Here is a 66,422-nt window from a genome sequence, read left to right as displayed (position 1 = left end):
GTTTTAAATAACTTGCTCAAGTACTCCTGCAATCTAGATTCCCAGAAGTGGATTTCTATGTTCAAAAGGCATGAGCATTCTTTGAGAGAAAATTCCAAATGGCTCTCTAAACGAAATGTTACTGACTTACATTCCTACCAAAGGTGTGGACTGATTGTTTTCAAGGTACTGAGATAGTCTCCCGTGTTTTACTCTAGTATTTTACAGTGCTTCTTTCATATCTGCTCTAAGTCCATGTAAAATTCAGATTGCCCATAGGGAGGTGGGGTTGGCGTCAGCTTCCTTCCTTCCAACCCATGTTCAGAAGTCACTCTTCCCCAGCTGGCCTCAAAGTCCGCTTCACAGCACGGCAAATCCCAACTACCCAGAGACCCGTTTGCAGACTGTCTTCTGTTCCACTGCCTCTTTTCAGTTCTTGCATCTAATACAGTCTTTTAAATTTATTTTGTTGCTTTGCTTTTTGTGAGCACAGTTTTCATACTTTCATCCACTTTAATTATCTTGTTTGCTGTTTTTGCCCATATATCTTTAAACCTACCTACAAAACCTGCCACCTCCTTCCCATTGTGCTCAAAATCACATTGATGTTGAGTTGGGGTTGGATTGAATTCACAGGTTAGTGTGAGTTTGGCTTGCTTGTAATGCTGATTCTCTCACTAAGGAATATGGCTCATCAGGTCATTTTTCTTTATTAGGGATTAATGGTTTACAGTCAACAGTAAACACAGCAGTTGGTACCTGTGGAACATGCCTCGGTTTTCCACATGACACTCTATCCCCTCCTCGGTCCTCCTCCACCATCATGTTCCAGGACCTGGACACCTCCCCCCAACGCCGTGCATCCTCCAGTCAGTGCGTCTGGAATGAGGACAGTGTGCTGAGTGACACAGAGCCCGGACGGCTGCTCCCACCTTCCCGTCAGGCTCAGTGCGGGTGAGCAGCAGAGCAAGTTGGCCTTCAAGGGGCTGGCTGGCGGCTCTGCTGGGCTGCTGCACTCACCCTCACACCAGAGCCTGTTCCTCTGCACCGTTCCCCATCAGAGGCCGCCCCACCAAAAATGACAGCACAGCCGTACAGCCCCTGAGATGAGGCCCCAGAGGCGATTCTAGAGAACCCCAGAGCTCTGGGGGCCAAAGCATTTCCCACTGTGCCAGGGCCTTTAGTGCACACATTCTTATTTCTAAATATAGGATATTATCTAATTATTATTGGATAGAGACAGAGAAATTGACAGGGGAGGGGGAGATAGAGCGGGAGACCGAGAGACACCCGCAGCCCTGCTTTCCCCCTGCGTGGGGACCAGGACCTTGAACCTGGGTCCCTGTGCACTGTAATGTGAGCACTTAACCAGGTGCGCCACCGCCTGGCCTCCTAGCACAAATATTCTTTATGCAAACTCCAGGAAGTTGGTGGCATTGCTCCCATCTGACAGACAAGGAAACTGTGGCTCTGAGAAGTCTAGTCCCTTGTCCAGGGATACCCAGCAGGTGACTAACCAGCCGGGATCTAAGCCGGAGCCCGTTTGATTCTGGCCACATAATGTCCTCTCTTCCCATGTGCAGGGGCCTCCTTGTCCCCGCCCTCCCCTTTAATGAATCTAAGCTGATGATCCAAGGAGAATGTAGAATTGGAAGGAGACGGAGGCCATGAACTAGGGGACCAGATGTTTGGAGACAGGCCCGGTTTCACATAGTGTGTCTGGTGGCTATGAGCGTGTCTGGCATTCTGCTAGCTCAGCAAACTCCCCACAACCTAGGACTCATGACCTGCCAGGAGACAAGGGCTCTCTCTGCCTGAGACAAAGACAGACAAAGGGACAGACAGGGGCTCTGGCTGAGACACAGAACAGACAAGGGGACAGACAGGGGCTCTGGCTGAGACACAGGACAGACAAGGGGACAGACAGGGGCTCTGGCTGAGGACAGGACAGACAAGGGGACAGACGGGCTCTGCCGCGGACCACTCAGTGGATGAGCAGCAGGAGGGTCAGGGGTCTTGAAGGCAGCCTCCCAGGTGGGTCAGGAGTCGGTGAGGGAGAACAGATAGACACCACACTCTATTGGAGGGTGAATCTGGACTCGTTTTAATAGTGAAACTGCATTAGCTTTTATACTTTTTTCAGGTTACATTTAGGTTGCCTAAGCAACCAGCTCATAAAGAAGTAACAATAGTCTTGTGGCTTTGGCAAGCTACAAGCTATTCCCCTATAACTGTAAAGAATGGGTACAATACTTTGTATCATTTTGTTTTTAGGGGAGGTCATACCCAGAATTGTTTTAGACTTTTGTTGAGGGCTATCTCTACCATTAATCTTTTATGGGGGCATACAGATCTTTGTCTAGTCGTGGACCACTGTTCATCTAGGTCTGGTACAGTTTAACTATTAATCTTTTTTTGTTTCAATATGTCAACTTGTACCTGGGAGGCCTCAATCTTTGTATTGTTTCTATGAGGGGCAAGTCATAACATGACTTGTTTTGTCTATGTTGACCCACCTTCTCCACTTTCATAATGTAACTTTCAAATATGCTGTGTAATGGAGAGTGGGGGTGTAAGGGAGAGGGGGTGCTTCTGACTCTCCATTCCCACCAGGCACTGCCAAAGCATTATTAATCAATTGTGACAGTATAATTGTTTGTAGCAATAACGGGGGGAGAATGTGTTGACCTATTCTCGTCCTTCTGCCCAGCTTCTTTGAAGTCTGAATGTAGGTCCAGAGGAGATGACTTTGTCAGTCTCTCTGGTGGTCGTGACGGGGCAGTGCAGGGCTCTGGCAGAGGACAGGACAGACAAGGGGACAGACGAGCTCTGGCAGAGGACAGGACAGACAAGGGGACAGACAGGGTATGGCTGAGGACAGGACAGAAAGGGGACAGACAGAGGCTCTGGCTGAGACACAGGACAGACAAAGGGACAGACAGGGGCTCTGGCTGAGACACAGGACAGACAAGGGGACAGACAGGGTCTGGCTGAGGACAGGACAGACAAGGGGACAGATGGGCTCTGGCAGAGGACAGGACAGACAAGGGGACAGACAGGGGCTCTGGCAGAGGACAGGACAGACAAGGGGACAGACAGGGTATGGCTGAGGACAGGACAGACAAGGGGACAGACAGAGGCTCTGGCTGAGACACAGGACAGACAAAGGGACAGACAGGGGCTCAGGCTGAGACACAGGACAGACAAGGGGACAGACAGAGGCTCTGGCTGAGACACAGGACAGACAAGGGGACAGACAGGGGCTCTGGCTGAGACACAGGACAGACAAGGGGACAGACAGGGGCTCTGGCTGAGACACAGGACAGACAAGGGGACAGACAGAAGCTCTGCCTGAGGACACATGACCTGTGGGGACAGACAGGTTCTGCCTGAGGACAGAGAAAAGACGAGGGGACAGACGGAATTTGCCTGAGGACAAAGGGCAGACACGGGCTCTGCCTGAGGGGAGGCCCATGGAAAGGCAGAGGGGCCTCTGCAAATGCTGAGCCGGTCCCCGCGTCTGCCCTTTGTGGGGCTCTGTGATCTGAACTGTTGAAGCTCCCTGCTGGTCAGACAGGACACTGCCTGCTGCCCCCACTCCTGCACCACCACAGGCAGGAGCTGTCTCCAGGCTTGGGGCTCAGCTAGTCTGCTGTGAGGGACATGGGCCTTTCTGCCTAGACCTGCCCTTGCTCTGCACCAAGGCTGCTTCTGTGGGGGGAGGCACGCAGCACGATGACAGATTTTCTCTCTCTCTCTCTCTCCTTCCCTTTTTTTCTTTTCCACCAAGGTTACTGCTGGGGGCTTGGCAGTGCCCCTGGATAATGTTCCACTGGTCCCAGCAGTCTTTTGTGTTTTTGTCACTTTTTGTCTGATAGAAGCTGAGCTAGACAGAGAGGAGGGACACCTGCACACTGCTCCAGGGCAGGACTGTGTGCAGCCAGAGGCGCCAGGGGAGCAGAGGGAAGCCTGGGGAGCCCAGGCAGTGGGCTTTGACTCCAAGGTGCCACCCCCTTGGCGGGTAGAAAGCAGCAAGAGCCACAAGGACTCTGGAAAGTTTGAGCTGAGTCAAGAGAACTGGTGGTGTCTATGCAGATCAGAAATCCCTGGGACTATCAGGACAGACAGCCAGACATCATCCTCTAAGCACAGATCTGGGTGAAAGACAAACGCACTGTGGGAGCCACCTTCAGCACAGCAGTGCCTAGAAGAAAGGGCTCTTCAAGTTGCAGGTGCTTAGCCCTCACACAGATTAGCTTGTCTATCATGTGAGGCTGCAAAAGCTCGCTTTGAAAGAGAAAAGCAGGGGCTCACTGCTTAGTTAAAGAACAATGCACTTGGGGGGGGGCTGGGTAGTGGCACCTGGTGAGTGCACACGTTACAGTGCACAAGGACCCAGGTTCGAGCCCCTGGTCCCCACCCGCAGTGAAGCAGGGCTGCAGGTGTCTCTCTGTCTCTCTCCCTCTCTATCCTTCCCTCTCAATTTCTGGCTGTCTCTAATAAATCAAGATAACATTTAAAAAAAAAAAAAAGAAAGATACAGTTGGCAGCAATCTTTCCTCCCAATGTAAACAGGGCTTTTTGCTGCTGTCACCCAAGTGGTTGGTGACCGAGAATCTGCTCCTTCTGCCCAAGAGTTTGCCAATAATCCAAACAAGTCGCACTCTCTGCACACACAAAACAGTCACCTGTGAAGCCAGTTGCTGTGAGTGACTGTGGGAAAGCTGATAACTGTATGAAACGGCCAGTGCCACTGTGCTCGCGGCCCAGTCTCCTGTGGACACGAGTCCAGCTGAATTTGCTGGCATGATAAGCACAGCTTCCTGTGTCACAGCCTTGGGGTGCCCCATCTCTGCCTGAGGATCTGGTGAGAGTGGCACTGGTGGTTCAGTGGTTAGAAGAGCTGATAGTGCCCTTTCACTTCCCAGAACGTGAGAAAAAGGTCAAGACACCTGAAGGAAATGCTTGTTTTCAGACGCTAGCTTTGCTGCCACCTGTTATCAATTGCTGGGACCTGCTCTCCCTCCCTCTCTCCCACTTCTGCACTGGACTCCACCAGAGTAGATAAATAGATAAATAAAGCCTCTTAGAGTGATAGGTGGGAAGACAGTGGCTTTTTGGGGAAAGCTTCTGTATTTGCTTTCCCTGCCTCACATAACAAAAGGACCATGTACTGCAGACCTGAGACTTGCAGGAGACACGGGCCTCCCGTCCATGTGCCCGGTGGGCGCTGTGCATCTCCTTGGGCAGGGGTACAGTCAGGAGCCTGGGGTACAGGAGAGCCCAAGGCCGGACACTTCTTGGATGTCTGCTTGTGTCATGCCATACCTGCTGTCTCTATGCACAATGTACACATACACTCATACACACAAACTCACACACTCACACTCACTCACACTCACACACACACACACTCACACTCATACACACACTCACTCACATACACACACACTCACATACACTCACACACACACACTCACACACAAACTCATACACTCACACACACTCACACACACATACACACACAAATTCACACTCACACACACACTCATATACTCACACACAAACTCACTCACACACACACTTACATATACTCACACACACAATCACATACACTCACACACATACACACACACTCACATATACTCATACACTCACACACACTCACATACACACACACACTCATATACACACTCACACACACTCATATACACACATTCACATACACTCACACACACTCACATACTCATACACACTCACATACACACATACACTCATACACACACTCACACACAAACTCATACACTCACACACATATACACACTCATACTCACATACACACACACTCACACACACACTCACATACACACACACTCACTCACATACACACACACACACAAACTCATACGCACACACACATATTCACACACAAACTCATACACTCACACACACACTCATATACACACACACAAACTCATACACTCACACACACACTCACATATACTCACACACACATTCACATACACACACTCACATACACTCACACACATACACATACTCACACACACATACACACACACTCATATACACACACACTCACACACTCACACACACACACTCACACACACACACTCATATACACACACTCACACACAAACTCATACACTCACACACACACACATACTCATACTCACATACACACACACTCAAACACACTCACATACACACACACACTCATATACACACACTCACACTCACACACATACACACATACACACACTCATATACACACACTCACACACAAACTCATACACTCACACACACACTCATACTCACATACACACACACTCAAACACACACACTCATATACACACACTCACACACTCACTCACATACACACACTCATACACACATTCATACACACACATACACTCACACACAAACTCATACACTCATACACACTCACATATACTCACACACACACTCACACACACATACACACACACTCATATACACACACACTCATACACACTCACACTCACATACACTCATATACACACACACAAACTCATACACTCACACACATACACACTCATACACACACACACTCACATATACACAAACTCATATACACACACTCACACACAAACTCATACACTCACACACACACTCACATACACACACACACTCACATACACACACACTCATATACACACACACTCTTATACACACACTCACACACAAACTCATACACACACACTCACATATACTCACACTCATACACACACACACTCACTCACACACTCACACACACACACTCACTCACACACACACTCACACACACACACACACACACACACACACGGGGGTGGGGACCTGCAGCAGTGACAGACGGTGGGCTCTGATCTCAGGGCCCGCTCGCCCACTCTGATGGTGGAGAGGTGGCTGTGAGGGCCTCTCCTGCAGGCAACGCACCAGATGCTGTGCCAGCTCAGCGTGGAGCCCGCGATTCCAGCAGCAGCCCTGAGGCTTTGGAGCTCAACCTGGTCCTCACTCCTGGGAACCTTTCAAATATAAACAGAAGTTCTTGAAATAGTTTTGAATTCCCAGTATTTGCAGAGGTAGTACAAGGAGGCCCTTCAGGCCTTTGCCTTGTAGTCACATCTCCCAGAATGACGACACCAGAAGCTGGAACCTGACATTGGCTCCATGTCACTAATCGCAGATGATTCATCGTGGCAATCAAAGCACAGAAGTGTCCTTGTGGCTTTTTAAAAAAATTTTTTATCTTTATTTATTGGATAGAGACAGCCAGAAATCGAGAAGGGAGGGGGTGACAGAGAGGGAGAGAGAGACAGAGAGACACCTGCAGCCCTGCTTCACCACTTGTGAAGCTTTCTCCCTGCAGGTGGGGGCTGGGGACTCAAACTCAGGTCCTTGAGCCCTGTAACATGTGCCCTCAAGCAGGTGTGCCACCGCCTGGCCTGGCCCGTCCTTGTGTGTAAGACCCTCCCCAGTGCCCCCAGAGCCACCATTTCCCTCTCCTGTCCCTACTCTGTGGCAGCAACAAATCACTGCTCCAACTATAATTCTGCCCTTTTGAAAACAGTGTGTAAGTAGAACCACATACTTACACTTGTTCCTGCCTTCATCCCCCCATAGAACATGCATAAAAATGCCTTTTGAAAAAATTTATTAATCACTTAATATTGATGCACAAAATTATAAGATAAAGGGCATAATTCCACACTGCTGGCACCACCTGAGTTCTGTGTCTCCACCCCTCACTGGAAGCTACAGTGGTTCTCACAGGGTCACAGATGGGGACTGACTATTATTTCTATAACTATCAGTCTATATTTGTATATATTTGCCCCTTTTCTCTATGGTCCTGCCTTCTCTTTCTTTCCAAGTCACACCTACACCTGTGACGAGTTCTGAGTGTCCCTCCCTTTTTCCTCTTCTTTCTCTGGGTCCTCATGGAATCAAGAGTTCAGAGCCCTCTGGTCATCTTCCCCTGTCACTTTTCCCCCTCTGGGAGTCTGGACCAAAGATCTTTATGGGGAGCAGAAGGTGGGAGTTCTGGCTTCTGTCATTGCTTCTCCACTGGACACGGGTGTTGGCAGGTGGATCCACACCCCCAGCCTGTCTCTGTCTGTCCCTAGTGGGGCAGGTCTCTGGGGAGGGGGGGTTCCAGGACACATGGTGAGGGTGTCTGCCCAGGGAGGGCAGGATGGAACCCTGTTAGCACAACACGCTCGAGATTCGTCCAAGCTGCTGGGTGTACAGCAGCTGAGGGTCACTCGTGCTGCAGATGAATCTCGGCTCAGAGTCACCCACTGGGGAACACGTGGGTCCCGTCTAGTTTGGGGCCGGCACAATAGAGCTGGTCTGGAACACGCATAGGATTCTGCAATGCCACTGCTTTCCATTTCTCTGAGTACAGCCCAGGAGTGCACTGCATGCCCATATGGGAATATGTTTAATTTCTTAGGATGTCCCCACCCCTCCCAGTGACTATCTGTGATCCAGGACATTGTCACCATCACTGATGGTAGCTGAGTGTGACTGAGTCTCTCCTTTTAACCAGAGTTTCTGTTCCACACCGGAAGGCAGCAGTGTTGGAGGACAGCGACCTCATCGCTGGACAACACACCCCTCCTCGTATTCTATTTGCTGCAAAAAAAGGCTTGAGCTTCATTCTGTGCCCAGCCTGCCCGCCTCTCCAGGAAGGCTCCTGTGGCCTGTGCCCAGCCTGCCCGCCTCTCCAGGGAGGCTCCTTTGACTTGAGCTCCTGATTCACTTCCTAGCAAGACCCCCCATCTCACAGCCCACACGGCTCCTCTCCTGGGTGGATGGCCACTAGCTGTGGCCTCCTGTGGCTTTGCGAGTGTGAACCTCTAGCTGAGCCTGAGACAGAGCCCAAGCCAAAGCTTCCTCACCACCCCTGCTCCTCCCTCTCCTGTGCCTTCATCCCACTGACAGAAAGGACATTAAACCAGCAGCCAAGGTGAACCCCAGCCAGCCTGCCCAGCTCTGAAACACTCCTGGCTTTCTCTGCCACATCACGTTGGCCGACAACCTGGATGAAGGGCACCTGAGCACTGACTGTCACCCCCCCGCACACACACAGTGCAGTCAGTCGCCAGGAGCTGGTCCGACAGCATCACTGCTTCACCCATGGTTAGTCACCAGGAGCTGGTCTGACAGCATCACTGCTTCACCCATGGTTAGTCACCAGGAGCTGGTCCGACAGCATCACTGCTTCACCCATGGTTAGTCACCAGGAGCTGGTCCGACAGCATCACTGCTTCACCCATGGTTACCCAGGTTTGAGCCTGGACTCCTCTTAGAGCAACCAAGTCCCAGGATTGACCAAAAAAAAAAAAAGCATATAAACACACACACACACACACACATGGGCTGGGGAGACAGCTCAAAATGCTGGCTGAGAGGGTTGTGTGCCCAAGGCCCGGGAGGCCCCAAGTTCAATCTGTGGCACCACCTTGATCCAGAGCTCAGTGCTGCCTTGACATCTCAGCCTCTAAAAATAAACAAGTGAATAAATGCACCTTAAAAAACAGACAAGCCCAAGATCTTTATAGTCATTTAATGAATGCTCCAAACACACTAGTCACAGGGCCACAGGTGGATTTTGTGATGACAGAAGCTGGTGAACCACCCACCCAGACAACCTCAGGAGACGTTCAACTCCCAGAAGCCAGGAAGACTAGGAGGGGTGAGACAGTGTGGCCCCTCGGTCAAAAGGATCCCTGGGCCTCTAGCTTCCTCCACTCCGAGGACCCTCTCCGAGGTTACAGATGCAGGTGCATGGGATGAGAGGAGGCCGCTGGGGCCCGTGGCTCTGTGCCCAGAGGATTCTGCCGGCGCCGACCCCAGACTCGAGCAGGGCACGGGCACGGGCACGGGTGGGCCCACTCAAACACGGCGGGGCGTGAGAAGCTGCCGCGGGGGCCGAGCTGAGCTCCGCCGGCTACGTGTTGCACACCAGCACGTCAGCGAAGGGTCCCTGCAGGGTCTTGTTGAAGATGCAGCGCACCCACACCAGGTAGGTGGTGAAGGGCTTGATGTTGTCGGTGAAGGTGTGGTTCTGCAGGGCCAGCATGTAAGGCACGTAGGTGTTCTCCCCCTGCTCCTGGATCCACACCTCGTACTTGACCTCTCTCACCTTCAGGTACTTGAGGTTCCAGGGCATCTGCCAGGAGACGGTGAGGCGGGCCTCCGAGGCACCCCGCACCGACGCCCGGCACCGCGCCTCCCGCACCTTGCCGGGGTACAGGCCGACCGTCCACCGCTGCCTCTGGGGTCCCGGCCGGCCCTTCACCACTTGCCGGATGCTGTGGATGAGGGACGGGATGTCCACCCTGGTGTCCTGGTAAATGCGGAAAAGCCACTCGGGGTTCCGGCAGCACAGGTGCCGAGGCACCTCCTGGCTCTGCAGGATGCGGGCCTGCTCGGCCCGGTCGAGGTGGGCGATGCCGCCCTGGTCCCACGGCCGCTCGGGGTGGGTCACCGTGTTCTCCGGCACAGTGTTGCGCCAGGACACATACTGGAGGTCCATGCCTGGCAGCGTGGCCAGCGTCTTGTAGGGGGTATAGTGGTCAGGGTTGACGGCGTAGGGGAAGAGCTCCACCACGGCGGCCCCTCGGGGCAGGAAGAGCGCAGTGACCAGCTGGGCGCCATGCACGCTGACCAGCATGGAGGCGTTGCTGACCAGCCGCACCACATCGGCGAAGGCGTGGTCCTCTAGGGACACGGTCACCGTCTTCATCTGGAACTCCTGGGCCAGGGTCAGAAGCAGCTCAGCCTCGTTCAGGATGAGTCTGTTCTGGGTGCGGCTGAAGACCAGGATGTAGTCCTCGCCCAACGGGGCCCCGGCGCGACTCACGTTCAGCCGCTCCATCATGAAGCGGGCAAACCTGCGGATCTCGTTGCCGGACACGAGGATGTTGGCCTTGGGGCCCTGGGGCTGCACGAAGCCGTACTGGTACCAGGTGGTGACCTTGGAGAGGCCCACGAATGCGTGGGAGAAGCAGAGCAGGCGGCCCAGGGTGCCCAGCTGGGCCCGCAGCAGCGGCTGCTTGGGGCTGAGCAGCTTGTAGAGCTGGAAGTGTGCGCCCTCGCCCCAGCCCTCCATGAAGAAGAGCCGGGCCTCCTGGGCCAGGCCCGGGAACTGGCGCAGCGTGTAGAAGAGAGGCAGCAGGTCGTCGTGGAAGACGTGCATGAGGTTGTCGGGATTGAAGCGGTTGGCGATGAGGGCCACGTCCGGCACGAACACGGGCTTGGGCATGAAGCGCAGGGCGGCGGCCGGCAGCTCCACGAAGTTGAAGTACTGCGTGTTGTGGTCCTCCACGGTGGACAGGTCGAGCAGGGCCGGCTGGAAGCGCCGGGACCCCAGGTTGGGCAGCATGACGGAGCCATTGCCGTGGAAGAAGAGGAACTCCTGGGCCTCGCTGGAGTAGCACAGCCCCTTGAAGCGGCAGATGCGGTCTGTGTGCGTGCGGCCCGTGCACACCATGTGCGTGCCGCCCTCCAGCAGCAGCTTCAGCGCCCTCTGGTAGTCAGTCCGCGGCCCATGCGTGGGCTCGGCCGCCCGGTGGCCCAGGGCCAGCTGCTCCTCCAGGCCGGCCACGTGCTCTCGAAGCCGCACGTGCTTCCACAGGACGGCGGCCAGCACCGACACCAGCAGGGCGTTGAGCACGGCCGACAGGTGCATCCTCCCGCCGCTCTACCTAGACCCAGGCCACCGGGAAGCGCCTCGGCCCAGGAGGGCTCCGCCCATCCCTGCGGGCACCCTGAGGACCGGCGAGAGCCTGCAGGAGGAAGGGAGAAGCCAAAGTCAGCACGGGCACAGCATGCAGCCACCTCCAGGGCTTGCCAAGGGCTGGGCTGTGCTCTGCCTGCAGCTGGGGCACCAGTGCTGACCCTGCTCTGCACTCCCACGTGGCCGCTGGTCACTCAGCACCCACACCCCTCCGCCCTCCCACGACTTCCGTGGCTGGAGCACGTGTGCGTCCCTCTACCTGGACCTGGGGCCCGGGCACTGGCACGCAGCACTGTCAGCAGGAGGAAGAGCGGTCTGAACTGGACTGCCTGCTGGCACCCCCAGAAGCGGGCGGTCAGAGCCCGCAGGCCTGCCACCACGGCCGGAGGTGCCGACTCGGCGAGGAGTGGGGCTCAGGCACCAGCCTCTTCTGTTCCTGTCTCGCTCTCTGTCTTCTGTGGATTGTTTATTAGTCATGGGCTGGGCTGTTTTTTTTTGTGTCTGTTTATTTCTTGGTCTGTTTTTTTAGCAGTTGTTCTATTCATCAGACCATGCATGCACATACAGCTTTGAGTCCATGGGCACTGACTTTATCTTTAAAAAAAAAGATTTATTCACTTAATTTTTTTATTGTCATATTTACTTATTGGATAGAGACAGCCAGACAGTGGTGAAGCAGGGCTTATTTATTGTTGGATGGACACAGAGAGAAATTGAGAGGAAGGAGGAGATAGAGAGGGAGACAGACACCTGCAGCCCTGCTTCACCACTCACAAAGCTTCCCCCCTGCTGGTGGGGACCAGGGGCTTGAACCTGTGTCCTTGCACATTATAATGTGCACTCAACCAGGTCTGTCTCTCTCCCTCTCTATCTCCTTCTCTCAATTTCTGGCTGTCTCCATCAAATAAATAAATAAAGTTTTGTTTTTTTTTTCAAAGAACCTCCTTTGTCTTTATTCTTGAGAATGCTGATCATGAAATGTCCTGCTATGAATTTCTCAGTCTCAGATCTATAGGCTCAAACCTCTCCCCAAACTTGGGAGATTTCCAGCCGTTATCCTCCTGAGTACTTTTCAGTTTCACCCTCTTCTGCCCTGGGTTCCTATGACGCCGATGAGCCTTCTCAACTTTTAAACGATCGTATTTACATCGGAGAAGCATGAGACCACTGCTCAGCTCTGACCTACAGAACTATCAGGGGCCATGTCTGTGATCTACAAGGCAGGTCTCTGGCGGGAAAGTCAGGTGAACTACCTCCTGGTCCTTGATCCGCTGTTTATGTCTGTATGTGTCTACACCTTTACTTTGCAGAACTGGGCACTTCCTTCCTTTAAACACACTGAGGCACCACAGCTGCTTCTCCTGCTATAACAGCTCCCTTGTGGTGTCGGCCATGAAAAAGCTGGCGCCTCACCTGCTGAGCCGTCCCTGCAGTGCCCCGTTGTTTCTGTGCTCGGGGACTCTTCTGTCACCTCTGTTCTTCTGCCTCGTTATTTTAGGTTTTTGGTTACATATTCCACAGCTGTGGAATTTCCATTTAGTCCCGGGAAGTGGCTTAGTGAATAAAGTACTGAGCTCTAAAGTGTGAGGTCCTGAGTTTGATTCCCAGCACCATGTGTACCAGCGATGCTCTGGTTCTCCAACCCCAGAAACAAACATCTGGGAGATGGCTCAGTGGGTAAGGTCTCCACTCACTACAGCATCTCCCCAAAGTAAGCACAAAGCCCTGCACATGGTACAGGGAGAGCGGGTGCTGCCTGAGAACGTGGTACCCGGAGGGCTGCAGACCCTGCGGGGGCCAGGGGTGGGCAGATAAGGTGCAAGGCCCAGACGTCAGGCCACCACCCAGCTCCAAACTAGGGCCTTACATTTCTTCAGACTCTACTTAAGCATTCGACAGTGGGCTGAATAGTAGCTCCCCACCCACATCCATCGCCTCAAAGCCAGGGTTCCCAGAACCTCAGAATGTGACCATAGGCTCTTCACACACACAATTAACTAAGGGCCTCAAGACTCCATGGGGCTGAGTCCTAAATCGAATGAGAGTGCCTGCAGCAGACGGACGGGAAGCAGAGAGAAGCCAAGAAAGAGGCTGGGATGCCTCACCCTCACCCCCAGGACCAGCGGAAGCTACCAGGCAAGCGTCTCCCTCTGAGCTGTCAGGGGCAGTGTGGCCCTGCCCGGACCTCCAGAACTGAGAGGAAAGGCTTCGTCATGTCATTTTAAGTTACCAAGTTTATGCTGAAGTGTTGCCAAGTCCTAAGGAAATGAATACAGAAACCATAGCCCCTCACTCCCTCCTCCTCTTCCTTCTCCTCCCCTTCCTCCTCCTCCACGTTACCAGTGATTTTATAAGTTTTTAAAATATTTACTCTTTCTTGTTGCCTTATTGTTGTAGTTATTATTGCCATTGTTGATGTTGTTCCTTGTTGGATAGGACAGAGAGAAATGCAGAGAGGAGGGGAAGACAGAGAGACAGACAGACACCTGCAGACCTGCTTCACCGCCTGTGAAGCGACTCCCCTGCAGGTGGGGAGCCGGGGGCTCAAACCAGGATCCTCACGCCGGTCCTTGTGCTTTGCGCCACCTGTGCTCAACCCGCTGTTGCTATCGCCGACTCCCACTAGTGATTTTATATTGTTCCACAAACTTGCCAGATTTTAGGAATATTTTCATACCTACACACAATGTAGGTGGTCTTTGTTCTTAAGAAGATATTCTCTCTGTAGGTCTTTTTATAAAAGACTTATTAATGAGAAAGAGAGGAGAGAAAGAACCACACATCACTCTGGTACATGTGCTGCCAGGTTTGAACTTGGGACCTCATGCCTGAGAGTCTGATGCTTTATCCACTGTGCCTCTGTGGGACTAGGTGAAAGCTTGGTAGAGCTTAGGGGAGCTCTCCTCTCCCATCCGTGGATGGAGGTCTGGAAAGACACCCCACTGGTGAGCCTCTCTCCTCAGAGAGATGAGCCAAGAGGGAAACGTCTCCCAGACTCAGTTTCTCCTTGTTAGTCTCTCAAGCTCACAGAAAGCCTACAGGCCTCTCACACTCAGTTCTCCCCTGCTAACAGGCCAAATGGCTGCCTGCTTGAGGGTTCACTCAAAGTTCACACAGCCACTTCACCCTTTGATCACAAAGGAGAACACACTCTATCACACACCCCAACACCAGACAGTGAAAAGCCCAACTTCTGTTTCCTTGTGTCCTTTGGTATCTGTGATTTACATCAAGTCCTGTTTATCTTCTCTCCATCTCACCTTACTGGTTTAACCCCTATGCTTCTCTCAAATGCCTTTGGATAATTAACCTGCCTGCGTCATGGAGACTAATAGTTTTTGACCTATATGTTTCTCATCAATTCTTGTCATACCAGCCCCCTACCACGAGGGCAAGCTGACCTTTAAGAAACCTGTAATTTCTAACATATGTGAACAATGTTTTGTTTAACTATAAAAACCTGTACTCTTCTCCTAATAAATGAATGTTTGTACCAGAATATTCCGATGCCTCTTTCTGAGTCGTGCAGTCCCTAGAACTGGCGAGGGAGGGTCGGAGGTTTACCCCTGGTTGGAGCCACTCCATGTGAGCCCCAGCATGCCTCCTCCAGGACCACTGGTTTGCTCTATGAAAGATGCTTTCAAAGGTGTCACATCACGTCCTAATGCCAGCAGGCTGAGCCGCTGATGGCTAGTTGTAGACAGCTTCCAACAGAGGCATGCAGCCTGGACAGTGCAGGGGTGACAGCTGAAGGCCGAGTTCCCAGCCTCACTGTGTGGCCTTTCTGAACAAGGCGAGGGTGCAGTACCCACCACGCAGGGCTGTGGGCTCAGAAGCTACTTTAAAAAAAAATATTTATTTATTGTTGTGGCTATTATTATTGTTGTTATTGATGTCATCATTGTTGAATAAGACAGAGAAATAGAGAGAGGAGGGGAAGACAGAGAGGGGGAGAGAAAGACAGACACCTGTAGACCTGCTTCACCACCTGTGAAGCAACTCTCCTGCAGGCGGGGAGCCGGGGACTCGAACTGGGATCCTTACTCTGGTCCTTGTGTTTTGCGCCACCTGCGCTCAACTCACTGCGCTACCACCGGACTCCCCAGAAGCTATTGTTAATGAGCCCTCCTGAACACTGCTACTCGCCTATTTTTGATGCTAAAAACGGCAATTTCATGCAACTAGCTCCAGTCTAATAGGCAGTGTGCCTAGCAGGGAGAGACAGGAGAAAAATGAGGCATCAGTTAATCAAGGGCTGCAGGGCATACAATGAAGTTTGGCGTTTTCAAACATTGTGGACACACTCAGCCACCTTCTTCTGGCCCCAGGCAAAAGCTGGTGGGTGCCAGGCGAGAGCCCTCACTGCCTTGCCAGCAGCCACACACAGCACAGGATTGTCACTCTCAGCAGCAGACTAGCCACACAGAGGGGCGCTGGGCTTGGGCGTGGCTGACACCGTCCCTGAGGGAGGGCACTCTGGGCCAAAGCTCATCAGCAACCTTCTGCTTCCTGGGCCTCCAGGTCAGGGGCATCAATAAATGACAGAGCAGACACTGTTTGCCCAGCACCCACAGCTCCTGCTCCTCTTCCTGACAGGACCCAGACTGTGTTCAGACAGTCAGGCCTCCCCTGGCCCCTGCAGGATGCAGAGGAAGCAGAAGCCTCTAACATGAAGAATGCCAGCCAGCAGATGCACGCTTCAGCAGCTAGTGACTGGCCCAGCGTGGCTTGTTACTTGAGCAGCACCCAGGAGGCTGATGGGAAGGAGGGACTCTCCATGTCCCTGCCCACCCAGATAAAAGGAAGGCGGGGGCTGGGTGCTGGTGCACCTTGTCAGGTACACATTATAGTACGAAAGGACCCAGGTTCCAGACCCTGCTCCCCACTTGCAGGGAGGACACTTCATGAGTGGTGAAGCAGACCAGCAGGTGTGTCTTTCTCTCTCTCCCTCTCTACCTCCCCCTCCTCACTCCCTCTCTACTTCTCCTCCTCTCTCAATTTTTCTCTGTCCTGTCTAGTAAATGGGAAAAAAATGGCCTCCAGAAGGGGTAGATTTACCATGTGGCACCAAACCCTAGCTATAAACCTGGAAGCCAAAAAAATAAAAAGAATTAAAAAGGGGGGAGGGTGGGTGGTGGCACACCTGGCTGGGCACACATGTTGCAATGTGCAAGGAACCAGGGTATAGCCCCTTGTCCACATCTGCAAGGGGAAAACTGCAAATCATGAAGCAGGGCAGCAGGTGACTCTTTCCCTCTCTGTCACCCCCTTCCCTCTCAATTTCTGGCTGTCATCATCCAATAAATACATAAGGATAAAAAATAAAAAGACAAGAAAGGTTCTGTGCCATGACTGCAGGCTGCTGCCTGCTGCCCATGAGGGGGGTGGCCTAGGGTAGAGACAGAGGCCAAGGTGGAGGAGACAGAGGCCATGATGGAGGAGAGACAGAGGCCACGACGGAGGAGAGACAGAGGCCATGGTGGAGGAGAGACAGAGGCCATGGTGGAGGAGAGACAGAGGCCATGATGGAGGAGAGACAGAGGCCACGACGGAGGAGAGACAGAGGCCACGACGGGGGAGAGACAGAGGCCACGATGGGGGAGAGACAGAGGCCATGATGGAGGAGAGACAGAGGCCATGATGGAGGAGAGACAGAGGCCACGATGGGGGAGAGACAGAGGCCACCATGGAGGAGAGACAGAGGCCATGATGGGGGAGAGACAGAGGCCATGATGGGGGAGAGACAGAGGCCATGATGGGGGAGAGACAGAGGCCATGATGGAGGAGAGACAGAGGCCACGACGGAGGAGAGACAGAGGCCATGATGGAGGAGAGACAGAGGCCATGATGGAGGAGAGACAGAGGCCATGATGGAGGAGACAGAGGCCATGATGGAGGAGAGACAGAGGCCATGATGGAGGAGAGACAGAGGCCACGATGGAGGAGAGACAGAGGCCATGGTGGAGGAGACAGAGGCCACGATGGAGGAGAGACAGAGGCCACGACAGAGGAGAGACAGAGGCCATGATGGAGGAGACAGAGGCCACGGTGGAGGAGAGACAGAGGCCATGGTGGAGGAGAGACAGAGGCCATGGTGGAGGAGAGACAGAGGCCACGATGGAGGAGAGACAGAGGCCACGATGGAGGAGAGACAGAGGCCACGATGGAGGAGAGACAGAGGCCATGATGGAGGAGAGACAGAGGCCACGATGGAGGAGAGACAGAGGCCATGATGGAGGAGAGACAGAGGCCACGATGGAGGAGAGACAGAGGCCATGATGGAGGAGAGACAGAGGCCACGATGGAGGAGAGACAGAGGCCATGATGGAGGAGAGACAGAGGCCACGATGGAGGAGAGACAGAGGCCACGATGGAGGAGAGACAGAGGCCACGGTGGAGGAGAGACAGAGGCCACGATGGAGGAGAGACAGAGGCCACGGTGGAGGAGAGACAGAGGCCACGATGGAGGAGAGACAGAGGCCATGATGGAGGAGAGACAGAGGCCATGATGGAGGAGAGACAGAGGCCACGATGGAGGAGAGACAGAGGCCATGATGGAGGAGAGACAGAGGCCACGATGGAGGAGAGACAGAGGCCATGATGGAGGAGAGACAGAGGCCATGATGGAGGAGAGACAGAGGCCACGATGGAGGAGAGACAGAGGCCACGACGGAGGAGAGACAGAGGCCACGATGGAGGAGAGACAGAGGCCATGATGCAGGAGAGACAGAGGCCATGATGAAGGAGAGACAGAGGCCACGATGGAGGAGAGACAGAGGCCATGATGGAGGAGAGACAGAGGCCATGGTGGAGGAGAGACAGAGGCCACGGTGGAGGAGAGACAGAGGCCACGATGGAGGAGAGACAGAGGCCACGATGGAGGAGAGACAGAGGCCATGGTGGAGGAGAGACAGAGGCCACGATGGAGGAGAGACAGAGGCCATGGTGGAGGAGAGACAGAGGCCATGGTGGAGGAGAGACAGAGGCCATGATGGAGGAGAGACAGAGGCCATGATGGAGGAGAGACAGAGGCCATGGTGGAGGAGAGACAGAGGCCACGATGGAGGAGAGACAGAGGCCATGATGGAGGAGAGACAGAGGCCACGACGGAGGAGAGACAGAGGCCATGGTGGAGGAGAGACAGAGGCCATGGTGGAGGAGAGACAGAGGCCACGATGGAGGAGAGACAGAGGCTATGATGGAGGAGAGACAGAGGCCACGACGGAGGAGAGACAGAGGCCATGGTGGAGGAGAGACAGAGGCCACGATGGAGGAGAGACAGAGGCCATGATGGAGGAGAGACAGAGGCCACGATGGAGGAGAGACAGAGGCCATGATGGAGGAGAGACAGAGGCCACGATGGAGGAGAGACAGAGGCCATGATGGAGGAGAGACAGAGGCCATGATGGAGGAGAGACAGAGGCCATGATGGAGGAGAGACAGAGGCCACGATGGAGGAGAGACAGAGGCCATGGTGGAGGAGAGACAGAGGCCACGATGGAGGAGAGACAGAGGCCATGATGGAGGAGAGACAGAGGCCACGATGGAGGAGAGACAGAGGCCATGATGGAGGAGAGACAGAGGCCACGATGGAGGAGAGACAGAGGCCATGGTGGAGGAGAGACAGAGGCCACGACGGAGGAGAGACAGAGGCCACGGTGGAGGAGAGACAGAGGCCATGATGAAGGAGAGACAGAGGCCACGATGGAGGAGAGACAGAGGCCACGATGGAGGAGAGACAGAGGCCATGATGGAGGAGAGACAGAGGCCACGATGGAGGAGAGACAGAGGCCATGATGGAGGAGAGACAGAGGCCACGATGGAGGAGAGACAGAGGCTATGATGGAGGAGATACAGAGGCCACGATGGAGGAGAGACAGAGGCTATGATGGAGGAGAGACAGAGGCCACGACGGAGGAGAGACAGAGGCCATGATGGAGGAGAGACAGAGGCCACGACGGAGGAGAGACAGAGGCCATGATGGAGGAGACAGAGGCCACGGTGGAGGAGAGACAGAGGCCATGGTGGAGGAGAGACAGAGGCCACGATGGAGGAGAGACAGAGGCCATGATGGAGGAGAGACAGAGGCCACGATGGAGGAGAGACAGAGGCCACGATGGAGGAGAGACAGAGGCCATGATGGAGGAGAGACACAGGCCATGATGGAGGAGAGACAGAGGCTATGATGGAGGAGAGACAGAGGCCACAATGGAGGAGAGACAGAGGCCATGATGGAGGAGACAGAGGCCACGATGGAGGAGAGACAGAGGCCACGACAGAGGAGAGACAGAGGCCATGATGGAGGAGACAGAGGCCACGGTGGAGGAGAGACAGAGGCCATGGTGGAGGAGAGACAGAGGCCATGGTGGAGGAGAGACAGAGGCCACGATGGAGGAGAGACAGAGGCCACGATGGAGGAGAGACAGAGGCCACGATGGAGGAGAGACAGAGGCCATGATGGAGGAGAGACAGAGGCCACGATGGAGGAGAGACAGAGGCCACGATGGAGGAGAGACAGAGGCCATGATGGAGGAGAGACAGAGGCCACGATGGAGGAGAGACAGAGGCTATGATGGAGGAGAGACAGAGGCTATGATGGAGGAGAGACAGAGGCCACGATGGAGGAGAGACAGAGGCCATGATGGAGGAGAGACAGAGGCCACGACAGAGGAGAGACAGAGGCCATGATGGAGGAGACAGAGGCCACGGTGGAGGAGAGACAGAGGCCATGGTGGAGGAGAGACAGAGGCCATGGTGGAGGAGAGACAGAGGCCACGATGGAGGAGAGACAGAGGCCACGATGGAGGAGAGACAGAGGCCATGATGGAGGAGAGACAGAGGCCACGATGGAGGAGAGACAGAGGCCATGATGGAGGAGAGACAGAGGCCACGATGGAGGAGAGACAGAGGCCACGATGGAGGAGAGACAGAGGCCACGATGGAGGAGAGACAGAGGCCATGATGGAGGAGAGACAGAGGCCATGATGGAGGAGAGACAGAGGCCACGATGGAGGAGAGACAGAGGCCACGATGGAGGAGAGACAGAGGCCATGATGGAGGAGAGACAGAGGCCATGATGGAGGAGAGACAGAGGCCACGATGGAGGAGAGACAGAGGCCACGATGGAGGAGAGACAGAGGCCATGATGGAGGAGAGACAGAGGCCATGATGGAGGAGAGACAGAGGCCACGATGGAGGAGAGACAGAGGCCATGATGGAGGAGAGACAGAGGCCACGATGGAGGAGAGACAGAGGCCACGATGGAGGAGAGACAGAGGCCATGATGGAGGAGAGACAGAGGCCATGATGGAGGAGAGACAGAGGCCACGATGGAGGAGAGACAGAGGCCATGATGGAGGAGAGACAGAGGCCATGGTGGAGGAGAGACAGAGGCCATGATGGAGGAGAGACAGAGGCCACGATGGAGGAGAGACAGAGGCCATGATGGAGGAGAGACAGAGGCCATGGTGGAGGAGAGACAGAGGCCATGATGGAGGAGAGGCAGAGGCCACGATGGAGGAGAGACAGAGGCCATGATGGAGGAGAGGCAGAGGCCACGATGGAGGAGAGACAGAGGCCATGATGGAGGAGAGACACAGGCCACGATGGAGGAGAGACAGACGCTATGATGGAGGAGAGACACAGGCCACGATGGAGGAGAGACAGAGGCCATGATGGAGGAGACAGAGGCCACGATGGAGGAGAGACAGAGGCCACGATGGAGGAGAGACAGAGGCCATGATGGAGGAGAGACAGAGGCCATGATGGAGGAGAGACAGAGGCCACGATGGAGGAGAGACAGAGGCCATGATGGAGGAGAGACAGAGGCCATGATGGAGGAGAGACAGAGGCCACGATGGAGGAGAGACAGAGGCCATGATGGAGGAGAGACAGAGGCCACGACGGAGGAGAGACAGAGGCCATGATGGAGGAGAGACAGAGGCCACGACGGAGGAGAGACAGAGGCCACGACGGAGGAGAGACAGAGGCCATGATGGAGGAGAGACAGAGGCCACGACGGAGGAGAGACAGAGGCCACGATGGAGGAGAGACAGAGGCCACGACGGAGGAGAGACAGAGGCCACGATGGAGGAGAGACAGAGTCCACGATGGAGGAGAGACAGAGGCCATGATGGAGGAGAGACAGAGGCCACGATGGAGGAGAGACAGAGGCCACGATGGAGGAGAGACAGAGGCCACGATGGAGGAGAGACAGAGGCCACGATGGAGGAGAGACAGAGGCCATGATGGAGGAGAGACAGAGGCCACGATGGAGGAGAGACAGAGGCCATGATGGAGGAGAGACAGAGGCCACGATGGAGGAGAGACAGAGGCCATGATGGAGGAGAGACAGAGGCCACGATGGAGGAGAGACAGAGGCCATGATGGAGGAGAGACAGAGGCCACGATGGAGGAGAGACAGAGGCCACGATGGAGGAGAGACAGAGGCCACGATGGAGGAGAGACAGAGGCCATGATGGAGGAGAGACAGAGGCCACGATGGAGGAGAGACAGAGGCCACGATGGAGGAGAGACAGAGGCCACGATGGAGGAGAGACAGAGGCCATGATGGAGGAGAGACAGAGGCCATGGTGGAGGAGACAGAGGCCATGATGGAGGAGAGACAGAGGCCACGATGGAGGAGAGACAGAGGCCACGATGGAGGAGAGACAGAGGCCATGATGGAGGAGAGACAGAGGCCATGGTGGAGGAGACAGAGGCCATGATGGAGGAGAGACAGAGGCCATGGTGGAGGAGACAGAGGCCAGCACTGAACAGCCTGTGGCATCCAGGAGCACTGCTCCTGGGTTGTTTGCTGTGTTGCTGACAAGTGTTCTCATCCTGGAAGCTGGTCTGAGTTGGGGGTTTGGCTTCACAGCACAGACCATTCTAGCCGGCACTGAGGGAGACACATGGCACCACTGGGAAGGCAGATGCACGAAGACGCCTCTAGGCTCTGTGTGCCGACTCAGTGGAGCTACTCGGCTTCCCTAGAGCCCTTCTCACTTGGGTAAATAAAGCCCTTCCTCTATAAACTCCTGTATAAAAAGTGAGCTGGACATTCCTCGTGGGCCAAAGTGGAGCTACAGCGATCTTCGGCCCAGTTCCACCTGCAGGGACCAGGGTAGCTAGTGTCCCCGCGCTGGCTGGAGGAGGGGCTCCAGGGCCCTGCAGGCACTGCTGTCAGGCCTCTGCTGAGGAAGGATCCAGTTCTTCCCCCAGAGCTCCCCGACAAACAGGAATGTGAGCCCAGGGAGAACAGGAAGGGGCCATTTAGGGACTGTCTCCCAAGGAGATGAGACAGCCCGGTCTGGTCGGAGTTCACACGGGAGAAACAGGAGAGAACCTTGGAGCGGTCAGCTGCAGCGGGATGTCAGTGGCCTCAGTGCCACTTCAAGATGAGCAGTGTGGAGGTGGGCGGGGGGAGAAAGCCCACAGGCAGGTTCCTTCCTACTTTTGGGGGTCCTCACTCAACTCCCTCCCTTATATGTGGGGGCGGGTGGCATGGCTGCTGACCAGGAGTTCAGAAGTCAGGTGGGTCACACTCTGTGGGAAGGGGACACAAGGAGGGCGTGTTCCTCAGGGCAGACCGAGTCCTGAAGTTCGCAGGTGAGTTCCTGTCTACTGCTGCCCGGCCCCACGACGCAGGTCGCCGAGGCTCTTTGGAGCAAGGGTGCAGAACGCCTGGCTGAGCCTGAGAGAAGGGGTGGCAGGGTGTGGGCGGCTACCCCTTCGCTGGTTGCTGCACCTGCAGTCTGTCCTGGTCATGTCCAGGGAAGGGTCTCTGTGAGCCCAGAAGCCCTGCAGATGAGACACCTGCTCAAGAGTCATTCAGGGCCTTTTAGCGGTTTTTTTTTTTCAAATCTGTGCATACACTGATTAATAATGACTAATTTTGTCAAGCCCTTAGATGATCCAGAATTTTCAGGTTCTCTTTGTCTCAAGAATTCCCCATTCATAGAGGCTTTAACATATTTTGTTTTTTAAATTTTTTATTTCTTTATAGGATAGAGGCAGAGATAAATCGAGAAGGAGGGTGTGACAGAGACAGAGACTCCTGCAGCCCTGCTCCACTGCTCATGATGCTTCCCCTCTGCAGGTGGGGGGCTGGGGCTCGAACTCTTGAACACTGTAATGTGTGCTTTACAGGGTATGCCACCACTCAGCCCATTTCAAATTTCATTTTATTCTATATATATATACTAGAGAGAGACAGAGAGAAAGTGACAGGAGTGAGGGACATGTGGAGAGAGAAAGACCCCTGCAGCACTGCTTCACCATTCATGAGGCCCCTGCAGGTGGGGACCGGACCTTGACCCTGGGTCCTTGCACACTTCAACAGCACGCTCTACCAGGCGCATCCCTTCTGGTGCCCCGCACAGGACTCTTCTCTTGCTCCCCTACATGGGGGGATTTCATCAACCTTTGCTTTCTGATGTTGGTGTTGAACCCTCTTGTCATGTGAAGGTGCATGGCTGTGTATAACCTTCCAAACGTATGAGCTCCCACCAGGGGCATCTCCGCCCAGTCCTGCTGGCAAAGAACCAGTTTGCTATTGGGTTGAGCTCCACCCACGTGCTACGTCTGGCCATTCAGACCGGCATCCCGTGTCCCGCCATGAGAGCCAACCCTCCTCACCACCGCAGCATAGACAGTACTGACGCAGCCCCGAGAAGAAGCCTGGATCCTCGGCCTGCCAAGACCACAGCTGGGTTCTGACATCTGTCCAAGAGGTAAGGGGAGAAATGAGGACACGGAGGCGGGGAGGAGGGACAGCCAATCCACGCTGAAGGCTGGCAGAGGAAGAGAAATGAGGACACAAGGAAAGGGGAAACGGAGGCTTAGAAAGGAAATGCAGAAAGAGGGCAGAGAGAGGGCAGGGTGCCTACCAGGGCTCGGCGAGACCCTGCTGCCTCGGCCAGATGGGGACCAGAGAGAGAGGGGCCTGAGCTGCCACGGCGGCGGGTGCACAGGGAGAGTAGGTCCTCGCCCTGACCCCTGACCCCCAGCGGGGCCGGGAGCACACCCACCATCAGATCTGGGTCCTGCAGGCAGGGCTGCCGGGACTCATGGCACATCTTCCTGTGCAAACATGAGTCCTGACTTTTCCAACAACCCACTGCCATTCTCCATGAACGGGGACCAGGGCTCCTTAGAGAAATCACTGTTTTCAGGGCTGCGGCAGGAACGGTACAAGGTGAGCCCAGCTGGAACACCGTGTAGTGCCAGAATAGAAGGAAACATTCAAAAAGTAGGAACACATAAGAAGAAAAGACAGCCAGTCTGAGAGCACTCCTCACGGCCAAATCTGGTACCGGTCAAGCAGCAAAGCTAAAAAGCAGCCATGGCTTTTTAGGACCATGAGATGTGACGCCAAGTAAGTGCCCAGGAGTCAACGTGACATGAGTAAGTAACAGACTGAATAAAGTCTGAAGGACAGAGCTCCCTTACTCCAGAAGTCCAGTTAGGGAAGTTGAAGCAACGACGCCAACAGAAAACAGCCTTTCTGTAAAGGCCACAGCGACAGCTGTTCGAGGCAAGACCCGCTTCCTAGTGGGCGCTAAGAGAAGGGGCTGGAAGCATGAGCAGCAAGCCTTCTGCACAGCCTCAAAGGGCCTGCGTGAGAGACCGTGGCCATGAAGACAGAGGCAGAAATCCTGCAGTAGGTGAGTCAGGTAGCCGTCTCCTGAATGAAGTGACCAGCTTGGACCCCACCAGTAGTGAGAGACTAACACCATGCACCGCTGGGTGCGACACGCCGAGAAGAGACCTCACTTCTGTAGTCTTCGTGTTTCCAGAAGAAGGCTCTTGTTTCCGGTGTGCAACAAGATGTGTAGTGCAGACAACAGAGAGAGCACAAAACCCCAAATCAAGGATATCTGACACGGAAAGGACTGAGAGTTTGCAGATAGGTCACGGGGAGATGAGAAATTATGCACATGTATCAACAACTGTACTATCAACAACCCCTGCACCAAAAAAAGTGATCTGGGGAATAAAGAGGGTTGTTTGTTTGTTTTTGTTTTTGCCTCCAGGGTTATCACTGGGGTTTGGTGCCTGTACTATGAATGGACTGCTCCTGGAGGCCATTTTCCCCCATTTTATTGGATAAGACAGAGAGAAATTAAGAGAGATGGGGAGATAGGGAGACAGACAGACACCTGAAGACCTGCTTCACCACTTGTGAAGTGACCCCCCTGCAGGTGGGGAGCCGGGGGCTCGAACCAGGATCCTTGCGTGAGTCTTGGCATTTCGTACTGTGTGCACTTAACCCAGTGTGCCGTCATCCAACCCCCGGGAAAGAAAGAGTGAAGGTGATATAAAACCAGGAAGGCTGGGCCGGTGTCCAGGTGGGAGAAGAGCAGAGGGGATGTGGAGGTCTGTGCAGGAAGCAGACAGCACGGAGCACTCTGGGCTGGGTCTGAGTAAGGGCTGTGGCTGAGTGCCGCTATGCTGCTTACCTGGGCTAGGTCTGAGTAAGACCTGTGGCTGAGTGCCGCTATGCTGCTTACCTGGGCTGGGTCTGAGTAAGGCCTGTGGCTGAGTGCCGCTATGCTGCTTACCTGGGCTGGGTCTGAGTAAGGCCTGTGGCTGAGTGCCGCTATGCTGCTTACGTGGGCTGGGTCTGAGTAAGGCCTGTGGCTGAGTGCCGCTATGCTGCTTACCTGGGCTGGGTCTGAGTAAGGCCTGTGGCTGAGTGCCGCTATGCTGCTTACCTGGGCTGGGTCTGAGTAAGGCCTGTGGCTGAGTGCCGCTATGAGTTACCTGGCTTTTGTCACTGCACTGTGGTCACTGAAGATGTTAACATTACAGAAAGCAAGTGAGATGTTTTGCAAACATCTCAGGAATTGAGAGCCAGGAGGTGGAGTACCTAGTTGAGCACACACAAGTTCCCAGGTTCAAGCCCCCTGGTCCCCACCTGCAGGGGGAAGCTTTGTGAGTGGTGAAGCAGGGTTGTAAGTGTCTCTCTGTCTCTCTCCCTCTCTCCCTCCTCCTTCCCTCTCGATTTCTGGTTATCTCTATCCAGTAAATAAATAAAACATTTTAATAACCTCAGTAAATCTAAAATGTTTTAAATTGTAAAATCATATTGCCACGTGAAAACCCAGGTTTGACCCCCAGCCCACAGCACCGAGGGAAGCTGTGGTGTTATGCTTCTCTCACTCTGCCGCTCTGTCTCGCTCTTTCTCAACACGCCAGTCAGGAGAGGGGGACTCTGGAGACAACAACAAGTTGTCTAGTCATAAAAATTAGATCACTTGAGAAACAGGAGAACAAAATTATAGGTAAAATGACAAGTATGTGGTTTGTTTTAAAATATTCCAGAGAGAGAGATGGGGAAAGGGATGTGGGTAATCATAAATGGTGACCACGGCACCTTTTGTAGAATTCTCTTCTGCATCAGCTGGGTGGTGTCCTTAGGAGAAGGAAGTCGAGATTACAGATGACATTCTGGAGAATCGATGAGTCAAGATCCAGAAAAACAAAAAGTAAAGCCTCCCCTGGAGAGATTTGAGGCAGGAGCCTGCAAGATAGGCTGGGGCTCCTCTCACTCTGCTCGAGAAGAACAAAGCTTCTCAGAGAACCTGTAGTCAACACACACACGGCCTGCAGGGCAAAGCTCAAGACCACCTCAGAGACAGAGGGAGGAGAGAGACCACCTCCAGAGACAGAGGGAGGGGAGAGAGACCACCTCAGAGACAGAGGGAGGGGAGAGAGACCACCTCAGAGACAGAGGGAGGGAGACAGACCACCTCCAGAGACAGAGGGAGGGGAGACAGACCACCTCCAGAGACAGAGGGAGAGAGACCACCTCCAGAGACAGAGGGAGGAGAGAGACCACCTCCAGAGACAGGGAGGAGAGAGACCACCTCCAGAGACAGGGAGGAGAGAGACCACCTCCAGAGACAGAGGGAGGGGAGAGAGACCACCTCAGAGACAGAGGGAGGGAGACAGACCACCTCCAGAGACAGAGGGAGGGGAGACAGACCACCTCCAGAGACAGAGGGAGAGAGACCACCTCCAGAGACAGAGGGAGGAGAGAGACCACCTCCAGAGACAGGGAGGAGAGAAACCACCTCCAGAGACAGGGAGGAGAGAGACCACCTCCAGAGACAGAGGGAGGGGAGAGACCACCTCCAGAGACAGAGGGAGGAGAGAGACCACCTCCAGAGACAGAGGGAGGGGAGAGAGACTACCTCCAGAGATAGAGGGAGGGGAGACAGACCACCTCCAGAGACAGAGGGAGGGGAGAGAGACCACCTCCAGAGACAGAGGGAGGAGACCACCTCCAGAGACAGGGAGGAGAGAGACCACCTCCAGAGACAGGGAGGAGAGAGACCACCTCCAGAGACAGGGAGGAGAGAGACCACCTCCAGAGACAGAGGGAGGGGAGAGAGACCACCTCCAGAGACAGAGGGAGGGGAGACAGACCACCTCAGAGACAGAGGCAGGGGAGAGGACTGGCACTCCTTGGTCAAGCGGGGGCCGTGCAGGGAGGCGTAAGGGGCCACCCACCGCAGGGCCACGCACTGTGCTCCTGGCCACGGAGACAGCTCCCAACGCTCAGGAAACCCTTGCACTTGAACCCAGAGGGAATGGAACTGGCGTGACTTGCTACCCTTGCACTTTAACCTGTGACGTGACCAAGTGTGGTAGGAATGGTAGGAAGACTGAGTGGTTAGTGATTTTATAAAATGCTCCAGTCTGTCCTCAGACTCCCCGATGCTCTGCTCACTTCCCTCCCCAACTGCAGCACATCGACAAAAGTCAGAACTGGTGAATCTCAGTGTCTGGAAGCCTCTCTTTTTAAATGTTTTATTTATGTATGTGTTAGACAGACGGAAAATTAGACGGGTGAGGGAGATAGAGAGGGAAAGAGAAAGAGGGACACCTGCTGGCCCACGTCACCACTCGTGAAGCTTTCCCCCTGCAGCTGGGAACCAGGGTCCTTGTGCACTGTGATCTGAGTGTTTGACCAGGTGCACCACCACCGGGTCCCAGCAAGGCTTTTAAGAGATAACAGATGGAGGGAAGAGTACATTATCCAGACCCCGGCCTTACAGAAGAGGAGGCCTTCCCCACTGCCATGTGGGAAAGTTCCTGGGGGTTAGAGACAGAAACGACTCAGCCTCTGTAGCTTTCTGTAGAGCTGTGCTTGTCTGTCTGCCATGCATGCTATCCGTCCGCTTCTGGGGTTTGGAGAGTCTGTCAGTGCACCACTACACTCTGCAGACAATGGTACTAACGCCACGTGCAAGTCTACTGTCCATGCAAAATGGCACAGAACAGAATTTACGAAAGGAATCCTACCTAGCATAATTCCTATGATCCTATCACTGGGCAACAAGAGATATTTAATGCTTTCACACACAGCTTTCCTACTTCTCTGTTGAGGAGACAGAGTTTTGTCCAGACACAAGGCAGCTGAAACCCAATAATCCTTGCTGCACTCCACAATGCCACTGAGTGCTTAGGGAAACCCTGACTCTGGACTAGACAGGTGCTTAGGGCAGCCCTGACTCTGGACTAGACAGGTGCTTAGGGCAGCCCTGACTCTGGACTAGACAGGTGGTTAGGGCAGCCGTGACTCTGGACTAGACGGGTGGTTAGGGCAGCCGTGGCTCTGGACTAGACAGGTGGTTTGGGCAGCCGTGGCTCTGGACTAGACAGGTGGTTTGGGCAGCCCTGACTCTGGACTAGACAGGTGGTTAGGGCAGCCGTGACTCTGGACTAGACAGGTGGTTAGGGCAGCCGTGACTCTGGACTAGACAGGTGGTTAGGGCAGCCGTGACTCTGGACTAGACAGGTGGTTAGGGCAGCCGTGACTCTGGACTAGACAGGTGGTTAGGGCAGCCGTGACTCTGGACTAGACAGGTCCTTAGGGCAGCCCTGACTCTGGACTAGACAGGTGCTTAGGGCAGCCCTGACTCTGGACTAGACAGGTGGTTAGGGCAGCCGTGACTCTGGACTAGACAGGTGGTTAGGGCAGCCCTGACTCTGGACTAGACAGGTGGTTAGGGCAGCTCTGACTCTGGACTAGACAGGTGGTTAGGGCAGCCGTGACTCTGGACTAGACAGGTGGTTACGGCAGCCATGACTCTGGACTAGACAGGTGGTTAGGGCAGCCCTGACTCTGGACTAGACAGGTGGTTAGGGCAGCCGTGACTCCGGACTAGACAGGTGGTTTTGGCAGCCCTGACTCTGGACTAGACAGGTGGTTAGGGCAGCCGTGACTCTGGACTAGACAGGTGGTTAGGGCAGCCGTGACTCTGGACTAGACAGGTGCTTAGGGCAGCCCTGACTCTGGACTAGACAGGTGGTTAGGGCAGCCGTGACTCCGGACTAGACAGGTGGTTTTGGCAGCCCTGACTCTGGACTAGACAGGTGGTTAGGGCAGCCGTGACTCTGGACTAGACAGGTGGTTAGGGCAGCCGTGACTCTGGACTAGACAGGTCCTTAGGGCAGCCCTGACTCTGGACTAGACAGGTGGTTAGGGCAGCCCTGACTCTGGACTAGACAGGTGCTTAGGGCAGCCCTGACTCTGGACTAGACAGGTGGTTAGGGCAGCCCTGACTCCGGACTAGACAGGGGGTTAGGGCAGCCCTGACTCTGGACTACACAGGTGGTGTAAGTTCAGGGCGGTGGACAGCAGGCTGACTCCCTCTCCTTGGTGTATTGACTCAGCTCTTTAAGTAGACTTGTAAAATGACAAAGCACTCCCCCTCGTGGCCGACCAAGGTGCTGCGCCTTGACTGCTCCCCCTCTCACACACCTGTCCCTGGCTGGGCCCTGCAGGGGAGAGTCTGTTTTCAGGACCTGGTCACCCTGTCTGAACTACCCATGAGCCACCTAGTCCCAGAAAGAGTCTGGCCTGATGCAGTGGGGCCTTTCCAAGGAGATACAGGAGCAGGAAAAGGCTGCCCTTGGTAAGATGTGGGCCTGCAAACATATTCATGGTCATAAGTATATTTCCCGGAGGGGTTCTAAAGCTAATCCTGACCAAAAAGTACCACAGTTATAACGGGAAGTGTTGCGTGCATGTGGGCGGGGACATGGGCACTCCACACCTGTGGCTCCACTTTGCTGTGAGACTAAAACCACTCTAAAAATAAAATGGATAGTGACTAATAAATCTGCAAAAAGTGTAAGCATACCCGTGAAGGGTCCCTGCCAGCACACTGCCTGGGCCAAATCCCTGAGGCCTGCCCCACTCACACTGGGGGTGACCCAGCAGCCAGGTGTGTGTGTGACAGGACGAATAATTTTCAAGAAAAGGAAATTATGGGGCTGTGTGCTGCCGCACCTGGCTGAGCACACGTTATAGTGCACTAGGACCCAGGTTCAAGCCCCTGTCCCCTATCCACGGGGGGAAAGCTTTGCAAGTAGTCGAGCAGGGCTGCAGGTGTCTGTCTCTCTCCTTCTCTCTCTCCCTCTTCTATCTCCATTTCCGGCTGTCTCGATCCGATAAATAACTGAAGATAATTTAAAAACATAAAAATAAAGAAATTAATGAAAGACTAAATCTAGACTTCAAAAAGTCCTTTAGAAACTGAGGCAGGACCTGGAAGGTGGAGTACTAGACTTGTGCCTGAAGCCCCAGAGGCTCCATGTTCCTTATCAGCCAGAGCTGAGTATGTCCTGGTCTGTCCATCACCAACTAGCTGTATGTATGGGGGAGGGTCTCTCCATCACTAACTAGCTGTATGTATGGGGGAGGGTCTCTCCATCACTAACTAGCTGTATGTATGGGGGGAGGGTCTGTCCATCACCAACTAGCTGTATGTATGGGGGGAGGGTCTGTCCGTCACTAACTAGCTGTATGTATAGGGGGAGGGTCTGTCCGTCACCAACTAACTGTACGTATGGGGGGAGGGTCTCTCCGTCACCAACTAGCTGTACGTATGGGGGGAAGGGTCTGTCCGTCACTAACTAGCTGTACGTATGGGGGGAGGGTCTGTCCGTCACTAACTAGCTGTACGTATGGGGGGAGGGTCTGTCCATCACCAACTAGCTGTACGTATGGGGGGAGGGTCTCTCCATCACCAACTAGCTGTACGTATGGGGGGAAGGGTCTGTCCGTCACTAACTAGCTGTACGTATGGGGGGAGGGTCTGTCCGTCACTAACTAGCTGTACGTATGGGGGGAGGGTCTGTCCATCACCAACTAGCTGTACGTATGGGGGGAGGGTCTGTCCGTCACTAACTAGCTGTACGTATGGGGGGAGGGTCTGTCCGTCACTAACTAGCTGTACGTATGGGGGGAGGGTCTGTCCATCACTAACTAGCTGTATGTATGGGGGGAGGGTCTGTCCATCACTAACTAGCTGTATGTATGGGGGGAGGGTCTGTCCATCACTAACTAGCTGTATGTATGGGGGGAGGGTCTGTCCGTCACTAACTAGCTGTACGTATGGGGGGAGGGTCTGTCCATCACCAACTAGCTGTATGTATGGGGGGAGGGTCTGTCCGTCACTAACTAGCTGTATGTATGGGGAGAGGGTCTCTCCATCACCAACTAGCTGTATGTATGGGGGGAGGGAGGGAGGAGGGATTGATGGAGGGGGAGACGCTGCCAATCTGCACTCCTCTCTCAAACTGTTTCACTCAGCTTCTGTAGCAAGCAGAAGTCACAGATTCCCAGAGGGTGCAATCCCTCCTGGCCCGGACCCCCTCCATCCTGAGAAGCTCTGGGGCGAGGTGAGGCCAGCACTGGAGCTGCACCTGTGACAGTCAGAGCTGGGCAGGGGCACCCCGCCGCGGGCGCTCCCCCTCTGAAGCTGACCATCCTGAACTGGGTGCAAGGCCTCCTGCTGTGGGTAGGGTGGGGTGGGGGCTGACCTGCTGCAGACACGGGCTGAGAGAAACAGGTCGCAAGGACCACGCGGTCACACATGGGAGTATAAACTGGGAGTTCTAGGCCTCTGGCACATCTGAGTGAATTCACGGCACACGGAGCCACCAGACCACTGGCGGTCAAGGCGGGCGGCTGTGTCCCTGGGAGCCAGCACCCAGTGAAGGTCAGGCCTGGCGGGAAGTGGCCTGCTGGCATCTACTCCTGTGGGCTGCTCAGGCCGCCAGGAGGAAACACCACAGGCTGGGGGCGGAATTCACCCTCCACAGTTCCGAGGGTCAGAAGTCCAAGATCAAGGGGTGAGCAGGGCTTGGCTTCTCCTGAGGCCCTGGACTTGTGGTGGCCACCATGTGTGTGCAGAGAGGAGAGCACAGGTCTGTCTTCCTCTTCTAAGCACTCCAGACCTGGAATTAGGATCCTACCCTCTAACTGTACTATCCTCTCAAAGGCTCCACGCCCCAGTCAAGTCCCGGTGGGGATTAAGGCTTCAGCATATGCCTGGGAGGTGTGTGTGTGTGTCTGTGTGTATGTGTGTGTGTCTGTGTGTGTGTGTGTGTGTGTGAGTGTGTGTGTCTGTGTGTGTGTGAGTGTGTGTGTGAGTGTGTGTGTGTCTGTGAGTGTGTGTGTCTGTGTGTGTGTCTGTGTGTGTGTGTGAGTGTGTGTGTGAGTATGTGTGAGTGTGTCTGTGAGTGTGTGAGTGTGTGTGTCTGTGTGTGTGTGTGAGTGTGTGTGTGTCTGTGTGTGTGTCTGTCTGTGTGTGTATCTGTGTGTCTATGTGTGTGTGTCTGTGTCTGTGTCTCTGTGTCTATGTGTGTGTCTCTGTGTGTATCTGTGTGTCTGTGTATGTGTTTGTGTGTGTGTCTGTGTGTTTCTGTGTGTGTGTCTATGTGTCTATGTGTGTGTGTGTCTGTGTGTGTATGTCTGTGTGTGTGTGTCTATGTGTGTGTGTGTCTGTGTGTGTATGTCTGTGTGTGTGTGTGTCTATGTGTGTGTGTGTCTGTGTGTGTCTGTCTGTGTGTCTGCGTGTGTGTGTGTGTGTGTGTGTGTGTGTGTGTGTGTGTCACAGATCAGGCCCCGACACCACTCCTCTAGGCTTCCCAGAGAAGCCAGGAGTCTGTCTGAAATGTGAAACACTCAACAGTCTGGTAAATGTTCACATGAAACAAAGGCGATGTGCAGACAAGGGCTGGGCCACCCGGTCCCAACGCTGGGTGGCGGTGACACACTGCCAACCCAAGGGCTGGGCCCACAGGCCTCCCTGTGCTGGGCACAGACAGGCCCCATTTCTACACTCTGCCTGCAGGGTGAGGCCCTCTGCCAGCTTCCTACCTGCTGGATGGTCGGGAGCAGCCGTGGACCTCACCTCCACCCCCAGGAGAGACCCTAGCGCCAGAGGAGAGAAGCAGCAGGGTGGAGATGGCGGCCCCTCTGTCCTTCGCTCCTCCTGCTAATACACTCAAGGACCTGGTGCACAGCAGGGTGATCACTGACAGTGCCGGCGCCCTTGGCTCTGGACCTGCCTGCGGGAGCCCAGCCCGGGCTCTCAGCTCCCGGGGGCAGCTGCTCGGTCTTCCCTCCACCTTCGTCACAGTCAGTTATTTCCTAGCATGTCTTCCAGTCTGGCTTGTCTGATAGTTCCTTTACATTTCTTTTTATTGGGAGTCACGCGGCAGCACAGCGGTCTAAGCACATGTGGCACAAGGACCCACGTTAGGATCCCAGTTCAAGCCCTGGCTCCCCACCTGCAGGGGAGTCGCTTCACAGGCGGTGAAGCAGGTCTGCAGGTGTCTGTCTTTCTCTCCCCCTCTCTGTCTTCCCCTCCTCTCTCCATTTCTCTCTGTCCTGTCCAACAACAATGACATCAATAACAACAATAATGACTACAACAATAAAACAACAAGGGCAACAAAAGGGAATAAATACATATTTAAAGGTTATTTTTATTTATGATTGATGGGTTACACATTTGTAAGACCGCAGTGCACGGTTCCAGGCCACACCCACCACCAGAGTTTTGTCTCCCCACTCTCCCGCCTCCCAAAGAAAGCAGCCCGTGAGAGAGGCAGAGCCCAGAGCAGCTGCTGTTCCAGTCAGTGAGACAGAAGCAGGGCAGACCCAGAGAGTGCTGTCATCACTCAGTGCAGAGCAGGTGTGGACAGCTCTGGAAGCAGGCCCACAGGCCCTCATCTGTAACTTAGCAACCCAGGTTTCCCTACTGACGCCACAGTCCCCACCCGGCCAGGCAGAGAAGCACCTGGCGTTGGCAGGTGGCTCAGCTGAGGCCATTCTCTCGCCCTCAGGAAGCCTGGGAGGCGCACGGGGTGATGATATTTGTTCTGGGGCCGTGCTGGCAGGGCTGAGCCGTTCAGCTAGAGCTGGAAGCTGCTGCTGCTGCTGCTGCTGCTGCTGCTCAGAGCTAAAAGAGCCCTTGGAAATTCGGTGTGTCAACTATTTAATTTTCAAAGGACGTCCTCAGAAGCAGCGTGAGCTCTCAACTCAGCCAGGATGCTGGCTCAGTCCAGGGGGCCTGCTCGCTACAGCAGGAAGCAGGCCCAGAGAGGACTCCTGCAGCTGCAGGACACTTCCCCAGCCCCCGAGCAAGACACGTCCTCACGACCAGCCTCCCAGCTCAGACCTACACAGAACCTCCAGCCCCCAGGTCTGGCGATGGGACTCGCCCCCAACATCTCACTCTCTGCCAGCTCCCCCCACCAGATGCTAGCTTCAGCTTCTCCACTACAGAAAAAGCAACCTCGGAGGCCAGGCGGTGGCACACTTGGTTAAGGAACACACCACAGTGCACAAGGTCCTGGGTTCAAGCCCCTGGTCCCCACCTGCAGGGAGAAAGCTTCACGAGTGGTGGAGCAGGGCTGCAGGTGTCTCTCTGTCTCTCTTCCTTTCCATCTCCCCCCTCCTCTCAATTCCTCTGTCTCTACCCAATAATAAATAAATAAACGATTTTTTAAATCTTTTAAAAAAAGAATTAAAAAATAAAAAGAGAAAGGCAACCTCATTCCACTTGGAGAAGGAACACGTAACCCAGCTGCACAGTGCTGCCTCTGCCCCAGGAGCACCGAGAGAGCTCGGCGGGGCTGGGCCAGGCTGGGCCCCGGCTGCGGTGGTGCTGGGGATTGAACCTGGAACCTCAGAGTCTCAGGCACGAAAGCCTTTTGCAGAACCATGATGCTGCCTCCCCAGTTCGACATGTGAATTGCCCATGACCTATTACGCATAGCTAGTGTGCACAGTTTGCTGAATTTGGAGACCAGTGTCCACCACGCATGCCACAAACATGTCCGTCCCCTCGTCTGCTGTACACACACAGTCTACCTTCCCAGCAGAGCTGCCAGCAGGGCCACAGCAGCCACAGCTAGCACTGTGCCGCAGGGTGCGGCCGTCCTGCTCACCTGGGATCCTCCTTTTCCGGCACCTCCTTCTTCCCTTCCCCCAGCTGGTCAACCACCACCTGGCTTTGCTTCTGGGGCCTGAGTGTTTCATATCCATCACAGATAAGTAGTATCCTGGAGAGCTGTCTTCCTCTGTTTACAGAGGCAAGTTATCTTTCATTTTTATTGATTTTTTTAAAAGAAAGATACAGAAGGCAGACAGGGTGAAAGAGACCCCAACACAGAGTTAGCTCAGCTGGGACTCAGACTCCTGTCTACTGGGAAAGCACCAGCCGTGCATGGCCAAGACCCCTGAGGCCAGAGAAGCTGCCCGCCCCAGCACCAGGGAGGCCCTGGTTCCCATCTCTCCGCTAGGTCTCCACCGCCAGCAGCCGGAAGGGCTACAGTTTGCTGCCCACTCGCTGCACAGCAGACACTGACGCAAGAAACTCCCTCGGTCCTCAGGGCAACCTGCACTAACACTTTCACCCCCATTTTGCAGAGGAAGACACAGGTGTAGAGCACAAGCGACTTGCCCAAGGCAACAGGGCAATGGAGAGCGAGTCAGGACGGCAGCACCTGCACATGAAGACCTTCTGGCCCGAGCCTGTCCTGTCTGTATTCTTAGCCACCAAGTCCCACCAGGCCCGGCTCAGGACTCTTTGCGTGCGGGGTTCGCAAAGGAATGACATCAGCAACAGACCTCTGGCTGTCACCCCAACCCGGGGCTCTAGTGTCAGGACCCCGGGGCTTGCGAGAGGTGTCCTCTGCGCGACGGAGGCCGGCTCTACCCGAGCCCAGAGGCAGCCAGAACACCACCAAGCCGCTCAGCAGGCTCTCACCCAGCACGCAGCAGGCAGCCCCCAGCCCCAAGGAGCCCCCCGGCGGGGCCAGCAGCAGGCTGGCCAGAACACGGCTTCCAAGGGGGCTGGGGCCCGCCGGGCACCTGGCATCCTGCGCCTCCTCCCAGACGCCTGAGCCCGCCGGGCTGAGGGCTGAAGGCAAGGGGGGAGGCAGGACGTCCACCGCCCGCTCCGGACCCACAGGGTCCACCAGCCTCGCCCCGAGGGTCCACCTCCTGCATCCCGGGGTCCTCCTCCTGCATCCCGGGGTCCTCCTCCTGCATCCCGGGAACCTCCTCCTGCATCCCGGGGTCCTCCTCCTGCATCCCGGGGTCCTCCTCCTGCTCCCCGGGGTCCACTGCCTGCATCCCGGGGTCCTCCTCCTGCACCCCGGGGTCCTCCTCCTGCATCCCGGGGTCCTCCTCCTGCACCCCGGGGTCCTCCTCCTGCACCCCGGGGTCCACCTCCTGCATCCCGGGGTCCTCCTCCTGCACCCCGGGGTCCACCTCCTGCATCCCGGGGTCCACTGCCTGCATCCCGGGGTCCTCCTCCTGCATCCCGGGGCTCTCCTGCATCCCGGGGTCCATCTCCTGCATGCCAGGGTCCTCCTCCTGCATCCCGGGGTCCCCCTCCTGCATCCCGGGGTCCACCTCCTGCACCCCGGGGTCCTCCTCCTGCATCCCCGGGGTCCACCTCCTGCATCCCGGGGTCCACTACCTGCATCCCGGGGTCCTCCTCCTGCATCCCGGGGTCCTCCTCCTGCATCCCGGGGTCCACCTCCTGCATTCCGGGGTCCACCTCCTGCATCCCGGGGTCCTCCTCCTGCATTCCGGGGTCCTCCTCCTGCATGCCGGGGTCCACCTCCTGCATCCCGGGGTCCACCTCCTGCATCCCGGGGTCCTCCTCCTGCATCCAGGGGTCCTCCTCCTGCATGCCGAGGTCCTCCTCCTGCATCCCGGGGTCCACCTCCTGCATCCCAGGGTCCTCCTCCTGCATCCCGGGGTCCTCCTCCTGCATCCCGGGGTCCTCCTCCTGCATCCCGGGGTCCACCTCCTGCATCCCGGGGTCCTCCTCCTGCATCCCGGGGTCCTCCTCCTGCATCCCGGGGTCCTCCTCCTGCATCCCGGGGTCCTCCTCCTGCACCCCGGGGTCCTCCTCCTGCTCCCCGGGGTCCACCTCCTGCATCCCGGGGTCCACTACCTGCATGCCGGGGTCCTCCTCCTGCATGCCGGGGTCCTCCTCCTGCACCCCGGGGTCCTCCTCCTGCATCCCGGGGTCCTCCTCATGCACCCCGGCGTCCTCCTCCTGCATCCCGGGGTCCTCCTCCTGCATCCCGGGGTCCTCCTCCTGCATCCCGGGGTCCACTACCTGCATGCCGGGGTCCTCCTCCTGCATGCCGGGGTCCTCCTCCTGCACCCCGGGGTCCTCCTCCTGCATCCCGGGGTCCTCCTCATGCACCCCGGCGTCCTCCTCCTGCATCCCGGGGTCCTCCTCCTGCATCCCGGGGTCCTCCTCCTGCATCCCGGGGTCCTCCTCCTGCATCCCGGGGTCCACCTCCTGCATCCCGGGGTCCACTACCTGCATGCCGGGGTCCTCCTCCTGCACCCCGGGGTCCTCCTCCTGCATCCCGGGGTCCACCTCCTGCATCCCGGGGTCCTCCTCCTGCATCCCGGGGTCCACTACCTACATGCCGGGTTCCTCCTCCTGCATCCCGGGGTCCTCCTCCTGCATGCCGGGTTCCTCCTCCTGCATCCCGGGGTCCTCCTCCTGCATCCCGGGGTCCACTACCTGCATCCCGGGGTCCTCCTCCTGCATCCCGGGGTCCTCCTCCTGCACCCCGGGGTCCTCCTCCTGCACCCCGGGGTCCTCCTCCTGCATCCCGGGGTCCTCCTCCTGCATCCCGGGGTCCTCCTCCTGCATCCCGGGGTCCTCCTCCTGCATCCCGGGGTCCTCCTCCTGCATCCCTGGGTCCACCTCCTGCACCCCGGGGTCCTCCTCCTGCATCCCGGGGTCCTCCTCCTGCATCCCGGGGTCCTCCTCCTGCATCCCGGGGTCCTCCTCCTGCATCCCGGGGTCCTCCTCCTGCATCCCGGGGTCCACCTCCTGCATCCCGGGGTCCTCCTCCTGCATCCCGGGGTCCTCCTCCTGCATCCCGGGGTCCTCCTCCTGCATCCCGGGGTCCTCCTCCTGCACCCCGGGGTCCTCCTCCTGCTCCCCGGGGTCCACCTCCTGCATCCCGGGGTCCACTACCTGCATGCCGGGGTCCTCCTCCTGCATGCCGGGGTCCTCCTCCTGCACCCCGGGGTCCTCCTCCTGCATCCCGGGGTCCTCCTCATGCACCCCGGCGTCCTCCTCCTGCATCCCGGGGTCCTCCTCCTGCATCCCGGGGTCCTCCTCCTGCATCCCGGGGTCCACTACCTGCATGCCGGGGTCCTCCTCCTGCATGCCGGGGTCCTCCTCCTGCACCCCGGGGTCCTCCTCCTGCATCCCGGGGTCCTCCTCATGCACCCCGGCGTCCTCCTCCTGCATCCCGGGGTCCTCCTCCTGCATCCCGGGGTCCTCCTCCTGCATCCCGGGGTCCTCCTCCTGCATCCCGGGGTCCACCTCCTGCATCCCGGGGTCCACTACCTGCATGCCGGGGTCCTCCTCCTGCACCCCGGGGTCCTCCTCCTGCATCCCGGGGTCCACCTCCTGCATCCCGGGGTCCTCCTCCTGCATCCCGGGGTCCACTACCTACATGCCGGGTTCCTCCTCCTGCATCCCGGGGTCCTCCTCCTGCATGCCGGGTTCCTCCTCCTGCATCCCGGGGTCCTCCTCCTGCATCCCGGGGTCCACTACCTGCATCCCGGGGTCCTCCTCCTGCATCCCGGGGTCCTCCTCCTGCACCCCGGGGTCCTCCTCCTGCACCCCGGGGTCCTCCTCCTGCATCCCGGGGTCCTCCTCCTGCATCCCGGGGTCCTCCTCCTGCATCCCGGGGTCCTCCTCCTGCATCCCGGGGTCCTCCTCCTGCATCCCTGGGTCCACCTCCTGCACCCCGGGGTCCTCCTCCTGCATCCCGGGGTCCTCCTCCTGCATCCCGGGGTCCTCCTCCTGCATCCCGGGGTCCTCCTCCTGCATCCCGGGGTCCTCCTCCTGCATCCCGGGGTCCTTCTCCTGCATCCCGGGGTCCTCCTCCTGCACCCCCGGGTCCTCCTCCTGCACCCCCGGGTCCTCCTCCCAGGACTACATTCAGCGGCCTCTGCAGGTTCTCGCCAGCCACAGAGCCCTAGGCGCCCCTCCCGCAGAACGGCCCTCCCTCCCCGCCGCCCTCCCCGCCGCCCACCCCCGACCCCCGCCGCCTCCCCCAGCCGCGGCCCGGCCCTTCCTCGCCTCCGTCCCTGCGCGGCGCGGCGCGGCTCACCTGCAGCCCGGCTCGCGGGCACCTCTGCGGGCGCTTCCAGCTGCCGGGCGCCGAGGCCGGGCCCCCAGGCGGCAGGGCGCAGGCTCCAGGCCCCCACCCCCGGGTCCCGGGTCCCGGGTCCCGCCCAGGCCGTGCGCGGGGTCAGCGCCGCGGGGTCAGCAGCCCGGCCTCCAGCCAGAGCCGCCCGTCGCCCGCGGAATCCTGGGAGTTGTAGTTCCCACCGTCGCCCTCGGCCTGCTGGGAGTTGTAGTCCGCTGCTCCAGAGCGGGTTTAGCTGTGCTGCAATTAGGAGGTCCAGGTAGCGACTTTAGAGGCCGGCGAAAGCAGCCCGCTCCCCTGCACGCCAGCCTGCACCTCCAGCCCGCTCCCCTGCATGTCAGGGTCTGTTCAAATCAAGGTACATATCAGAGCCGGGCAGCGGTGCATCCGGTTAAGCTCAGGACCCGGGCAAGGACACGGGTTCGAGCTCCCCCCGCCCCACCTGCAGGGGGGACACTTCACAAGTGGTGTACATAAAGAAGTATGTAACATTTGTGAAATGATAAAGCTACAGAGATGGGGGAAAGATTCGTGACTTTTAGGAGCTGGGATTGGACAGTGACAGGTGGTGAGTGTGACTATTAGGGCCACGTAGGATAGTCCTTTGAGGTCATGTATTGTGCTTGTCATGGTGGCTACCTGAGTATGCACAGGTGATAAAATGACATAGAATCACACATAACTTTATTTATTTATACTTTTCTTTATTGGAGGATTAATGGCTTACAGAATGGTTTAAAATATAATAGTTGGTACGTGTAATACATGCAATATCTCTCAGTTTTCCACATAACAGTCTAACACCCACTAGGTCCTCCTCCACCATCATACCCCCCACCCCACACACAGAGCCCTTTACTTCAGTGCAACACACCGACTCCAGCCCTAGCTCTGCTTTGCGTGCACAACTTTAAACCTTTGCTGAATCCCTGGTTCTGATATGTAAGGTGTGATCGCTGGGGAACAGGGTGGGGGATTTCCAGGGAGCCTCTTTGTACCATTGATGCTACTTCTTTTTTAAGATAAATAGTCACTTCCTGTAACTCCATAGTGTCCTCCCCTTTGTCTCCCAGGGGCTTGAAACATCCAGGGACTTCCACCTCCTCTGCTTCCTCTCCTTTCTGACACCCAGCCTGCAAATCCCTGCAAGTTACTTTCCCTCCCATCCTGTTCTGACTTGGCTTCTCCAAGTTAGATTTATGATGGTCGTATGTTTTAGTAAAAGCATTTCAGAATATGTCTACTAAATTCATGAAAAACTCTAGCAAGTAATGTGACTCGGTAAGACTCCACCAATGTGTCCTGGAGCCCCACTTCCCCAGAGCCCTGCCCCGCTAGGGAAAGAGAGAGACAGGCTGGGAGTATGGATCCACCTGCCAACATCCATGTTCAGCGGGGAAGCAATGACAGAAGCCAGACCTTCCACCTTCTGCATCCCACAATGACCCTGGGTCCATGCTCCCAGAGGGATAGAGAATAGGAAAGCTGTCAGGGGAGGGTGTGGGATTCTGGTGGTGGGAACTGTGTGGAGTTGTGCCCCTCTTATCTTATAGTTTTTGTCAGTGTTTCATTTTTTTTTTTTTTTTGCCTCCAGGTTTATTGCTGGGCTCGGTGCCTGCACCACGAATCCACTGCTCCTAGGGGCTATTCCCCCCCCTTTTTTGGGTTGCCCTTATTGTTATTTATTTTTTAATCATTGTGGTTATTTTTATTACTGTTGTTATTGATGTCGTTGTTGTTGGATAGGACAGAGAGACATGGAGAGAGGAGGGGAAGACAGAGAGGGGGAGAGAAAGACAGACACCTGCAGACCTGCTTCACCGCCTGTGAAGCGACTCCCCTGCAGGTGGGGAGCCGGGGGTTCGAACCGGGATCCTTACGCAGGTCCTTGCGTTTAGTGCCACCTGTGCTTAACCCACTGCACTACCGCCCAACCCCCAGTGTTTCCTTTCTATAAATGAAAATAAAAAAGAAAGAAACAAAAACTACCATGGAACCAAGAAAATAAATAAATAAAAATGCATTTTTAAGGACCTTTAAAGTAATCCTCAAATCTCAATGAATCAAAATAAAAGAAAAAGAAATGAAATTTCCCCAAGGTAAGTCTGGAATTTAAGGGGGACTTCCTGCCAACCTTCAGCCCAGGATTGTCCTCTCCGGATGTGTCCACAGAAACAGGCTCTAGAGGGTTTGGAGACATTCTATTAGTTTAGCGAGTACATTTGGGAAAGTAGAATGCCTTCAGACCCTATCCTGTGGTGAAAGCCAAGGCTGTGTTTGCCCAGCCTGCTGGGCGACTCCTTAGCATCTGATCTCCCCAGATCTGTTGACACTGGGGAAGCTGCACTTCCTTCCCAGAGGGACCAAACTCTCTCAGTGAACACGGTGTTTAATCAAGGACTTGGGAAGGTCTCTGCTACACAGAGACTTCCACAGATAATTAAATGCCACCTGGGGGAAAGATAATTAGCACACACATTTATCTCATGAAACTAAATCAAATCAATTGCAATGCCTGTAGTAGTTTTTTTCTTCTTGTAAAAAGGCATCAATTTGGCTTTTAGTACAAAATGTCTTAGAGAAAGACAGAAAGAAAGAAATGTATGAAACAGAGTAAATAAAGTTGGCCAAAGAACTAAAGAGACAGTTTTCTTTTTTTGCCTCCAGGATCATTGCTGGGGCTCAGTGCCTGCACTACGCATCCACTGCTCCTGGAGGCCATTTTTCCCATTTTGTTTTCCTTGTTGTAGTTGTTATTGTTCTCATAGCTGTTGTTGTTGTTGGATAGGACAGAGAGAAATGGAGAGAGGAGGGGAAGACAGAGAGGGGGAGAGAAAGACAGACACCTGCAGACCTGCTTCACCGCCTGTGAGGTGACTCCCCTGCAGGTGGGGAGCCTGTGCTCACAGCTGCATTTTTCACAACAGCGGAAGAGCAGGCTACATGTCCACCGTCAGATGGCTGGTTAAAGAAATCATGGGATCTATGCTCCATGGAATACTACTCTGCCATCCAAAAGGTGATTTTATGTCCTTTGGGACAAAATGGATGGAATTGAAGATGATTGATTATGCTTTAAAAAAACTAAGTAAAGAGATGAAAGACAACTACCAGATGGTTTCACTCATGTGTAGAATTTAGAGATCTGATTTACATAAACTTAAAGCAGGAAAAGAAGGGGACAAGAAAACCATTTCTAAGGCTTTGTGAAAACTCTGGTGGTTACTATAGGGAGGCGGGAGGTTGAGGGGCACAGAGCTTTGGTGGTGGCGCTGTGTAGAGCTCTGTGGTCTCACAATCTTGTAACCCCTTATTAATCACAAATAAAAACTAAACAAATGTATGGGAAAGGTATTAAATTAGGGGGGAAAAAATCCTCAACCGACAAATTCAGTCACGTTCTTTTCTTTGGCCTGGAATCAAACTCAGGAAACTACAAACTGCTGTCTGTCTCTACACACAAGTGGAAAAGGGAGGAGGAGAGGGAGTTGGGTGGTAGCACAGTGGGTTAAGCACACGTGGCACAAAACGCAAGGACTGGAGTAAGGATCCCGGTTCGAGCCCCGCCTCCCCACCTGCAGGGGAGTCGCTTCACAGGCGGTGAAGCAGGTCTGCAGGTGTCTGTCTTTCTCTCCCCCTCTCTGTCTTCCCCTCCTCTCTCCATTTCTCTCTGTCCTGTCCAACAACGATATCAATAACAACAACAATAATAACTACGACGACAAAAAAAAATAAACAAGGGCAACAAATGGAAAACAAAGAAAGAAAAATAAATAGAAAGAAAGAAGGGAAGAAAGAAAAAGGAGGAGAAAGACGAGCAGAAAGAGGAGGAGGGGAGGCCTGGGAGGAGGAGGAGGAGGAGGAGGAGGAGGAGGAGGAGGAGGAGGAGGCTGCCCACACTTACTCAGGCCTGTCAGCTGAGCCAGCAGCTAGCTTGCTTCTGTCCAGTGACCGAGAACATCTCAGGAGATTCTTTTCTAAGTCATACTTTTAATCACCTTTAAGCCTTGTCAAAAGCCTGTAAACCTTCCCGTTGCTTGCCGCCTTCCTCCTCGTTCACCCTTCTCCCACCCTCTCCTGCCACTGACTGCTCTCTGAATCCTCCTGCCTACAGTCTTGAGGAAGATTTTATTCTCTGCTTGAAAGAGAAGGAAGATCCAGCCTCTCGTGGCTAGTATTCAGAGTTAGAATTTTAAAGTGCATCTGATATATAACACTGGGAAATTCTCATAGGGTTTCTCCAAACCTTACAAGACCGTCCTGGTTGACTGCCATGGTCTTCCTGGTGGTCCCTTGACTCCACAGGGGACGCTACTCCTCAGGTGTAAGGATGAACTTTTAGCGCAGTAATTCAATGCCACTTTCTCTAGCTGCACACCCTGCACTTCTTGGAGAGCTATTTTACTGGAAGTATAGTGGGAAAGAGTTGGTGAGTGGATTCAAACCAGTGTCAGTCTGTCAGGGATTACACTGGTCTGTCAGCAGCAAACATCTGCCTAATGTAGCTTAAAACAAGGGTTTATTTGACTATGCCTGAGAGACAGGCCAGAGGTGTGAAAGCTCTAAGTGGATTTCCAAGGACCCCAACTCATTTAGTTTTCTTCTCCCTGCTTAGTGCATGGCTTTTATCCTTCTGGTTACAAGAAGGCTGCTGCAGCTCCTGACATCACAACACAGAGCCATATAGGAAGAGAAGGACATAATGGAAGCAAAAGAAGTTTTCTTAGAAGTCGCAGACAGAGCTTCTGCTTATATGTCACTGGTCACCACTATCTGCTAGGGAGGCTTAGCAACGTATCAAGCAAGTGGAAAGGTCTAAAAAAAGACACCATAAAATACCTATCAAATAGTTTCTACTTAGACCTGGATGGCCGCCTCACCTACTACCTATTTCATTTCCCTCATTCACTCCAAGGCTAAGCTTGTCAGATGAAGTAAGGACGACAAAAGCTGGATAAGGGCAAGACAATGGCAGACTTTAATGATGACTCCTTGGTCACACCCAGGCCACCCCATCACCTGGGGCCCTAGTCAGGGAGCCTGGGATCCCACACAGACATGATGGGCCTAGACCTCTAACAGATCCCCTCTCGCCACTGTCACTGCTCATCTCCACCAGCAACAACACAATGGACCCCTCTGTGGGCCCCTATAGGACCTTGCCCTCAATGTGGATCAACAAGTGTGGGGAATGTTCCATTCTCCGAAGGGAGGTTGGATAACATACTCTACCTACTACCTGAGGAAGATGGGTCCTGAAATTAGTGCAGCCTGGAATGTCCCCAGCTGTGACCACAGAATGTGAGCTCAGACCTGCTGGGATGCAGAGGTTACACAGGCTCCTGTGCTGAACATGGGCCCCAGATCAAATCGATGGGGCTTATAGTTAACAATATTTATATACTTTCCCCCCATATTTGGGAGATACTCTCTTCCCTGATCCAGCTTTCTGGTTCTTTTTCCAACTATGGCACCATCGCCCCAGACAATAACCTGGATGTTCGTTGTCAGGCTCAGGCAAAAACTAGTATAAGCCATGGACCCTCTGGGATATACTTAAAATTGGCCTGCTAGCCTTTTCCAAAATGGAGACCCCAAATATCATCTGCTATACTCTTACCATTAGGTTCATGATTAGTCAACAATTTGCTCTACTTTTATATATTAATGCTTTTTCAGCCACCAAGTTGCAGATGCTACCATGACGCCAACCTGACCTCCCTGGGCAGACGACTCACCCATGTGTCCTGGAGCCTCCCCTCCCCAGAGACCTGCCCCACTAGGGAAAGACAGAGACAGGCTGGGGGTGTGGATCCACATGCCCACACCCATGTTCAGTGAGGAAGCAATGACAGAAGCCAGACCTCCCACCCTCTGCTCCCCATAATGACCCTGGGTCCATCCTCCCAGAGGGGTAAATAGTAAGGAAGCTATCAAGTGAGGGGAAGGGACATGGAGATCTAGTGATGGGAACTGTGTGGAATAGTACCCCCCTTATCCTATGATTTTTGTCAATATTTCCATCTTATAAATAAATAAATAAAAAAGAATAGTAATAGTATATAAATAATCAATTAATTAAGGAGTAAGGGCCATATAGTACTAAGCACAAAAATAAGGAAGTGGGGGCACTGGCTATCTGGGCAGATCACTAGTGCTGCCACCAGCTACTACTTTTCTGGAGGACAATTCAGAACTACCTGTCAAAATCTAAAAAATCAAATGTCCTTACTTTTTGACCCAGAACTCTTCTTCACCTCAGACTTTCCCTGGTGAAAATCTGTCTATACCCCGTAACTGCTGCTGGGAGCAGGGAGGAGCCGTGAAATGCGTCTCCACTACAGCTCGTGTCCTGTGAGTGTCAGACCCTTGCCCACCACATCAGAGTGAGCAGAGTCTGGTGGAGTCTTTCATCTCTAATCTGAGAACGGCGCCTCCTCCACCACCCAACAGAAGCTCCTGCCAGCTGAGTCGGTGAGTTCAGCCAGTGGGAGGGTCGGGGTGGGGCTCGTGCAAAAGGGCTGTGGGTGGGCTACAAAACCTGCCTCCCTTTCACATTTCCACAGGTCAACGGAGGAGTGGCAGGAGCTTCTCACCAGGGGCCACTGCTGCTCTTGGCCGCCTCCCCCAGGTTGGCACCTAGGCCCTGCGCCCTGGGCGTCAATCCTGCCTCCGGGGGCCTAGTTGCAGATCACGAAATATACACCTTGGCCACCCTCAGCGGAATGGTGTCTCTTAAAGGGTGTCAGGTGATGCACAGGTACCGTGGGAGGGTCAGACTGGGTGGGAGAAAGTAAAGGTTAATGACTCACCACTTCAAAAAAGCAGGCCATTTCATCTTTTAGATTCTCTGAAGTTTTTACAGTTAGCATATTAATACTCTCCTTCTGGCACTAAAACATTTTTTAAAAGTTTGTGGATCCATAAGAATTAAACATTGTAAAACACCCTTGCTTAATCCAAGTTTCTACAAATGTCAAAATCCCAAAGCAGGAGAAAGGGCTGTGTGGAGTCCCAGGGCCATTGTGGGCAGTGGCTACAGGTGTAGGTGACAGTGTGGCAGGTGAGGATGGCTTGGAGGGAATCTCACCTGGAGGATGGCTTGGAGGGAATTGCACCTGGAGTTCTAACAGCAGAATGATGTCTGTGACCTTTTCACAAGACTTACACAACTGAGGACATACAAGCATGGGAAGGAGCATTTATTATTATTTGGAAGATTTTGTAGGGGTAGATAACAGTGGTTGCACATAGAGACTCTCATGCCTGAGGCTCCAAGGTCTCAACTTCAATCCCCCGCATCACCATAAGCCAGAGCTAAGTGCTCTGATAAAATAAAATAATTAAAAAAAATAATAAGGCTTTTGTGTTCGCTTGAAGTAGCAACAACATGCTCACTGCGGACAAACATAAAAGCTGCCACAAGCTAAACAACACAACTTAAAATTAGCCTTCACTGCTGAGCCAGGGGCACTAGTGGGCCCTGGCATCATCTTCCCAAGGCCTATTAATGTGTGAGTGGAGGTGCTAAGGGGGCACTTCTTGGGAGCCTGCCTTTCCCACCCAGTGGTAGGCCCTGTCTTTGTGAGACAGCGTTCCTCATGGGAGGTGTAAATGGATCAGAACAAGGTTGCTGACTCACCCGCCTTGGCCCAAACACCTAAGCACCTCAGAGATGAATGCAGATATTCCAAAATGACCATTTTCTATTTTTAGTGAGCTCGTGATTTTCTTTGTTGCTATGGGTAAATTTTTTTTACCTTGTTCAAGATTAATATGCTTTATTCCACTAGGATGAGTCTAATTCTAGCTATAATATGAGCTCTTTCAGATCATACAGGAGGTATTTATTTTCCAAAGGTTAAAGGGCCTTTCAGCAGAGACTTCTGTTCAGTCCCTCACTCCATGTGTGAGAAAACAGCCCATTAATCTTTATGTTGATTACATGTTGAAATGGTGTCTGTGGTGTCTGAGGTCAAATATACATTATTTGAATGAAGTTCAGCCGTTCCTTTGGATGTGTAAAAATACGGAAGGCAGAATGAAACCCTGTGTGTAGCAACTCTGGTGTTTTGTCTTCCGTGTCTGTGGAATGGCACTGCTGCCACAGGAGTGTGTGTATGTGTGTGTGTGGGGGGGACATATTCTTTATTTTTGACCTAAGGAGAATTCAGGGAGGGGCTGGGGCTGCTTTGTTCAGAGAGCTGCTAGCCCAGTGACTCCCCTGCTCCCATGAAGGGCTGGTGGGTAGATGAAGGGCGGGGAGGTGTGACTCCCCTGCTCCCATGAAGGGCTATGTTCTGACAGTTATTTGGGGAGACCGGTGGCCCACCTCCCTGTGGATGGCCTCAGCCTGCAGGCTGGCAGATGCTGTCAATCCTCGTGACTTCTCCAGCCAGGACAAGGAGAAAGGTGGCTGTGTCTTTAAGATGTGCAGAGCCCAGGCTGTCAGCTCACTTGCAGGTTCACCTGTCGCCATGGCAACCCCATGCAGGTTGCCAAGGAACACAATTTAACTGGCATCAGATTTGCCAGGAAAGGAGGAATGAAAAAAAAACAGCTTCATCTCAGGAGAGTACTGGAGATGAAACCTCTGGCTACTTGCTCTTAGCCACACTGTCATTTAATTCGCTTGGCCTGTGATTTCTCCAAGGTGGTGCTCCTGCCAGGAGTGCTCCTTTGAGGGCACTGAGGTGTGTAGGCATGGAAATAGTCAGTGTTCAGGAGGAAGAGGGCTCACAGAACTGAGCTTGTCCTTGATAAGACATGCTTACCATGTCCCCAGGAGAAACAGCAGACTATTGCACCCCAGAGCTAGAGCGTGCTGGCCTGAGGACATAGCTGAAGGGAGGAAGCAGTGGGCCTGACATGCCAGTGGAGTTTAGGTCTTGAACCTACAGAAGCTGTTGTATGCTTTACATTGGGTTGTTCTAGCTCTCCCCCTGCCAAGAAAATTGGTTCAGTCCTGCTAGTTTTCGCGGGCCCACTTGTCCCCGCCCCAAGGAACCCCGAGAGAGTTCCAGAGTTGCAGAGTTAGAGAGTGCTTGGCGCCGCCGCGGGGGAAAGAGGCGACAGAGTTCTGTTTGGTGATTAGTTTGGGTTAGTTTATGAATCGTTGTTCCTGAATAAAGAAATACAGCTTCCTGGATAAGCCATATGTCTCTGGTCGTCTCTGTTACCCTCCCGTGAAGCTAGCCTGGCCAGCTAGAGCCTCCGAATTTTAACAACAAGAAGCACCATCAGGGAGAAAGAAAAACTAGGGAGCAGTGGAAAGAGATTCACCATCAAAAGCTGTAGCTAAGTGGCACTCTGGCTAACAACGGACAACAAGAAGCTACAGCAAAACTGAAAAGAGTAGCAAGCAATGAAATAATAATCAAACATAATTTCATTCCTGAATAGGAAATACCAGTGACTCATTTTTTTCTAGCTCTGTTTACTGAAAAGGTCTAGTGACAGCAATGACCTTCATATCTGACTTGTAGTCCTAAATACCACTTCTCCCCACAAAAATGCTCTAACAGTAATTAAAGAGTCTTGTAAGCAAATGATGAAAATGGAAATTCTCAGGAGTTTACATGGAATCAAATAGGAATAATGGAACTGAAAACCAGTAGCAGAGTACACTGTGAACTTGAAAACAGATGGATAGATTTGCCCCATTTAAGTGACAGCAAGGAAAATAGATTGAAAAATAAATGGTAATGATGTTCTCCAACAAGGGCATGGTCACTCTGACGCACCCCTGCAACAAGGGCACGGTCACTCTGATGCACCCCTGCAACACAAGTCAGCCGTCAAGAGGGACAAGTCATGGACACATGCCGGGATAGCTTGAGGGTGCTTCTTCCTGAGCAAGTGCTCTCTGGCTTGGAGAGAACTCAACTGGAGCCGATCTAAGCTGCTGCGTGGGAGAGGGATCAGGAACTCGTGCCGCACTAACTTCGCAGGAGATACACTCTGGAACCCTCGGAGCCGGAAAGCAATTTCCAAGCGTGTTTAATCAGAAGAGCAGCTGTTTTTATACTCTCCAAGAAGGGTCGAAACAGGATGTGACATAGAGAGGGTGGAGTGAAAAGGGAGTGATGGAAAATCAGGGTGTGACAAGGAGAGGGGGCGGAGCAGGTGAGAATTCTACCACTGAACCACCAATGCCCTGGAGGGAGGGTGGTGCTTTATGTAAATGTAAAAGTGATTTATGTAAATAGACCGCAGCTTTGAGTGGGATCAAACCAATCCCATACAGGCATACCGGTGCTTAAGCAGGATTAGAGACAGAAGCCGGGGGGAGCTGGCATACTACCCAACAGAGACACACAGAACTGGGTGGACCACACAGGTTCTGTGCTGAGCGAGACAAGCAGAGCCAGAAACTACATGATTCAGATTCTATATTTACCAAATGTCAAATTACAGACGCCGAAGACATATTGACAACTGTCAGCGTTTCCGGATGGGGTCAGGGAGGTAGATGTGCTTACAGAAGGTAACACCAGGAACCCTGGTGATGGAATAGAAGACGTTTCTTTTTTATTATTTTAATTTTATTAGTGACTTAATACTGACTTACAAAATTATAAGATAACCAGGGTATAATTCCACACTGTTGCCACCACCAGAGTTCCCTGTCCCCATCCCTTCCATCGGAAGCCACAGCAGTTCTCACAGGGTCACAGGTATGGATGGGCTGGCTATTATTTCCCAACTGTCTGTCTATATTTATATATACTTGCCTACTTTTCCATGGTCCCGTCATCTTTCTTTCTTTCCAAGTCACATCTACATCTGTTACTACATCCAAATGTCCTTCCTTTTCCCCCCTTTTCTCTTTGGGTCCTGATGGAGTTGGAGTTCAGAGCCCTCTACCATTTTCTCCCCCCTCTGGGAATATGGACCAAAATTCTTTCTGAGGCACAGACAGTGGTGGGAGTTCCAGCTTCTGTAATTGCTTCTCCATTGGACATGGGCATTGGCAGGTCGATCTATACCCCCAGCCTGTTGAAAAAGAAGACATTTCTACCAGATTTTGGGAGAGAGTTAAGAGCCAGAAGGGGAGGGTGGAGGCATATCTCTATGTGGGGAGATTCCTACTCTCCTAGAAGTTCAGATAACAAGTTAGAAAGGGATCAGGCCACAGAATCACTCTGGGCTACCAGATAAAATCAGATAGCATCCAATAGGCAATTGGTCAAGATCTGTTCCAAAGGCTCCAATAACAAACCACTTCAAGTTTAAGGCATAAAACAATACTCAGATCACTATTCTCTGGGTCAAAAATTCAGTCAACACAGCAGAGATAGCCTGACTCTGCTGCATACCTAGGATCCGAAAATCTGGGCGTGAGAGTGGGGAGATGCAGCTGTGGCCTCTGGGGTCAGCTGGAGACTACTCACCGTGCCAGGTAGTTGGCACCACATGCTGACTGGACTCTGAACTGGAACTGCCCATCAGGCCATCTGCATAGGACTGGCTGGGCTTCCATACAGCATGGCAACTGGGTTCCAAGAGTGAGCATCTCAACTAACTCAGAAACTGTACTGGTTTTGTGGCTAGTCTTGAAAGTCTCCATTGTCTGGCCCACCATCTTTACACGTCAACTCAAAACTGAGAGAAGAGAATATAGAATGACCTTCATTTGAAAAATGAATTCATTTATTTATTATTGGACAGAGACAGAAAGAAATCAAGAGGGGAGGGGGAGACAGAGAGACACCTGCAGCCCTGATTCACCACTCATGGAGCTTTCCCCCTGCAGGTTGGGACCAGGGGCTTGAACCCAGGACCTTGTGCACTGTAGTGTGAGCACTTAACCAGGTGCGCCACCACCTGGCCCCAACTTTCATGTGGGAGGAGTGTCGGAATTACTCTGTGACGATGTAGGTTGAGAAGAGGTGTTGCAGTCTTCTGTAGAAAAGGTTAGTCACATACAACATTTTCTAAGCATCTCCTGTGTGCTTAGACTTATTTGAAAGGCCAAGAGATGCAGAAGATGAAGCTTCCCTGTCCCTGTGTGTGGGCTGGAGGGCTGGGCTTCATCAGTTCCATTTGGGGATATTTCCTGGCTCAAGAAACCCTGCTTTCTTTTTTCTTTCTTTTTGTTTTAATTTCTTTACTGAGGGATTAATGTTCTACACTTGACAGTAAATACAATAGTTTGTACATACATAACATGTCCCAGTTAACAGTTCAACCCCCACTAGGTTCTCCACCATCCTGTTCCAGGACCTGAACCCCACCCCCACCCCAGAGTCCTTGACTTTGGTGCAGGACACCAACTTCAGTCCACGTTCTGCTCTGTGTTTCCCTTCTGATCCTGTTTCTCAACTTCTGTTTATGAGTGAGATCATCCCATATTCATCCTGCTCTTTCTGGCTGATCTCAATTACCATGATTCCTTCAGGCTCCATCCAAGATGAGGTGAAGAAGGTGAATTCACCATTTTAATAGCTGAGTAGTATTCCATTGTGTATCTAGGCCACAACTTGCTCAGCCACTCATCTGTTGTTGGACACCTGGGTTGCTTCCAGGTTTTGGCTACTACAAATTGTGCTGCTATGAACACAGGTGTACACAGATCCTTTTGGATGGCTGTGTTTTGTTCCTTAGGCTCTATCCCCAGGAGAGGAATTGCAGGATCATAGGGCAGGTCCATTTCCAGCTTCGTGAGAGTTCTCCAGATTGTTCTCCACAGAGGTTGGACCAATTGACATTCCCACCAGCAGTGCAGGAGGGCTCCTTTGTCTCCACACCCTCTCCAGCATTTGCTGCTGTTACCTTTTCTGATGTGTGACATTCTCACAGGAGTGAAGTGGTATCTCATTGTTGTCTTTATTTGCATTTCTCTGACAAAGACTTGGAGCATTTTTTTTTTCATATGTTTCTTGGCCTTTTGCATCTCTTCTGTGATGAATATTCTGTTCATATCTTCTCCCCATTTTTGCATGGAGTAATTTGTTTTCTTGTTGCTGAGTTTGGTAATCTCTTGATATATTTTGGTTATTAACCTCTTGTCTGATTTATGGCATGTAAAGATCTTCTCCCATTCTATGAGGGGTCTCTTGGTTTGGGTAGTGGCTTCTTTTGCTGTGCAGAAGCCTTTTAATTTGATGTAGTCCCATAGGTTTATACCTGCCTTAGTCTTCTTTGTAATTGGATTCGTTTCACTGAAGATGTCTTTAAAATTTATACAGAAAAGAGTCCTGCCAATATTTTCCTCTAAGTATCTGATAGTTTGTGATCTAACATCCAAGTCCTTGATCCACTTGGAATTTACTTTTGTATTTGGTGAAATACAGTGATTCAGTTTCATTCTTCTGCATGTTTCAACCCATTGTTTCCAACACCATTTGTTGAAGAGACTCTGCTTTCCCCATGTAATAGTCTGGGCCCCTTTGTCAAAGATTAGATGTCCATAGGTGTGGGGCTCACTTCTGGGCCCTCAATTCTATTCCACTGGTCAGTGTGTCTATTCATGTGTCTATCCAGTACCAAGCAGTTTTGATGACAGTGGCCCTAGAATACAGTTTGAGATCTGGGAGTGTGATGCCTCCAGTTCTGTTTTTTCTTCTCAAAATTGTTTTGGCAATTCTAGGTCTTTTCTGGTTCCAGATAAACATTTGTAGTTTTTGTTCTATTTAAAAAAAAAATTGGGTGGGATCTTGATGGGGGTTGCATTAAAGTTGTTTATGTCTCTGGGTAGTATATTCATTTTGATGATGTTAATTCTTCCAACCCATGAACATGGAATATCTTTCCACTTCTTTGTGTCTTTTTCTACTTCCTTGAGTAGTGACTCATAATTTTCAGTATACAAGTCTTTCACTTCTTTTGTTAGGTTTATTCCTAGATATGTTGTTGTTTTTGTTGCTATAAATTCTGCTTTCTTTAAGAACAGGCCTGACGCATAAGAGTGTGTGTGTGTGTCATGGCTTCTGCTCTCGGGCATAACTGACTCCCCCAATACAAACCCACTTCTCAGCTCCCGGCATTTCAGCTGAGACCTTTGAAACAGGTGTTGCTGTGTGGGCATCCCCAGAGGGAGCAGGAGTGGCTGGGCTCACAGGGGACTTCACAACCGTGGTCCCGTGCTGCCCTCTCTGCAGTTCAGCCTCAGCTGGTTCCTGGGTGGCTGCTCTGGGGAAGGGGAGGTGGGGTGCACAATCCTTAAGACGTTGTGCTACACACCAGTGTTGCATTGTTCTTTGCTTTTTGCTTATTTTTTAAACATGTAGACCAAGAAGGCAGAGAGAGAGAGACAGAGGGGGGGGGAGAGATGGCAGGACTATAGCTCCAGGACTTGCTTCAAAGTGGTAGGGAGCATATTGGAGGCTGGGTCATGCACATGGCAACAGACCCATCTCCTTAGAGTGTTTATTTTTACAACAGGCAAATGTACTTAAATGGTCACACACAGTCAGGGTCTAGGGAGGCCACGCAGAAACCTGCCCGGGGTGGGGGTCACTGTCCTCATGAGCTGCAGTCACAGATGGGTGGCTCTGGCCAGGCCCTCCTCCTGCAGTCAAGGGCCCCCTCCCCTCCCAGCACCCTGGGCCAGGAGCACAGCCGGCAGCTTCAGGAGACTGCTTAGCCCCAGGCCACGGCCCTTCCTGGGGCCTGAGGGTCATCACCCAGAGTCCAAACCTGTGCTCAGTCCTGCTGCCTCCCCTTCTGCGGGTGCTGGTGTGCTGGACGGAGTTGGGGCTGGGCTTGTTCCCTGTGTGCTTAAAGTTTTGTCACACAAAATCCCAACAGAGAATTGAGGAGAGAGCATGATTTTCAGGAACTTTCAACTTTATTCAAGAAAATTGAGAACTCCCACATGTTAGAGTACATGTGGGGAGAGAGAGAGAGAGAGGCAGACACAAAGAGACAGGGAAAACAAGAGAGCCCTTACTCACATGCTGACAGGCCTAGGTAGGCAGAGAGAGATTCCAGACACCCTAGGGTGTAGCTTATAAAAGCCCAAGCCCTCTGTCTCCTCCTAGCTAAGCCACACCCATACCTGTCACCACTCCCACCTCCTGGGCAGGTCCACAGGTGGGCCTGGGAACAGTGTTCTGGCTGGTGCAGCAGTTTCCGTGTTCCCCCAGGAACTTCCTGTCACTTCAGACCTCCACACTGGTCCCAGTGAATAGACCCCCTGCACACAGGGCTCTGCCCAGCTGCCAGCAGAGAGCCATCGAGGCCCTGCTGCCACCGCGTGTGGCTTGGCTTCAGGCTCTGAGTGGGCCCCACATTCCTGTCACTGGTTCTCTCAGGGCCACTGGTTCTCAGGTCATGGAGGGCAGGATGGAGGGAAGATATGAGCAGCCCCTCCCCATTCCCTGACTTAAACGGACTGCCCCTCTGCCCACGGAGCTTTGGCCTGAGGTCAGGGGACAGGAACAGACCCCTCTGGCCAGGCCCCCCTGCTGCAGTCTCCCAGCAGCCTGGGCCAGGAGCACAGCCGGCAGCTCTCAGGAGACTCCCTCACTGCCTGAAGCAGCACTCACGGAGCAGGAGCCACCCGCCTGGCCTGTGACAGGGGCTGAGGCAGTGAAGACACGTTTTACCTTCCCCTGGCTGCCATGCTCAGGGGATCAGAGAGGGAGAGAAAGACAGCAGCAAAGGCCTCAGGGACGCCACCATCGAGAAACAGTCACCAAGGAAGGGTGAGAAGGAACCACCTGCCTCTCGGGTGAGAGGGAGCATCTCCACAAGGAGAGAGAGATGCCAGCCTGCTGGCAGCAATGGGCTGGTTTTATCCATTTCCGTGACACTGCGTCTGTGATAAAGTGGGGCAGGGCAGCAGCCACCCTGGCCTGGGGCGGGGGGGGGGGGGGAGGGTGGTCCTCTTCTATTCAATGGCCTCCTAGTCAGCTGCCTCCCAGTCAGATGCTAAGTGCATCTGGAGCAGGGGTCTTTTCTTTGGATATTCAGAAGTTGGCTGTTGGTGTTTGCACTTGCTAATGTCCCAAGCTGGGGGTTTCTACTGGCCCTGCCAGCTGGCCAAAGCCTGATGATGTTACCAGGCTGGGAGGACAGTTCCTGCCCTCAGGACACTCATAGGAGAGAGAGAGAGAGAGATCACACACGCACGTGAGTCCAATAAACAATGGCATGGCTGACAGATCTCATGGCCAAGTGCTGTCACTGTGGTGGGGTAGGGTCCCTGGGGACGCTCGTGGGTACTGTCATGCTGTCTCCCAGCACCCATGCCTTCTTCCAGTTAGGACCCGATTTCCTCTGTGGGTGGCCTCCCTCCCATCACCACATCCTTGGGAGGGCTGTAACCCAGGTGTCCAGGCCACTATGACCCCAGCGTCAACCATGCGGCTCAAGCAACTCCTACCCCAGCTTCTCCACCTTCGAGGGCGACACAGGATGATGGCTGGGGCCCACCCACCCAAGGCAGTACCGTAGGGGGTAGGGGGTAGCTCACCGAGGCCGCTCCCCAGTGCCCTCTCCTGGGGTCTAGAATGACTCCTGAATGAAAGAATCACAAGAGAGAGACAGTTGTGTTTCAGAGAGATGAGAATTTATTGGGAGAAAGTAAGGGCAGAAAAAGAAAAAAGTACAAGCCATGTAGGTGTGTAGACCCGGGAAAGAGAGACCCCAGCTTTCTAGTCCCTTCTGGGGAAAGCAGGGCCCTCAAGGGATGGAGAGAGAGAGAGAGAGAGAGAGAGAGAGAGAGAGGGAGGGAGATTGAGAGAGAGATCCTAGCCCCTGGTTTCCCCAGCTTTCTAGTCCCTTCTGGGGAAAGTGGGAGCCCTTAGGGGATGGAGAGAGAAAGAGAGAGAGAGAGAGAGAGAGAGAGAGAGAGAGACCCCAGCCCCTGGTCCCCAGCTCTCTGGTCCCTTCTGGGGAAGGCAGGACCCTCAGGGATGAGCTTCAGCCTCTGTCTCCAGGGTCCCCTCTGCCTCCATCTGCATGTTGTGGCCTTTGCAGTCAGGGAGGGAGGGAGCCGGGGCAGGACGTGCAGACACACGGCTTCTGGGCCTGACCTGGGCTCATCCTGGATTTCTGAAGGGGGCAGGGAGCAGGGGGCAGGGGGCAGGGGGCAGGGGGCAGGGAGCAGGGAGCAGGGGCAGGGAGCAGGGAGCAGGGAGCAGGGAGCAGGAGCAGGGAGCAGGGGGCAGGAGCAGGGGGCAGGGGCAGGGAGCAGGGGGCAGGAGCAGGGGGCAGGGGCAGGGAGCAGGAGCAGAGAGCAGGGAGCAGGGAGCAGGGGGCAGGAGCAGGGAACAGGGGGCAGGGGGCAGGAGCAGGGGGCAAGGGCAGGGAGAAGGGAGCAGGAGCAGGGGGCAGGGGGCAGGGGCAGGGAGCAGGGGGCAGGAGCAGGGGGCAGGGGCAGGGAGCAGGAGCAGGGGGCAGGAGCAGGGGGCAGGGGGCAGGAGCAGGGGGCAAGGGCAGGGAGAAGGGAGCAGGAGCAGGGAGCAGGAGCAGGGGGCAGGGGCAGGGGCAGGGAGCAGGGGCAGGAGCAGGGGGCAGGGGCAGGGAGCAGGAACAGAGAGCAGGGAGCAGGGGGCAGGAGCAGGGGGCAGGAGCAGGGGGCAGGGGCAGGGGGCAGGGAGCAGGGGTCAGGGAGCAGGGGGCAGGAGCAGGGGGCAGGGAGCAGGGGGCAGGGGGCAGGGGCAGGGGGCAGGGAGCAGGGGCAGGAGCAGGGGGCAGGGAGCAGGGACAGGAGCAGGGGGCAGGGAGCAGGGGGCAGTGGGCAGGGGGCAGGGAGCAGGGGCAGGAGCAGGGGGCAGGGAGCAGGGGGCAGGAGCAGGGGGCAGGGAGCAGGGGGCAGGAGCAGGGGGCAGGGGCAGGGGCAGGGAGCAGGGGCAGGAGCAGGGGGCAGGGAGCAGGGGGCAGTGGGCAGGGGGCAGGGAGCAGGGGCAGGAGCAGGGGGCAGGGAGCAGGGTGCAGGAGCAGGGTGCAGGAGCAGGGGGCAGGTGCCGGGATAGCCTGAGGGTACTTCTTCCCGAGCTAGTGCTCTCTGGGTTGGAGAGAACTCAGCTGGAGCCGATCTAGGCTGCTGTGTGGGAGAGGGATCAGGAACTCGTGCTGCACCAACTTCCGCAGGAGATACACTCTGGAACTCTCGGAGCCGGAAAGCAATTTCCAAGTGTCTTTAATCAGAAGAGCAGCTGTTTTTATACTCTCCAAGTAGGGTGGAAACAGGATGTGATATAGAGAGGGTGGAGAGAAAAGTGACTGGTGAAAATCAGAGTGTGACAAAGAAGGGATCAGTGTGTGACAAGGAGGGGGTGGAGCAGGAGAGAATCCTATCATAGAACCACCAATGCCCTGGAGTGCTTTATGTAAAAGTGATTTATGTAAATAGACCAAAGCTTTGGATCAGTAAAATCCCTATATAGGCATATGGTTAAGCAGAAGCCAGGGGGAGGTGGCAACTACCCAACAGGCAGGGAGCAGGGGGCAGGAGCAGGGGGCAGGGAGCAGGGGGCAGGGGGCAGGGGGCAGGGGGCAGGGGCAGGGGGCAGGGGGCAGGGAGCAGGGGCAGGGGGCAGGGGGCAGGGGCAGGGGGCAGGGAGCAGGGGGCAGGGGGCAGGGGGCAGGGGCAGGGGGCAGGGGGCAGGGGCAGGGGGCAGGGGGCAGGGGCAGGGGGCAGGGAGCAGGGGCAGGGGGCAGGGGCAGGGGAGGGTGCTGTTCTTCCTAAGCTGCCTTCCAGCAGGACCTGGCCTGGATGGCCTGTTTGTTTCTGCTCCCCTCTTCTCAAGGCTGACTCTCCAGTCTCCTGTTGACACTTTGACTTTTTTCTTTCAGTGGGATTATCATGGGCTCAATGAAGTCCCTGCTACTAAGGGCCTTTTAAGTTTCTCTTTTGCTTGATGGAGAGAGAGAGAGAGAGAGAGAGAGAGGCTACAGTGCTGCCCCACTGCTGTGACGCCCACCCACCCCAAGGTAGCACATGCACTCTGCTGGGTATGGCTCCCACTCCACTCTGCAATATCTTATATTCCTACCAGCCCAGCTGGGTCTGCAAACTCATTCAAACTGAGATCCTAACAGACTTCAGCAGGGGAAGGAACAGGAGCGGAACCCCGCCCCAAGGGATCTTCAAGGTTGCTGGACAAAGAGCAGAGGCCCCCAGAGAGGGACTTCTGCACGTGGAGAAGGCTGGCGGGGAGGAAGTGCAAGCAGTGGGTCAGAAAGCAGGTTTTGTGCTCATAAGGCTTCTTTTAAAGCCCGGGCCCAGCAGACGTGCAGAGACAGTGCGCCAGGCCTGAGGCCCCGAGGTCACGGCTTCCCACAGCCGAGGATGCTTACTCCAACACCCCGTGCAAAGTGTGGGGTGAGCAGGGCTAGCAGGGAGAGGCCGGCGGGGTCACCTGCTAGAGGAAGGGCGGCTGGCGGAGCTGCAGCACCCACCACACAGGTGAGAGGCCGCTGCCCACCTCGCTCTGGACCTGCTTCCTCCTGGGTGTTGACTGCTGCCCTCTGCTGGTGCCCGCGGAACTGCAGCTGCTGCGGGCAGGGCTCAGTCCTCGAGGGACCAGAGCCTTCGCCCAGCCCAGGCTGGCATCTCACCCCAAGGCAGCAGAGCTGGAGGAGATAGAGGCCTCGAGGACTTCCGTTCAGCCACTGCACTTTACAGATGAGGAAACTGCTACCCACGGAGGGAGACGATGTATTCTGGCTCTCAGTTCACACAGGTGCTCCGTATCTGTACTCAAAGATGATCTTTGTGGCCCATATTAAAGTTTTACTTTACTAGATAGGACAGAGAGAAGGCAAGAGGGGAGGGACAAGGGGAGAGACAGAGAGACTCCCGCAGACCTGCTTCACTGCTCCTGAAGCTTCCTCCCTGCAGGGGGGACCGAGGGCTTCAATCCAGGTCCTTGTGCGCCGTAATGTGTGCTCAGCCTGGTGCACCGCCACCTGGTCCACCATATTGCCTTTCAGACCTGGGAGATGGGAAGACCCCTGGGGGTGGTCACGGGCGGCACTCTGCAGTTCAGCTACAGACTTTACAGAAACCGGTCCACTACCAGCTTTGAGATCTCGACTGTCACCGTTGTATCTGCTTTCAAACATATTGAATTTCAAAGAATCTGAGCTCTGGAAAAAGAAGGAGGAGGTAGAGGAAGGGGAGAAGAAGGATAAGAGGAGGAGGAGGAAAGAGGAAGAGGAGAAAAATTATTAGAAGACAAATAGAGACCAACTCTTAGGGCAAACTTTCAACCATGGACACTTGTAGAGTCAAGATATGTAGAGACAGAAGTTTCTGAAGAAGGTGCTGTCACTTAGTTCCACACCACTTTGGCATCCAAGCTGAGGCCCAAAGACGTGTCATCCAAAAGTCCAAGACTTAGGAAAGTTGTCCCTGCCAGATGGGTTCGAAAGTGACTTTTCCTGTCCTTGTTGTTGTAAAAGTAAAATGTAAGCCAAGACTTTCAGATATCATGTCTTCAGCCTTAGCTTATATGTCCACGTCTTCTAAGATGTCCGGTCTTATGACCTTAGTTCTGGAAGGTCTCTTCCATCAGTCAGGAACCTGGCCTTTCTCCTCTGAAATCCAGCCATGGATGCAAACCTCTGGTCAGGGCCTGGCTTGCTGCGCAGCCAGCATGAGGTGCTCCAGTGTGGAGGAGGTCACAGGTAATGGCAGACCCTGTTTCTCCCTAGCCTCTTCACCCTCCTCTTCCCGGAGGCATCAGAAGGCTGGAGCTGCATCAGGCCAGATGCAAACACACCTTCTTTCTGAGATGGTGAGATGATATTCATCCACTGTGGGCAACAGCAGCTCCAAACCTGGGCTGACTCTCCTCAGACACTTCAAATCCTGGCAATTCTAAGTGGGAGTGGGATTTCCAGGTCAGGAGGAGAGAAACTCCAGAGGAGGGACACAGAGAAACCATGTGCAAAGTTTTAGCCCATCAAGGAACTGGCAGAAGGGAGCTGAAAAGGACAGAGGAGAGATGAGTTCCACCTATGACGCCTCCCTGACCTCCCTGGGCAGATGCCCTCACCCATGTGTCCTGGCCTCCCTTCCTCAAAGCCCTGCCCCACTAGGGAAAAAGAGAGACAGGCTGGGGGTGGGGGGGGGGTCGGGCAGGGGTCAGGCGGTAGTACAATGGGTTAAGTGCACATGGCGCTGAGTGCAAGGACCAGGGTAAGGATCCCAATTCGAGCCCCCGCTCCCCACCTGCAGGGAGATCACTTCACGGGTGGTGAAGCAGGTCTGCAGGTGTCTATCTTTCTCTACACCTCTCTGCCTTCCCCTCCTCTCTCCATTTCTCTCTGTCCTATCGAACAGCAATAATAAGGGCAACAAAAATAGGAAAAATGGCTTCTAGGAGCAGTGGATTCATGGTGCAGGCACCAAACCCCAATAACCCTGGAGGCAAAAAAAAAGAGGGCATCTTTGATGATACAAACCCAGTTTCAAGGAAGACTAAAGCAGAAACAAACCAATGGGACTACATCAAATTGAAAAGCTTCTGCACAGCCAAAGAAACTATCACACACGCAAGGAGACCCCTCACAGAATGGGAGAAGATCTTCACATGCCAGACATCAGACAAGAGACTAATCACCAAAATATACAAAGATCTCAGCAAACTTAACACCAAAAAAGCCAATGACCCCATCCAAAAATGGGCAGAGGATATGAACAGAACATTCACTTCAGAGGAGATCCAAAAGGCTAACAAACACATGAAAAATTGCTCCAGATAACTGACTGTCAGAGAAATGCAAATAAAGACAACACTGAGACACCACCTCACTCCTATGAGAATGGCATACATCCAAAAGGACAGCAGCAACAAATGCTGGAGAGCATTTGTGGGGACAGAGGAACCCTTCTGCACTGCTGGTGGGAGTGTCAATTGGTCCAGTCTCTGTGGAGGGCAGTCTGGAGAACTCTCACAAGGCTAGACATGGACCTTCCATATGACCCAGTAACTCCTCTCCTAGGGATATACCCCAAGGACTCCATAACCCAACCAAAAAGATATGTGTACACCTATGTTCATAGCAGCACAATTCATAATAGCTAAAACCTGGAAGCAACCCAGGTGCCCAACAGCAGATGAGTGGCTGAGAAAGCTGTGGTATATTTACACAATGGAATACTACTCTGCTATTAAGAACAATGAACCCACCTTCTTTGACCCATCTTGGATGAAGCTAGTAGGAATTATGTTAAGTGAGCTAAGTTAGAAAGATAAAGATGAGTATGAGATGATCCCACTCATAAAGAGAAGTTGAGAAAGAAGAACAGAAACAGAAACTAAAAGCAGGATCTGACTAATCTGGAGTAGGGCACCAAAGTAAAAACCCTGGGGTGAGGGTGAGGGTGGATGTTTGGCTTCCCAGGGCATTGGGTGGAGGGTGGGGGTGGGGTGGGTGGGATGGGACACAGTCTTTTGGTGGTGGGAATGGTGTTTATGTACACTCCTATTAATTTGTAGTCATATAAATCACTATTTAATTAATATGAGATGGGAAAAATTGATTGTATGTCTCAAAAATTTTAAAGCACAGACTCAGTCTTTTTAATACATAGGCAGAGTCTTTGATATGCTGACTCTCTCAAAAGCCTAGACCAGGGAGAACAGAAGCAACTGGTGGCACAGCTATATACAAATAATGTCAAAGGACATAAATTATGGTGATGTTGGGTATTATACAGCAAATCCTAACAAAGGGATTTTTCAAAGTTAACCCAATTACCAAACAATGTGATTATAGCAATAACTATCCATTGTCTTCTTGAACCCTAAGACAGCAGAAACCTCACATTTCCACTATAGAACCTATATTTCCCCCAGTCCTGGAACCTCTAGGGTGGGGCTCACTTTCCTGCATGCTTCTCTCAATTCATACCAAATGATATTGCATCCACCGATCCCAACCTAATCAATGCAACCAGTACCACCCCAGCATGCTTCACTTCAGACTGTATCCAGAGACTTCAGGTGTGGAATGTCAACCCTTCAGCATCATTACTCAGGTGAGACCTTTCCTTTCATAGGATTCTCTAATTCCATTCCAGGAGGTTCACTTCCTAACAAAGTCCCAAAACCTAGATATAGAGCAGGTCCCCTGAGATAGAGCATATGTTCACACGTATCCATAAATTAGGGCAAAGTATATACCTGAAAGCAAAAGTGCACAATAGTCTGTAGTGAGTCAATATAAAGTTCATAATGGAATAGTGTCTACTTAGACTTAGACACCCTCCTCACCTACTTCCTATTACAGTTCTCTCACTCACTCCAAAGCTAACCTCATCAAAGCAAGGATTGCAAAAGCTGAATAAGGGCAAGAGACTGGCATATTTTAATGATGACTCTTTAGTCACTGTCAGGCCACCCCATCATCTGGGGCCCTAGTTGGGGAGTCCTGAGATTCCCAAACAGTCATGATGGGCCTAGACCTCAAATAAATCCCTCTCTCCATTGTTACCAGTCATCTCTATGAGTAACAACAAAAAAGACCCTATTGTGGGCCCCCCATAGGACCTTGCCCTCAACTTGGATCAACAATGGTAGAGAATGGTATCCTCTGAAGGGAGGCTGGACAACATACTCTGTGCTACACCTGAGGGAGATGGGTCCTGATACTGGGGCAGCTTGGAATGTTCCTACTCATGACCACAGAATGTGAGCTCAGATCTACAGGGATGCAGAGGTCACACAGGCTCCTAAACTGAATATGGGCCCCAGATCACCTCAAATCGATGGGGTTTACAGTCAACAATATTTATACACCTTTCCCATATTAGGGAGCTACTCTCTTCCCTGATCCAGCTTTCTGTCCCTTTTCCAGCCATGACATCACCTTTCCAGACAATAAGTCAGATCCACCTGCATATCAGATTTCAGGCTCAGGAAAAAAACAACAACAAACTAGTATAGCCACAGGCCCTTTGGAATAGAGCTAAAATATGCCTACTAGCTATCTACAAAATGGAGGACCCCCCAACTCTTCATCTGCACTATTCCAACCTTTAGATCCATGATTGGTCAACAATTTGTTTGGCTTTGTATGTTAACTCTCTTTTCAGCCACCAGGTTCCAGATGCCAGCATAATGCTGACCAGACTTCCCTGGGCAGACGACCCCACCAATGTGTCCTGGAGCTCCGCTTCCCCAGAGCCCTGCCCCATTAGGGAAAGAGAGAGGCAGGCTGGGAGTATGGATCGACCTGTCAATGCCCATGTTCAGCAGGGAAGCAATGACAGAAGCCAGACCTTCCACCTTCTGCATCCCACAGTGACCCTGGGTCCATACTCCCAGAGGGATAAAGAACAGGAAAGCTATCAGGGGAGGGGATGGGATATGGAGTTCTGGTGGTGGGAACTGTGTGGAGCTGTACCCCTCTTATCCTATGGTTTTGTTAATGTCTCCTTTTTTAAATAAATAAAAAATAAAATAAAGAGTGGTCCAGGAGGTGGCGCAGTGGATAAAGCATTGAACTTTGAAGTATGAGGACTCAAGTTTAATCTCTGGCAGCACATGTACCAAAATGATGTCTGGTTCTTTCTCTCTCCTCCTATTTTCCTAATAAATAAATAAAAATCTTTAATAAAATAAAATAAAAAAATTTAAAAAAGAAAAATAGAAATAGGTTAGAGGTGTGGATCCACCTGCAGGTCCAGTGGGGAAGCAGTTTCGGAAGCCAGAACTCCCACCTTCTGCTCCTCATAAAGATCCTGGGTCCCTACTCCTGGAGGGATAAAAAACAGAAGCTTCAGGTGGGGGAGTAGAGAGCATAATGGTTCTGCAAAGAGATTCTCATGCCTGAGGCTCCAGAGTGCCAGGTTTAAAGCCCCTACCCCACCCCAATAACGTAAACCAGATCTGAGCAGGGCTTTGGTAAAAAATTTTAAAAAATGATTAAAAAACAGGAGAAAAGGGAAGCTTCCAATAGTGGGGGTGGGACACAGAGCTCTGGTGGTGGGCGCTGTGTGGATTGTAACCCTGTGATCTTATAGTCCTACTAATCATATTAAATCACCAATAACAATTTTCAAAAATGGTAAGAAAATAAAAAGGGGGCAGGAGGGGAAGGCCCACCCCCATGTCTTCTCAGGCTACGTTGGCAGGTATGCCAGCAGGCTGTGAATGGGTGGCTGTCCACGCCTGTAGGACTCTCAGGGTCCTTGGTAGGAGCCCAGAGCAGCTCGCCCTCCATCCTTGCGCTCTAGCAGGGCAGGCAGGGGTAGCCTCACAGCAGTGCCATGAGCCATTTGAAGAGGCGACACACAGTGGGGGGAAGCCCCTCTGAGGACACACTTGTGAGCTGTGTGCAGACTGCGCTCAGCACCCAGTCCCTGAAGACACCTTCTAAGGTGACCGACAAATAGCCTTGCTGGGGCATCTGGAGCAAGTCTGCTCTCCGATCAGGAGCACTGCTCTCAGCGAAGATCAAGGCGTGTGACTCGACCCACTAAAGTCCTGTCAGTGCTTGAAAGGTCTGGAAAGCAGAGCCACACTTTGGGCCTGTGGCTTGCTGGAATCAGTGAGCTCGGCAGAGCCCGGGGGCCTTGAGCACTCAGTCCTGCCTGCATGTAGCACTGGGTGCTGGGGGCAGAGTGGGTGCTGCTGCCTGTCTTCACTTGGGCTGCAGCTGGGGAGGTTGGACTTCCAGCTGCCAGGGTCTACAGCCACCTGAGGCCCCCTCTGGCCACTGAAGCCGCAAAGGCCAACAGGCCAGAGGGGAGTCACAGTCATACTAAACAGCCTATGATCAGTGTCTGACAGGGTGGGGGTAACAATGCTTAGCTCCCCTCCCCCAGGACAGGAGGGTGATGGTCCCTGAGGTTGTCTCCCCCAGGGCAGGAGGGTGGTGCTCCCTGAGTTCCCCTCCCCTAGGGCAGGAGGGTGGTGCTTCCAGAGTTCCCCTCCCCCAGGGCAGGAGGGTGGTGCTCCCAGAGTTCCTCTCCCCAGGGCAGGAGGTGGTGCTTCCAGAGTTCCCCTCCCCCAGGGCCGGAGGGTGGTGCTCCCAGAGTTCCCCTCCCCCAGGGCCGGAGGGTGGTGCTCCCAGAGTTCCCCTCCCCCAGGGCCGGAGGGTGGTGCTCCCTGAGTTCCTCCCCCAGGGCAAGAGGGTGGTGCTCCCTGAGTTCCCCTCCCCTAGGGCAGGAGGGTGGTGCTCCCTGAGTTCCTCCCCCAGGGCAGGAGGTGGTGCTCCCAGAGTTCCCCTC

At 53.8% G+C, this 66,422-nt stretch overlaps 1 protein-coding gene, 1 long non-coding RNA gene and 1 other non-coding gene across 3 annotated transcripts; 1 reads left to right on the top strand and 2 right to left on the bottom strand.

The window, feature by feature from the left end:
* Positions 1-9,575: 9,575 nt before the first annotated feature.
* POMGNT2 (protein O-linked mannose N-acetylglucosaminyltransferase 2 (beta 1,4-)) lies at positions 9,576-11,752 on the bottom strand. The gene has a single exon (XM_060204882.1). The coding sequence runs from the start codon at positions 11,714-11,716 to the stop codon at positions 9,974-9,976; it is 1,743 nt and encodes a 580-aa protein (XP_060060865.1). The 5' UTR covers positions 11,717-11,752; the 3' UTR covers positions 9,576-9,973.
* A 27-nt stretch (positions 11,753-11,779) lies between these two features.
* Positions 11,780-40,414, bottom strand: LOC103126628 (uncharacterized). The gene is made up of 3 exons (XR_009553265.1): positions 40,247-40,414; positions 24,189-24,295; positions 11,780-11,813 (listed from the first exon to the last, which is right to left on the bottom strand). It is a non-coding gene; the product is annotated as an uncharacterized LOC103126628 (transcript).
* Positions 40,415-40,606: 192 nt separating this feature from the next.
* On the top strand, positions 40,607-47,051 carry LOC132541774 (uncharacterized). Its single transcript, XR_009552867.1, has 3 exons — positions 40,607-40,853; positions 46,548-46,759; positions 46,852-47,051. It is a non-coding gene; the product is annotated as an uncharacterized LOC132541774 (long non-coding RNA).
* Positions 47,052-66,422: the final 19,371 nt, after the last annotated feature.

This window comes from Erinaceus europaeus, chromosome 12 (assembly GCF_950295315.1).
Source record: "Erinaceus europaeus chromosome 12, mEriEur2.1, whole genome shotgun sequence".
NCBI classification, from domain to species: Eukaryota; Metazoa; Chordata; class Mammalia; order Eulipotyphla; family Erinaceidae; genus Erinaceus; species Erinaceus europaeus.
The sequence above is the reverse complement of the archived record's forward strand: the minus strand, read 5'-3'. Positions and strand labels throughout refer to the sequence as shown.

Bases quoted from the DNA above. Each gene is read 5' to 3' on its own strand.
- POMGNT2 (XM_060204882.1), bottom strand. From the start codon at position 11,716: ATGCACCTGTCGGCCGTGCTCAACGCCCTGCTGGTGTCGGTGCTGGCC.